The sequence below is a fragment of the Gopherus flavomarginatus genome, chromosome 4 (genome assembly GCF_025201925.1).
Source record: "Gopherus flavomarginatus isolate rGopFla2 chromosome 4, rGopFla2.mat.asm, whole genome shotgun sequence".
Lineage (NCBI taxonomy): Eukaryota > Metazoa > Chordata > Testudines > Testudinidae > Gopherus > Gopherus flavomarginatus.
The window spans coordinates 194,666,920-194,739,008 of NC_066620.1; the positions used below are offsets into that span (position 1 = coordinate 194,666,920).

General features: G+C 42.7%; 2 protein-coding genes and 1 non-coding gene across 3 annotated transcripts; 1 reads left to right on the forward strand and 2 right to left on the reverse strand.

Annotated features, from left to right (window-relative positions):
• Window positions 1-15,660: 15,660 nt before the first annotated feature.
• Window positions 15,661-23,412, reverse strand: RDH14 (retinol dehydrogenase 14). The gene is given in 3 exon segments (XM_050950906.1): window positions 15,661-16,587; window positions 22,871-23,314; window positions 23,317-23,412. Coding segments are annotated over 3 exon segments (1,158 nt in total). The 3' UTR covers window positions 15,661-15,969.
• Window positions 23,413-29,873: 6,461 nt separating this feature from the next.
• Window positions 29,874-41,784, reverse strand: NT5C1B (5'-nucleotidase, cytosolic IB). Its single transcript, XM_050950998.1, has 6 exons — window positions 41,449-41,784; window positions 40,816-40,983; window positions 34,477-34,606; window positions 33,118-33,240; window positions 32,162-32,346; window positions 29,874-30,653 (listed from the first exon to the last, which is right to left on the reverse strand). Exons 1-6 carry the CDS (start codon window positions 41,608-41,610, stop codon window positions 30,291-30,293), a joined length of 1,131 nt encoding a protein of 376 aa, XP_050806955.1. The 5' UTR covers window positions 41,611-41,784; the 3' UTR covers window positions 29,874-30,290.
• Window positions 41,785-46,327: 4,543 nt separating this feature from the next.
• On the forward strand, window positions 46,328-46,515 carry LOC127050392 (U2 spliceosomal RNA). The gene has a single exon (XR_007774208.1). It is a non-coding gene; the product is annotated as a U2 spliceosomal RNA (small nuclear RNA).
• The last annotated feature ends 25,574 nt before the right edge of the window (window positions 46,516-72,089 follow it).

Sequence of the window (72,089 nt, forward strand, 5' to 3'; positions counted from 1 at the left end):
GAGTGTGTTTTTATTATTATTATTTCAAAGCTGCTGTTTTCTACCTTTTTTTTAATCTTAGAAATATCAAGAACATAAAGTCTGGATCCCCCTGCCTTTGTTGGAGGGGAGGGGAGCGGTATTGTTTATTGTGACATTGCTGAATGGGTGAGAAAGTTTACTAAAGGCTTCTTTTCTTCAAAATGTTAATTAATAATTGAAGTTAAATAGGTGTCCAGAACAAAAACGACAACTGTTTTAAGCAGTCTGTACTCTCTTTACAGCTCAATTTTTGCTTGTAAATCACTTGTGATTTCACCATTTTAGAAGTTCTCCGGTCATCATAGAGTCTTCCAGTCTAGGTTGTATCTGAATTGCTAATGGATAAAAAGCAGCAGAAAAAATGTTTATATTTTAAATCTATCTATTTTAATAACTTTGATACATCATCAAGAGGGAAAGAGAGCACAAGCTCAATTTTTTTTTTAACTTTTCCAGTTATCTTTGAAGTTAGAAAACCCTAAATAGTGTTCCCAAGGAGCTAAGTGAACATGGCAGGGAGATATTAAACAACTTTGTTTCTTCCTGGGAAACCAATTAGCTAAAACACTAAAATCAAGCTGGAGATCAGTGCATAGGGAGTAATGAAGCAATGTTATAGTTTCTGAACAGAAAGCAGAGCCATAAGTGAAGCCTATGTACAAACATGTGGAAATGCCCCAATGCAAATTTCAAACAATATGTTTTATAAGAAACAGTCAGTTTGCTTATTTCTAGGGAATTGGCAGCCACTTTGACTTGCTGAAAGATCCAAAACAACATGATTTAAGCTCTGTGTTTAAAGTTAATCTAGTTAACAAAAAACAGGACTAAATTCTCCTAGATTCATATAGTAAATTAGATGCAAATTGACAAGAAAAGTGGCATTTTAATGAAGCACAGTATCATACACTGCAGATGAAGTTAATTCACAGAAATTGACTCTAACAGTTGACACAACATTTCATGTTATGAATTTTAAACATAGAGAAAAACACATTGGGCCTCATTGTCTACCCCCTACCAGTCCAGCACTGAACACAATGATGGTCATTAACAAATAATCACAGAGGAGATTTTTTTACTTGATTGAGGAGCAAAGATTTCATTGAAAGTCATTGGGATTTATACCCCTACATTTTGTAGGTGCTTTTAAAAATCTGCTACAATGAGAATTGGGAACTGTTGCTAAGTAGAAATGTTGAAATTTAAGAATACACTTCTCTAAAATTTATAACGCTTTAGGACTCAACTCTGGCCTAGTAACTGTGGTGGCACAGGGACATAAGGGGGTGCAAGGCACATCAGAGAAGCATACACTGCACTCGGTACAGGGCTCAGAAATATGCTCCCTTTTGGAGCAGTAGGGGAACCGTGAAGGAAATTTTGACTTTGCCTACACTAGTACTTTTGTCGGTAAAACTTTTGTCGGTCAGGGGTGTGAAAACACACCCTGACAAAATTTCACTGACAAAAGCGCCGGTGTGGACAGCACAATGTCAGTGGAAGATGCTCTCCTGCCAACATAACTACCGCCTCTTGTTAGGGGTCGTTTAATTATGCCAACGGGAGAGCTCTCCCCCGCCGGCATAGAGCAGCTACACGGGAAATCTTAGAGCGGCACAACTGCAGAGGTACAGCTGTGATGCTTTAAGGTGTGTAGTGTAGACAAAGCCTGTGACTCCTTGAATCACAATATCCCAGTCTGCTTCTGAGGTAGCACAACAATGTTCTGCCTTTTATTTTCTATTCCATATAGATACTATACTGCACTCTTCAAAGCCACGATCAAGCCCTTCATTTATATTTATTTCCATCTTTGCATAAGTCAAATCAACAGCACGACAAATAAATTATTAAGTAAAATCAATAATACAAATGCATTTCTCTTACTAGATCAACTACATGACCACTTTATGCTATTTTAATTATCTTTTGGCAACAAAGCCCCTACTTGATAAGCCTGGGGTTTCCTGCTGCAAAAAGAGAGACTGGAATAAATCCACATTTACATGTGACATTATTGCTGTTCACATTGTTTTGTAAGTTGCATTGTTTATATTCCAGAAAGTGAATAAGAACCTAGGGCAGTTGAGTTCCAGCATTTTTTAACAGCAGCTGAGAAGAATTTGTGCTTTTTTCCTAATGTAAAAATTTGTTTTCTCTTGTTTCACTTAAACAATAGAGATGATGAAAGAATAAAAGAATGTAAAAAGAGAGAGGGAGAAACATAAAGGAAGAGAGGGAGAGAAATAGTCCATAAAAGGGTCTTCTGAGAACAGTTTTGCAATGCATATTTCTCTTTCAAAATATATTACCTGTACGCTACTGAGATCAGACCTACACTACAGCAATACATGAGTTCCTCTGTTTTCTTTGAGCACTGCAGGATTGTTTATATTTGTTGTTTCATCAAACATTGTTACTATAATAAATTATACATATTACTCTATGTGGTCTTTGCCAAAATTCCTAAATTAGTGTTCAGAGACAGATCTAAGCAATCTTCTTGATAAAATGCTGAACTTATAGTGCATCAAGTATACTAGAGCATCATTAATTGCAGATGTCTGTGTGTACATTCATTTCCCTAGCAAAGTCTGCTGTAGTGGCCTTTCTTTGTCAGAGCTCTGTGGAATCAAATTAGACAAAGAATAATAGATGTGTCAAGGACACATTAGTTATGTGATCTCATCACCTGGATCACGTGCAGAAGCGCACATCAAAAATCTACTGTGGCAAAACAAACTACACAGAACAAAGGTTAGCCAGACAGCCAGGTGCTAGGAAGTATTTCTTTGTCATATAATGTTTAAACATCTTATAGAGTGATGTAATAAACATTGTATGTGCCATTGAAGGTGATGATAATAAAACCTAATGAAAGCAATGATGAATCCCCACTGAGCCTGCAGTCAGTTTTGTAAATCAGCTACCATTTCAAATGCTTTCCAACACAAGTGCTTCTAGAGGTGAAAATTAATAACAATGCGAGTCTTGCCAATATTCAACATTGCGTCAGTTTAACCTTAAATTGATTTAAAAAAAACCAATTAAAACTGGTGCAAAACCCCATCTGGGTACTTGTAATTCAATTTAAAGCTGCTTTATATTGGTATTTTAGCTTAACTTGGTAAGGAATTGATTTAGACCAGTTTTAAAATAAATTAAAGAGTATCCACACAGGGTTTTGAATCACTTTAAATAAATCATTTTAAAATCACACATTTAATTAAACTGGTGTAACTTTGAAGATAGACAAAGCCTCAGTAGCTTCAAAAAGTCAAGTATGTACATTAAAAGGAAACATTTCACTTAAGCACATGCTTAAATACTTTGATGAACAGGGATGAACTTAAGCATGTGCTTAAAGTGTTTTGCTGAATCAGGACCCAAAACCTCTCCTAGCCTGATAGACAAGTGAGAAAGAAGATGTAGGGGCCTTTTCACATCCATAAGCAGCAGGGCAGGATCCTATCTGAGAGCTCAAGGCAGAACTAGGAGACCAAAGCCCACTGGAGTCAACGGGAGTCTTTCAGTTGATTTTATTGGGCTTTGGATCAGAATCTAGGAGAGCAGATGAGTTAATATGTCAGCCTGTTACCCTCACACTCTCTAGCACACCCATCTTTACCCTTCTGTGGGCTCAAGGCATAACCCTGTTAATTTAGGCACCCCCACCCTTCCCCAGTTCCTAGGGTTCTGGGTTTAAGGCACCCAACTTTACCCCTCCGTGGATTCCGGCCTCCACCCTTCCATGGGCTCAGGGCTCTAGGTATAATACCCATTCCCTGTGGACTCAGGGCTCTGTGGATCTGCGAGGTATTTTACCAGTGAAAGAGCCTTATACAGTAATATCCTTAACCTCTATTTATTAACAATTACCAAAACAGAATCCACAGTGAGCATACAATGCTCAGCACTCCCAATAAGACAGACGAACTTTTTCTGCTGGCCAGTCACGATCAGTTTATCTGGGGACTCCAGCTGCTGCATAGTGTGATTGATTGACAGGGTGTTGAGATCTGGCAGCTGTAGTGAGGCGGCCTGGCTCCCCGCCTCCCCAGAGGAGGAAGAGCCCAGCCGGAGGCTGGACAGGGTGGAGCTAAAGAGCTCTGAGCCCGCCCCGCAAAGGGTGAGGCGCCGACCCGGAACTATAAAGACGGGTCCTCAGAGCTCGGTTAAGCCCCAGCAGCCGGAGTGAGCCGACGTGCCTCAGGGAGCTCGGGACTGGGAGACTCCTGCGACTCAGAGCAGCCGCTCAGAGTGGCCTGAGCTCCCCCGCGCCCGCTACCCGGAGGAGCCGCCGGAGCTCCCTCGCGCCCGCTACCCGGAGGAGCCGCCGGAGCTCCCTCGCGCCCGCTACCCGGAGGAGCCGCCGGAGCTCCCTCGCGCCCGCTACCCGGAGGAGCCGCCGGAGCTCCCTCGCGCCCGCTACCCGGAGGAGCCGCCGGAGCTCCCCCGCGCCCGCTACCTGGAGGAGCCGCCGGAGCTACCCTGGGCCGACTTTCCGGAGGCGTTGCCGGATCTACCACCCAGCCCCAGCCGCGACGAGCCCATGCACCTGGACCCTGTGGATCCAAGTAGGCCCCGAGGGGGAGTCTGGAAGTAGCCCGGGGGCAGCCGACCCCAGTCTGGCTGCAGCACACCCAGAGCCAATGTCAGTGTGTTGTGGCCAGGATCCCCACTGACCAGCGGGCTGCCTGCCACTGTTAGGGCCCCGGACTGGGACGCAGAGGAGTGGGCAGGCCTGCGTCCCCCCTGCCACCCCTCTCGCAGGTGGCGGTCTCCCCCTTGCCCGACGCTCAGGCCCAGGAGCCTGGGCTTCTTACCTTGCTGAACTGTTTGCTCAGCCCCTGCCTGAGGGTCTGAGCCCTGCACTACTGTTTGCAGCCCCGCCCTGACCTAGGGCCTGGGCTTAACAGACTGAACTGCTTGCTCAGCCCCTGCCTGAGGTTCTGAGCCCTGCACTACTGTTTGCAGCCCCGCCCTGACCTAGGGCCTGGGCTTAACAGACTGAACTGGTTGCTCAGCCCCTGCCTGAGGGTCTGAGCCCGGAACTGTCATTTGCTGTGGCGTGTAGTGAAGCGGCCTGGCTCCCGCCGCTCCAGAGAGGGGCGAACCCCAACAGCGGACGTCTACACAGCTCTGATCTTGGGACTGTGTCCTGGAGTTGGTTCCAAAAGAATTTCCTTTTGGACCCCGTTTATATAATGAAATTTGAGTCCTGCTTAGCTGTCCCGTAACCAATCATTTTACTAAAATATTACTAAACAATTTTCTAACCAATCCTAACATATTGTAAAACAATTATTTAGCCAATCATGCCCCACCACCATAGTTGATTTCACACCTAGCAAAATTAGTTATGTAACAGACAGAAACAATTAAAAGAACCAGAGACAATACAGATGAAAAATAGAGACGTGGGGACCATAAAGACAAAACAATAAAGAAGTAGGGATTTCACAACCACAACTGTTGATAAGTGATTTCCTGCCAGACAGGATTCTATCAAACAAAGTTTTCTTTAACCATCTTAAGATCTGTTTCTTTATCTGGTGATGGTGGGTACTATTAGGGCAGCATTGCCTTCTTAACAGCCACATATTACATTGTTTTAATGTCATTTAGATGGAATCTGAGGATGTGACTGCCTGCTTCTTAACTAATGGCTGCTGCTCTCCTTATATGGCTGCAGGAAAAGGCTTGTCTTACAAGCGCATGCATCACATCTGCAGCTTAAGGGGCATGTCTAGTCCTAAGTCATTCACAGAGTAAGCGACTGTCAGCAAATAGCAGTGAGTAGTGAGTTACAGCTACTTCTGCTGAGTGGACAAATGAAGTAACCCCCTCCCCCTTCATTTTTGCCACAGCCTATTGTGAAGGATGCCCCTCTAGACAGCAGAAAGTCTACAGTGTAGGGCTCACTGAACAGTGCTTCTGCTCCCTACCACTGCACCAACCAGGGGAGGATCTGATATTAAACTGATGAATGTAATGAATTCAAATCGGATATCAAAGGAATGGAAAATGGATTTGCTTCCTTTTCTCACCTCTGCATTGTCTCTTGTCCCATTTGCAGTCAAACTGACTGCAGAAAAGTCCACTTCCTAACACCAGTTGTGTGATTATTCCATTCCTACTTACTCAATTCTTAAAGTAAAAGATTAATTTTAAAGAAAATATTTAGCTTGTGGGGTGAATTTTAAAAGCACCTCCATGACTTAGGAGCACAAGTCCCATTGAAAAATACCACCATATGTGTATGTTTCATGTGATTTACAGGGGAAAATTGCAAAGTACAGTAAAGTAATACCTACTTTTTAAAATGTATTCCATATATTACCTTGTCTTTATTTCTCTCCCTCCTTACATTTGCAATTATTCTGAATCTATAACTTTTTGCTATAGGACTGTTAAGAATCCCATGGTAGCTAAAAAAACAGTGAGGTCTCGCGAGGACCATGGAACATTTAGGACAACTAGGTGTGGGAGTAGGGAAGTGACCTTACTTCTATATAAGGCAGACCGACAATGGGATTCTGGGGTCTACATTTAAAAAAAATATATACAAAAAACTGGAAAGGGTTTAGAGACGATCCACAAAAATTATTCATGAGCTGGGGAAAAAATGCCATAGAGAGATTTAAGGAGCTCCATCTGCTTACTTTATTTAAAAAAACCAAACAGATCTAAAGGTGACATGATTACAGTGCATAAATATCTTCACAGGGAGAAAATATTGGGAACTAAAAGGTTCTTCAATCCACTGGAGAAAAGCATAACAAGAATCCATGGCTGAAAGTGAAAGTCAAATTCAAACTGGAAATAAGACAGTGAGGGTGACTAACCACTGGAACAAAATACCAAGGGAAGGGGGTGGATTCTCCATCTCTTGATGTCTTCACATCTAAATTGGATGCTTTCTAGATGTGCTTTAGCCAAACACAAGTTATTGGGCTCAACAGAAGGGTAACTGGGTGAAATTCTTTTGCCTGTGTTATTCAGGAAGGCAGTCTAGATGACATAACAGTACCTCCTGAACTTAAAAGAGAAAAGAGAAACTGTGTAACTCTATCATCCTGAGGTCCATGCTAGTGGATCCAATTCCAAAAGCAGGGCCTTAATTTGGAAATGGAAATACCATTATTTCTGTGTATGTTGATATTAATAATGGTTCTGATACTCTAACCACTTACAGACTCAATCAGAAGAAATTGCTCTGAAGTCAGTGAAGTTTCACCACTTTAAAACTGGTGAGAGACAAATCCAGCCCAAAATATTTATTCTGAAAAATCTCTGAATTCTATTCCATGACATGTAGCTGAGACCCTCTCATGTATATTTTTGACACTTTCTTTTTTGCATTCTTGGATTCAGTTGTACATTTTTTTTGCATTCTTGGATTCAGTTCTTTCCAGTGCATTTATATATATATCTTTAACTCCTTTCCTGTCCTTATAAAATAATTCTATGTGTGACTTTTATTTCCAGGGTTAATCAACGAATGTGGTGCTTTTATGAATTTTAAACTGGCCTTAAAATTGAAAAGAAATAACTCACAAAAAGGACAACAGTTAGAAATTCAACTATATAATTAACAAAAACATTAAACAAATCTAAAGGAGAAAGCCTTTTGAATGGTCAGCGCCAAGTCTCATACACGATTCTGTTATTCCAACGATATGCTGGTATTGGTATTGATTTCAGTGAAGTAATCGGCATAGAACTAGAGTTCATGTGGTGAATCAAGACCACAGACTTGAGGCAAAACGTTGATCTGACACGAGACAGACAAGGTGGGTGAGGTAATATTTTTTATTAATATTCTGGGACCAACACAGTTACAACTGCACTGCATACAACAATCTGAATTAGGGTCAATAAAAGGGAGGATTCTTAATAAAAACGCCATGGATTTGGCAGACATGTTTTGTATCATACACATTTCTTTAACAGTGCGCTCATTTGAAATTATCTACTGTCCCACCATTGATAGTCTTGCATGAGCCCTCTAAAGTTCAATCAACTCAGCTGCATGATCAGTAAAGATACAATGGTTACCACACACAGGGTTATTTGGATTAGTGAATACCACACACCATTAAATCATCTGCCAGATGGCATCAGAAGAAAGCTGCAACTCTCACACTTTCATTTCAACAGCAGCAAACAATGTTCTGTTTTTAAAATAAACTCTTCCAGATGAGCAAAAGATAAACTCTGTGGTGCTTTTGCTTAGTCTTCCCTTTTAACTCTAGCTTTAACAAGGGTTCTGATTGGTTACATTAATGTAAAATCCCAATTTAGACCACCAGAGTACAAAGCTGTCCCTCTAGGCTGCATCAAAATTCCATGCTCCTTATTGAATGCAATATTTTTACTCATCAACTTCTGTCAACAGAAGCCTTAAAATTGAACACTTCTCCTGTTAAGCCATTTCCTGTCATTTTATGCGTTTTCCATAGCAAACATGTTGCTGTGTTGTTGAAGCAATGACCATTTACACTTTTCCCAATGCTTTAACCCCTTTTAGAAATAATAGATGTCCAAAAGCAAACTTTATTTAAAAAAAAAACAAATTCAAACAGCAAAATAGGTTGATAGGCCTTAACCTCTGTTGCAAGTATGTTTAAAGGAACATCACTGTTGTTTTGTGGATAATACATCATCTCCTACTCTGCTTCTACTGTGCCTGGGCCCCAGGTTTGGTTGGAGCCTCAGTGCTACTGGAATACAAGTTATTAATAACAACACGTGACCATGGATACATGCTATATTAAGAAAAGTGTTTTGAAGATGTTCATTTTAGGAAAGTATTATGGCCAAAATTTTCAGAAGTACTCTCTGAATTAGGATGCCTCAAGATTTGGGGAGCACAATTTGAGCCACTTTTGACTTGATTTTCAGAGGGTTTGAATAGAACTAATTGAAAATGAGGAAAATACAAACATTTTGCAAAAAAGGTCTGTTTTTTCACTGAAAAACTTTGGAATCCAATATTTTCCTGTTAATTGTAGTTTCGAGCAACTGCAGTTCCTGTTGACTTCAAGTGGCATTGCAGGTATTCAGCACCTCAGAAAATCAGGCCTGGGATGTCTCAAGATGAGAACCCAAAAAGAGACCACCTTTGAAACTGTGGCTGTTAATCTTCAATGTTGTATTATAGGCTTTGTCACCCTCATGCATCTCAGCCCAATCAATGGTCCTTATTCGCACAAGAGGTCACTTGGGCTCCCAAAGGACTATAGGATGAGGATTACAGGACTGGGTACTTCATATGCAGGAATCACTTTATTCTCCACTGAACTGCAGTCATCTCTGGCATGGATGGAAGGTAATAGCCAGCTAAAGAATTGATGCTTGGAGCAACAGCATGGTGGAGAAAATAACATATTTGCAAAGGATAACCAGGGAGTGGACTCTCTTATAGAAAATGCCTTGGAATCTTTAATGTCCACACAATAAAGACTATGGTTTTTTAGATCTTTTTGGAAAGGTACATACACAATAATCTACCCAAAGCTTAATGTAACTAACAGAGACAGGGCAAAAAAAAAGCTGGTCAGGACTGGAACATGCACTTCTGTAATAACCTTAGTCCCAGATTTGGACCTTAGCGTCCAAAATATGGGGGTTAGCATGAAAACCTCCAAGCTTAGTTACCAGCTTGGACCTGGTACCTGCTGCCACCACCCAAAAAATTAGAGTGTTTTGGGGCACTCTGGTCCCTCTGAAAAACCTTCCCTGGGGACCCCAAGACCCAAATCCCTTGAGTCTCACAACAAAGGGAAATAATCCTTTTTCCCTTCCCCCCTCCAGGTGCTCCTGGAGAGATACACAGACACAAGCTCTGTGAAACTACACAGAGAGACTCCCCCTCTCTGTTCCCAATCCTGAAAACAAAAAGTACTTTCCTATTCCCCCAGAGGGAATGCAAAATCAGGCTAGCGATCCAACACACAAATCTCCCCTTGATTTCTTCCTCCCACCAATTCCCTGGTGAGTACAGACTCAATTTCCCTGAAGTAAAGAAAAACTCCAACAGGTCTTAAAAGAAAGCTTTATATAAAAAGAAAGAAAAAATAAGTACAAATGTTCTCTCTGTATTAAGATGATACAACACAGGGTCAATTGCTTAAAAGAATATTGAATAAACAGCCTTATTCCAAAAGAATACAAATCAAAGCACTCCAGCACTTATATTCATGCAAATACCAAAGAAAAGAAACCATATAACTTACTATCTGATCTCTTTGTCCTTACACTTGGAAACAGAAGACTAGAAAAAAGAAACTACTTCTCCAAAGCTCAGAGAAAGCAGGCAGGCAGAAAAAAAAGACTCAGACACACACTTCCCTCCACCCAGAGTTGAAAAAATCCGGTTTCCTGATTGGTCCTCTGGTCAGGTGCTTCAGGTGAACGAGACATTAACCCTTAGCTATCTGTTTATGACAACTTCCAAGCAGTCTAATGGCCTGACCCCACAATGCACAGACAATCTTAAGCTCCCATTGACTTCACTTTAAGTCGATAGGAGGTGAAATCCTGGCCCTATTGAAAACTATCATTGACTTCAATAGGTGAAAACTATCATTGACTTCAATAGGGCCAGGATTTCATCCTGGGAGTTTAGGATCCTTGGCAGCTGGCAAGGTGTTCAACACTAAACCCAGGGTTTTGAGTTCAATCCTTAAGGGGGCCATTTGGAGATTGGTCCTGCTTTGAGCAGGGGGTTGGACTAGATGATCTCTTGAGGTCCCTTCCAACCCTAATAATCTATGATTGTGTGAACACCTTCCAGAATTAGGCTGTATTTCAAGCCTGATGCTTATGGTGGCAGCATTTCATTTAGTGTTATTATACCATACTGGTCCCAGGATGTCAGACAGATAAGGTGAATGAGGTAATTTTTATTGGGACAACTTCTGTAGGTGAGCTCTTCTTCAATTCTGTGTAGCTCAAAAGCTTGTCTCTTTTGCCAGCAGAAGTTGTTCTAATAAAAGATATTACCTCAGTATCTTGCAGCACTGATGGCATCCAGGCCATCCGTCCATTGTCCCCCACCCCTCCTAGTTACAGTGAGTCTTCTTCATTTTATCTGCAAATATATATGAAGTAAAACAATTCCAACTTGCAGGAGAGGTTTGTTAACCTTATTAGATGGCTGGTGTGCCAGCCTTTCTGAAGGATGATTAGTAACATGTTCCCTTCACTATGCTTTTTACAACAGTGGTTCTCAAACTTTTTTTCTTTTTTGTGGACCACTTGAAAATTGCTGAGCGTCTCGGCAGACTTAATGATCTTTCCAAATGTTGTTTGTACCGTGAGCTATTTTAACATGCTTTGGATAAAAGCTCTCTCTCTATATATAAATAAACTTAATAATTACCTTTTTTGTTCTACAGATAAAAGCACACAACTCATATTTTAATATCAGTAGTCTTGCCTTTCTAATGCGATGAATGTGCCCTTTCTACCCTGCTGCGGTAGCCCCCGAGCTATGGCTGGGAAGGAGTGGGGGGTTCTCTCTACCGCTATAGCAGCCACAGAGCTGAGCTAGGAAGGAGGGCTGTCTCTCCCTGGAAGCCCTGGAGCTGGAGAAAGTCACCTCTTTCTCTAGCCGCCACAGCCCTGCACCTCCCAAATTCCCCCCACCCCCTCTTCTTACCCCACTTCCCCCTCCCATCTACCCAGTATTCCACCCAAGACTACCACCTCACCTTACATGTGTGTCTTTTCCAGGGTCTAGGCACCTAATTAGTGGAGCCATACCCGCACGGCTCCACTAATTAGGTGGGTGGCCCTTCATTCTCTTGTGTGTGGCTGCCCAGGCACACACCTTATAGGGAACTATGGTCCACGGACCACACTTTGAGAACCTCTGGTTTAGAAAATTTGGAATCAATTAAATATTCAAATATAAGTTCTCAAATCTGAGTCCAGTCACAACAGGTGCAAGGGCACTTCTGGTAGCTGAGGGGTGGGTAAGAAGCCTGTAGGGAGGCAGTTTTTCTGTTATGAGAAATATCAATTCCACTCTGAGACACATCAAAAATAATGATTTGGTAGTCTAGGCCTCCTGGATCTTTTTGCCAGCCAAATAGCTCCTTCAAGATTAACTTGGGAAAATGTATATGCAAAGGGGAATAGGCGTTGTATACTAAAATTATTTGAATGACTCTTGCAAGTTATTTTTCTTTATGGCCTGAGGTGGAAATAAATCAAATGTATTTAAACTGGTAACTATCCATATCCGCATAATTCCCTCATGCCCTTACCCAGTTCTCACAGGACTCAGGCTTTGAAGCCTGTGATGCTTTCTCATAGTAGGAAGCTTACATGGACAAAATGAGCAACCACAAAAGAATGAAATGGGAGTTTAAAAAATATTTCTTTTTTCATTGTTTCATGGAAAAACTGATCATTCATCTTATATAAAGATGGACAATTTGTATTGGAAGTCTCATGCTACATACAGCTGCCCCTCTCAGTTGTAGATTTTGAGTCTTTTTAGAGTAAGTGTCCCAACAGCCAAAGACTCAGTATTTTCTTCTGGACTCTTTTTTTTTTAAATATTAAATATGTACACAAGCTCTGTTCGCATGAACAAAGACAGCAAAAAATGACAGTCTTGATTCAGCAAAGTACGCAAACTTATTATTAAGCAAAGTATGCCACTGACTCCCTGTCTAATCTTCAGCAAATCTCCTTGAAAATCTCCCTAATATGCCTGTGCCTAAGGGATTAAGGTACACAATTCCCACTTAAGTGCTTTTCAGCATGGCACTTTTCTTTGCAAGCTACGCCCCAGTAGGCATCCATGACCCTCTTCTAACATGCACACAGTGGTTTTGATGGGGTAGTAATGGAACAGTGGATCACAGATCATAAATTTGAGTTCTATTTATGTTACCTTGTTTTTTTTACTGTTTCACCAAAGGAGCTAAAGGTATCTTCTGGTCTGTAGGCACTTGAGAGAACCCATCTTGTTTGTTGTCAGAAGAGTTTGTGCCCTGGTACAACTGGTCAAAACTTGGCCTTGCCCTCGGTATTATGCTGCATGGTAGTTGGTTGATGCCTTCCACTCCAGCCAGGGTTGCATTTCAATGGTATTACATATAGTCATTTGGGGATTGTTTTAGATGAAAGACGCTAGATAAACGTAAAATAGCATTTCACAGGTTGAATACCTGTTTATTCTCTAACCATATTTCCATCCTCTCTCTGGGACGGCCCTCAGCATTATTTACAAACAGCATGTTTGTGTCAAACATTCAGAGTACACAATAATCACACACTTCAGTTCTGCTCCTACAGGTTCTGTTGCCTAAAAGTGAGCAATATATGCTGCAATTACAATATAGTGAGCAATACATGCTGTAACTATTGTTACAGGAACTTTAAAAAAAACAATTTTCTCCCTTAACTTATGATCTTCTAGATTTCTCTGTCTTCCTCCCAAAAGCATGGAGCTCCTGCTATGCCTCTTTCCTATATCCACAGCATTGCATCTCTGGAAAGAGGTGTGGAAGGGATGAGCACAATACAGTGTGTGAGTTAGAACATACAGAACAACATGCAGTGAGTATGAGTTAGAACATATACATTGTAAATGACCTGAGAATCTCAAACATGGTGTTACCTCAACTGTTGAGCCAATAAGGATTTAGTGTGATAGATTAAGCTTCAAATACATCAATCTTTAATATGTATATATAAATTAATAGTAGTAATCACAACCCCAAAGCACTACTTTCTTCATATTAATTAAATTTACTTTTACCTTAAATTGGTGCTGTTAAATAAAATTACTAAAGAGAGACAAGCACATCATAATTAACCAGAAATAGTTACTAAAGTTATATATTTATTTTAAAATAATAAGGGAGGCATAATATCTCTATATTTATTTTTGGCCTATTTTAATTCCATTATCTCTGCATAGTAGAGACTCTCTAAGCCATGTAGGATAGTTGCCAAGGCTACTTTTGTCAAGTTTGTGTATTAGTTTCTTGATCACATTTGTCCCATGTACGCATTAGTGAGGTTAAGGAAATAAGTATCATAAGCGACTTAGATATTGGCATAGAAAGTACGCTTATTAAGTTTGTAGATGATACCAAACTGGGAGGGATTGCAACTGCTTCGGAGGATAGGGTCATAATTCAAAATGATCTGGACAAATTGGAGAAATGATGGGAGGTAAACAGGATGAAGTTTAATAAAGACAAATGCAAAGTGCTCCACTTAGGAAGGAACAATCAGTTTCACATATACAGAATGGGAAGAGACTGTCTAGGAAGGAGTACGGCAGAAAGGGAGCTAGGGGTTATAGCGGAGTCAACATGATTCTGGGATGTATTAATAGGTGTGTGTGAGCAAGACACGAGAAGTCATTCTTCCGCTCTACTCTGCACTGGTTAGGCCTCAACTGGAGTACTGTGTCCAGTTCTGGGCACCGCATTTCAAGAAAGATGTGGAAAAATTGGAGAGGGTCCAGAGAAAAGCAACAAGAATGATTAAAGATCTAGAGAACATGACCTATGAAGGAAGGCTGAAAGAACTGGGTTTGCTTAGTGTGGAAAAGGGAAGCCTGAGAGGGGACATAATACCAGTTTTCAGGTATCTAAAAGGGTGTCATAAGGAGGAGGGATAAAACTTGTTCATCTTAGTCTCTAAGGATAGAACAAGAAGCAATGGGCTTAAACTGCAGCAAGGGAGGTTTAGTTTGGACATTAGGAAAAAGTTCCTAACTATCAGGGTGGTTAAACACTGGAATAAATTGCCTTAGGGAAGTTGTGGAATCTCCATCTCTGGAGATATTTAAGAGTAGGTTAGATAAATGTCTATCAGGGATGGTCTAGACAGTATTCGGTCCTGCCATGAGGGCAGAAGACTGGACTCGATGACCTCTCGAGGTCCCTTCCAGTCCTAGAGTCTATGAATCTATGCACTTACACAGAAGATGACTTATCGGGAAGAATTGTGGGGCATATTAGACTGAACCTTATGCACATTTCACTATGAAAGGCAGTATGATAAAAATCTATAAATAGACAATTCATAAAACAAACCACAGGATCAGATTTTGGGCTCTGACACATGCTCAGTCACATAAAGAACTACTGAAGTCAATGGTGAGGCATCCACCAGCCCAAGGCTTAGTGCAGGATAGGGGCCTCGATTCATATCTCCAGAAGAGCAGGTTCGACCCAAATAAAATAGAACCTGCTGTACAAACATACATATATACTAGATTAATGGCAGTGACAGATGCTAATTTATGGAAGGCCATCTTGAAAATATCTGACTTGTGACCCACAGCTGAGTTATAATATGGCTTGATATAGTTCCTGTTCAGGCAGCCAGTAATATGCAGTTGTGGGAAAGAGCTTCTGTGCTATGAAACAGTATTCAGAGGCCTAGAGGACTATAGAGGAAGAGTGCTCACAACTCACTGGTAATATCTTTCACATTTTTAGCTTGGATTGCTCACCAACCCAACACTGTTATTGGTATTAGGATGGATTCACAAACCATCTACAAGAAAAAGCAAACAGCCACACATTTCACCTACAATGCAATACATGCAATGTCTGAGATCAAATAGTGGGAGACAACAAAGAAGCATATCCATTACATAGCAAATAACTTTTTATTTGTAGAACAAGTAGCTTTCTGAAGAGATTTAATGCTGAAATATATTCAAACACCCAGGCTGTTAGACTCTAGTTCTGTATTTTTTTTTTCAAAATACGGATTTAAAATAGAGAATATTCTCTATTTTAAAAGAGCTGTACAAATTACTCCTAGTAGCTTTGAAATCTATGAGCAAAGTAATTTGTGTTTCACACCATTCAAGGGGGAAATACCATTGTAGAAAGCTTCAGGGTAACAAAATATTAGTTATCTTCATTCCTTTCAGTAGGTCTTTTTTCATTGCATTTATTTTAATAATCCAACCATCACTTCACTGATATCCCAAAGTTTTCTTGCAACTAAATCATCCATGGCTTTAGGCAGCAGTTCCTCCTCTTTGCAATCCCCAAAATACTTGCCTGACACACCCTCTACTTCTGCAGAGGAGGCCAAATAAATAGAAGTCTGGGCTCCTTCCAATGGGGTTTTGAAGAAAGCCCATGACACCAAATTGAAGAGGGGTTTTGCCAGCAAAGGAATATTCATGTATCTGCCTAGATTGGTTCGGACTATACCGGGATGAAGCACGTTGACAGTGACTCCTGTGCCTTCCAATCGGCGGGCTAGCTCCCTGGTGAATAGTATGTTAGCCAGTTTACTGCGACTGTAGCCAAAACTTTTATTATAACTTATCTCACTGTTCAAGTCTTCAAAGTTGATCTCTCCATATTTGTAAAGTTTGGAAGAAACTACCACAATCCTGCTTGGGGCAGAACTTTTGAGGAGGCCAAGGAGGAGGTTAGTGAGCAAGAAATGACCCAAGTGGTTGACACCAAACTGCATCTCGAAACCATCCTCTGTCTTCATGTATGGACACTGGAATATCCCCGCATTATTGATCAGAACATCCAGTCTCGGCTCTTCCTTAAAATAGCAAAAATAATCAGATTTATAAACACAGTAATCTGTTATTAAGATTAATTGTATTCATTGACCTTTATTAGGAAAAACCATTCAACTGCTCATCCTCTAAAATGGGATTTTCTAGGTCATGGTTATTTTAATGTAATCTTGGAAAAAGTAAGTGTATTGATAGTTGTCAATAAGAGGAGTATCAAATCACATGGGATGTGGGGGGGAGGGACTGTGTTACTCTGAATATAGCTAAAATATAAATATTTTTCAAGAATAGCATTTTTTAATTGAAATCCACTGAAATTATTCTGTAATACCAATTTCTTTCCAAAGAATTATCAGGATGTGACATTAAAGAAAAGCAGATACGTGTACTACTGGTTCGTATTTATATTGTGGGAGCACCTAGAAGCCCCAGTCATAGACCCTATTGTGCTAGGCACTGTACAAACAAAGAATAAAAAGATAATCTAGCTCTTTGAGGTAGGGATTTAGGATTAAAGAGACACTGCCAACAAATTTTAAACCCATCATTTGATTAGGGAAAAATAATTAGATTTATGACGAATTTTGAAAACACTGCTATTAATGATTTCAAACAATTTTTTTACAAACTAGTTTAAAATTTGTCTGAACTGTGGTGGACCAAGATACTATGTTTTGCCAATGCACAAGAACCAGAAAGTAAAACTGGTAACAGAAAAATGAAATCTACAGCCTCAAATACTTATGCTCCAAATCCTGCATAGTCTGTGCATCCAGAACTCTAAGAGGGAAAGATCTTAGGAGTTCCAAAGTGTGGTTCCACTCTGAAAAATGACTTCACACAGAAGTGTCACTATAAGTTCCATGTTTCAATCTGAATGCTCAGTTTACAACAATCTGCCCCCCTCTCCCACCTCTGCCAGTCCTGCAAATTTAACATAGGCTCTGGAAGTCAAGCTGAGCTCTTTCTGGCTCCTTACCACCAGTAAGAAATTTTCTGCAGGCCAGATTCTATCCTCATTTACACCTTTGAAATTTAATAGTCCACACATTTTGCCATCAATGGCACAAATATAACTTAGAGCAGAATCTGATCCTGCATTTGGAATTTAGTTAATAATTAAATCAAGATGGGGCTTGATCCTGCAAGACGCTAAGTTCCCTTAACTCCTACTGATATCAATAGGAGTTGAAGATGCTAAACATCTCACAGGATTGGTTCCTTCATGCATGAGTCAGAAAGAATTCACATCTCCCCCATAGCTGCACAGTACTGAAAGATGTAACAATTTATCATTAAAGCCAGCATATTACTCTGAATACACAATGCAGTTTGTCTTTGTGCAGTGGGGCTAAAAAAGTGAAAAATGAAAATTCAGGTATCTAAACATCCACAATGAAAGACAGGCGGTGGGAGTGCCACCTATGTCTCATCAATCTAGGAACCTCCTTTATCTTACAGACAACTTCAGAAAGGAGTCATAAATTCAGAAAAGGAGGGGAATAACATAAATGTGTATGTACTATAGCCCTTTGGAAGTGTTTCTAGAACTAGTCATCTCAATCATTTTGTTTTCTCCATCATTTATGCCATGGTGAGGGTATTCTAAAACAGCTGATACCAGTAGAAATAAATTCAATAGCGGCATTACCTTCCCAGGCTGTCTCCAGCTCACTCCCAGGTATATCACCCCACACACTTCATCTCATGCCTCACTATTTTGTTCTCAATTTTGCTTTAGAAAAGGCAACACTTTATTTGGTTTTGCCAATAGGGAGACTGCCAGCTTAAAAATCACTGTTTTTTAAATGTATCACTAACACCTATGAGGCACTACACCAGATTAGAAAAAGGGATATATTGTTTTCCCAGTGTTTACTTTGTGCATTTCACAGCACTTTATGTATAGTCACATTCAATTTCCCCTGTAAAGTCAATCAAGCCCAGATCCTGGAACTGGATCTATGCATTTGGCCCTAAATGGCTTCCCATTGAAGTCAGTGGAGTTTTACATGGGCACAACTGTTCGTCCATGACAAACCAATTACAGAATTAGGGCTTGAGTCAATTTCCCCTGTTGTTTCTGTGGGTCTTTTCTGTTAGTGTTTTTGTTCTGTTTAAAGGAGGAGGAAAATGCACACACACATAACATTCTAAAATAGGGCCAACACAGTGCGAACCTCAACACTTATCTTCCTTCTTTTCACTCCCCTTACAATTTTCTTATCTGCAAAGATTGGAGAGGTCCAACAGACTACAACAGACCCACCGCTGTAGCCCTTTTTACCACTCATCTTCATTATTCCAGATATTTCTTCTTCAGTTAAACTCATGGTTTCTGACACCTTTGTTTAAGTGTGTCATTTAGTTACCCAAATGCATGGGGATCCTACAGATTTTCAAGAAACATTTAGCTTTTTCTCTAAAATATAACCCTTCCTGCCTTGATTTCTTCAAGGGCCTCTTGAGTCAGTGTTCGGACCCAAGGAGTGCATAGTATTCCTGTCTAGACACAATGGGGAGAGACATCTTTAATACACCCTGGAAAAATAAACTAGATATTTAAGGGACTGTTATAAATTAGAATACTGTGAGATGTGCACAAAAATATTCCAAGGTATGAGATACCTGTCTAGCTTTTCATTTAAAACCCAGAGAAAGTGCCTCAAACAGGGCCCCGATAGTCTAGAAAACCCAAACTGAATAGTGGATTTTTGCATCAAGATTATTCATAGTTTTAGTTAGAACCAGGAGAAATTTGGTAGTTTTGATTGAATTTTCCTTATTGTTCCTCAGTTCAGGAAGTGGGAACCCGCACAATCCAAAACAGAAGAAAGTGTTTACACAAATCCTGTGAAGTGAATCTGGCATGTCACTTTAGAAACTCATGTTTAGCTCTCAACTTTATTTAAGCCAAGATTATTCACTTTTTGTTCCTATTAAGAGTATCAACAAAAGAAAGCTATTAGCCACCTTTTTCTCCAGCATAGAGAAACTTTCCCCCTCTCCCTAGATGAGATAGTAAAATCCTAAAAGATGACAACTGGGTCCTGACTCATTCCCTCATTTTTTCTTTACAAATATGTCAAACATTACTTCCAAGTGCATGGACCTGCCCTGTGAATTGAATCCAAAGATCTAGCATCTGAAAAACACTCAATCCAATCTGTTTGAAAGATGATACAATTTCTTAATCATACCTCCCAATCACTATATTATCTGAGTGTCTGCCAAATATTTCAAATCAGAAATGACACCAGCCTCCTGGCAAATTATGTTAAAGGCCCAAAAGGGTGAAGAGAAAGGGAATATTCATCATATTATTATTAACGCGAAGTTATGGTGAAATATCAAGTGTTAAGATGACGACATTTCATGGGTTAAGAAAATGATATCAAGAAAATATTCACCCCAGAGTTATACAGGGTGGCAGTTCCAGCATTAGCTCATTTTCTACCATTATGTAGTTTCCTTACAGCACACACCCTTTCCTCTATTTTGGAATATCCCTAAACCAGCGGTCCCCAACGTGGTGCCAGTGGGCACCATGGCACCCACCGGGGCATTTATATGTGCCCGCCTAGTGCCCAGCAGGGTAGAGAAGCTGGGGTCCCACGCCTGCTGGGGACAGAATACTCCAGGGGTGCAGGCACCAGCTTTCTCTGTCCCTGGCAGGCGCGGGGCTGTGGCTTCTCTCCGGCTTCTCCAGGGCTGCAGGCGCCAGTGTTCTCGGTCCCTGGCAGGCAGGGGGCCATGGCTTAAGACGGAGAGAAGCTGTGGCCCCGCGCCTGCCAGGGACAGAGAACTCCAGGGCTGCAGGCTTCATTCTATGTTAAAGTAAGAATAAAAAATATATTTGGACCAGCTGTTCAACAATGTTTTATTTTTTTTTTAAACTAAATAAGATGAAAACTGTTTATGATATTTATTTTGTAAAAACTCCTTAATTTTTCTTACAGGTAGATAAAAAAGAGCAAATTCACATGGTAAGGTGAAAGAGTAATTGCCGAATAATTTAATTTAATACCTTTTACATGTAAAATTACCCTTTTTATCTTAGCGATTCATATATTATGTAATATTAAATATGATGTTTTTCATATTATTTAATGTACAAATACAAAATAAGCCTTGAAAAATTGCTGGCGCTCGCCACACTCTTCTGAAAACATGAATGTGCGACTAGCCACAAAAAAGTTGGGGACCACTGCCCTAAACAATGTAAATTGTATCCATGAGATACTCAGTGAAACCATTTGTTGGCTTGCTCATGCCCTTCTACAAAATCTCTTAGGAAAGCCTGCAGGACCCTAGTCAGCACCTCACAAAGTAGGCTTGCAGGATCCAGGATAGGTCTGACAAATTCAGAACAATTATGGACATACAGTATACCCGCGATATAACAAACCCCTCAGGATCCAAGCCATTTGTTCTTTACAGCAAGGGGGTGATTATACAAAAAGAGACCCATGACGGAGAGGGGAGCAGGAGTGGGGAAGCCAGCTTCTCCAGCCCCATGGCTGCAGCTGACAGCTCCTCCAGCCCCACGACTGACAGCCCTCGACACAGCCCTATGGCTGGAGGTGGGATCCAGGGACTGAGTTCATTATATCCAAAGATTTGTTATTATGAAGGGCATTAGAGAGAGGGTGTACTGTAATAGAAATGTGCTCAATGTAGATTGGATTCAGATGACCCCATAAAAGTGCTCTCTCACTGCAGCCTATCCTCTATGCTGTAGGTAGAAGGGGGCTCACACTTAAGCCAGTTCACAGTCACAAATTCCCAGATGCCTTGCAGAATAAACTGCAGCAGACTGCAGCTGTCCTAGTTTTTTCTTTGCCTCCCAGAGAAAACAGGTTGCCCCTTGCCTGCTGCATCTTGATATAAGCTTGTGAAGGTGATTTCTGGCTGCGCTGTATAACTCCATGGGCCCAGTCCTTCCTACTGGTCAACATAGCTAGTGGAACAAGAAAATTTCCCTAGAAAAAGAACTTTGGCCTAATAAGGCTTTGTTCCCTGGGTTAAAAACCAATACATAAAAATGCACCAAAACATTACATCACATCTCAAAATATTTTGGGATTATTTTTAATACCCTACAATTTGCAAGAATAGCTCTGACAAAAGCTGCTACTCTTCACTCAATTTCAGCACTGAAGAACCCCAAGTCACCAAAGGGATAATTTGAAGACTTTGTAGCCCTTGCTGGATAAGGGAGTCAGAGACAGGAATGTTCCTGAGTTGCAAACCTGCACAAGGGCTGCTAATTAGACATGCAGAATGATTTGACAAACTCCAGTTCTCTGCAAAGGATAGGATGGTGCCAACCATGTTGCCCTTGGATCAACTAGTTCTCTCACATGCCATCTCCCATATTACCTTCACCAAGGCCCATATGAGCTTCTCCCTTGCCTCACTCCAGCCCTCCCCATCCATTCTCCCATCGCCCTCCTCGCCTCCAGCCTGCCTTCTCCCCTCGCTCCATCCCTTCCTCTGTCCCCTCTCCACCCCTCCTCGCCCCCCAGCCAACCCTCTCCCCTCGCTCTATCCCTTCCTGCCCCCTCCTCCTCCTCCTCCTCCTCACCCCCCAGCCTACCCTCTCCCCTCACTCCATCCCTTCTGCCCCCTCCTCCTCACCCCCCAGCCAACCCTCTCCCCTCACTCCATCCCTTCTGCCCCCTCCTCCTCACCCCCCAGCCAACCCTCTCCCCTCACTCTATCCCTTCCTGCCCCCTCCTCCCCCTCACCCCCAGCCTACCCTCTCCCCTCACTCCATCCCTTCTGCCCCCTCCTCCTCGCCCCCCAGCCAACCCTCCCCTCACTCCATCCCTTCCTGCCCCCTCCTCCTCCTCACCCCCCAGCCTACCCTCTCCCCTCGCTCCATCCCTTCTGCCCCCTCCTCCTCACCCCCCAGCCTACCCTCTCCCCTCACTCTATCCCTTCCTGCCCCCTCCTCCTCCTCACCCCCCAGCCTACCCTCTCCCCTCACTCTATCCCTTCCTGCCCCCTCCTCCCCCTCACCCCCAGCCTACCCTCTCCCCTCACTCCATCCCTTCTGCCCCCTCCTCCTCCTCCTCGCCCCCCAGCCAACCCTCCCCTCACTCCATCCCTTCCTGCCCCCTCCTCCTCCTCACCCCCCAGCCTACCCTCTCCCCTCGCTCCATCCCTTCTGCCCCCTCCTCCTCACCCCCCAGCCTACCCTCTCCCCTCACTCTATCCCTTCCTGCCCCCTCCTCCTCCTCACCCCCCAGCCTACCCTCTCCCCACCCCTTCCCCCATACTTGCCCTCCCCGCCCCCCGTACCTGCAGCACCCGCTGGCAGAAGCTGCGCACGGAGCGCAGCGAGGCCAGGTCCAGCTCCCTGATCACCAGCTCCCCGCCCTCCGCCTGGGCGCCCAGCTCGGCGCGGATCTCGCGGGCCGCCTGCTCGGCCCGGCCGCGGTCCCGGCAGCCCATGATCACCCGGGCCTGCATCCGCAGCAGCTCGGCCGCGGTGGCCCGGCCCAGCCCGCTGTTCGCGCCCGTGACGATCACCGTCTTGCCCCGCATCAGCGCGGCAGTCGCGGCCCGCGAAGCCCGGCCGGCCCCGGTCAGGTAGCGACGGGCGATGAGCAGCAGCCCCCCGCCCAGCGCCGCGGCCAGCAGCACCGCAGCGGCCATAGCCCAGCTCTCCGGGCCAGGAGGGAGCCGCGAGCAGGGGCCGAACGACACCCGGCCCGGCGTTTTTCCCAGGGCGCAGCCGGCCCTGCACCGCCGCAGGATGCCCAGAGCCGCGCACAGGTGGTTAGATACCGATTGGCCAGCGCGGTCCCCTTCGCTTTGCATTCTGGGACTGGTAGTTTCATCCGCCTCCCCAAGCGGGGTCTCAAAGCGCTGCCCAGGGCAGCGCCCCCCTGAGAGCTGCCTGCGCGGGGCCCTTGAGCTGGGCGAGCCCCGAGCTCAGGTACAGCGATGTCCCGCCACGGCCGCGCTAGCTGTGCTGTGCGCTAGGCAGCCCGTCCCCCGTGCAGGGCAGCCCCTGAGCTGCTGGCACCCCAGGCAGGGACGCAAAAGCGTTTGAGCAGATAAAAGTGTCTCCTGCTGCAGCCGGACCCCTCTTCTTGTGACTTTCCCAGCAAGGTCTGGGTCTGAGCCCGAAACACTGAAGAAATCGAAGCTCCCTTGACAAAAGGGAGAACTCTGTTTTGAAATCAACAAGGTAGCATTCAGGGAAGACGGCAGGTGCAAAGTACTACAGTGGAAAATCAGATACACAAGGACAAATGGGGGACGCTGGAGAAAGTCCAGAGGAGAGCAACCCAAATGATTACTGGTCTAGAAAATAGGACCTATGAGGGAAGGTTGGGAAAAAAATTGGTTCAGTCTCGAGAAGAGAAGACTGAGGGGGAACTCAATAACAGTTTTCAAATATATAAAAGGTTGTTACAAGGAAGAGCGTGAAAAATAGTTCTCTTTAACCTCTAAGGATAGAACAAGATGCAATGGCCTTAAACTGCAGCAAGGGGAAGGGGGTTATGTTGGATATTAGGAAAAACTTTCTATCTGTCAGCGCAGTTAAGCACTGGAACCTGTTGCCTAGGGCTGTTGTGAAATCTCTGTCACTGGAAGTTTTTAACAACAGGTTAGACAAATACCTGTCAGGAATGGTCTAGTTATTAAGTAGTCCTGCCTTGAGTGCAGAGGATTGGACTAGATGAGGTCCCTTCAAATCCTACTCTTCTGTGATTCTATGAAAATGGAAAAACACTGGCTAGGCAGTAATACTGCAGAACAGGATCTGAGGGCTATTGTGGATCACAAATTAAGTATATCTGACAGTGTGATGCAGTTGCAAAAAAAGACTAATATTCTGGGTTATGTGAAGAGGAGTGTCATTTCAAAGACGGAAGGTAATTGTCTCACTGTACTCAGCACTCATTAGGCCTCAGCTGGAGTACAGTGTCCAGTTCAGGACACCCCTTCAACTATAAGGCAATATTTTTTTTAAAAAAGGCATATTTAATCTGGAGAAAAGAAGACGGAGGGAGAACTTAATAATAGTCTTCAGATATATTAAGAGCTGTTAAAAAGTCAAAAGGCTGAGGATCAGTTGTTGTCCATGTCCACTGAATATAGGACAAAAAGTAATGGGCTTAATCAGTAAGGTAGATTTAGATTAGATATTAGGAAAAACTTTCTAACTAAAAGGACAGTTAAGTTTTGGAATAAGTTTCATCACTGGAGGTTTTCAACAGGTTAGACAAACTTTCGTCAGGAATGGTCTAGCACAAGGGCTCGAGTAGACGACCTTGTGAGGTCCCTTCCATGTTAAGTCATAATCAGGTTTTACACAGATCTAAGCTACTGAATGATATAGCTTAATAAATTATTCATTACAAACCAGGGCTGAATGCATTTTTTACATTTTTTATTAATGACTGGTTATGGGTGAATTTATTACATAGAACTAATAAAGAAAAGATCACAGATGCACTTATGGACATCAGTTCAGCTATGTATAGACTAATCTTGAATACTGAAAGCTTCTGACAAGGTTTGCTTCCTTATCTTTAAGCAGCAGTCCTTTTCTTTTGTTTAGGTTTCCCAATGCAAACCCTGGGCCAATCTAGAGACAAAAGCATGAAGGTTAGTACTATGAAAGCAAAAATGGGAGACAGAAGATAAACCATAGTGAACCTCTAAATGGCTCGATTTCAAATCAATTTTCTATTGAAATATTTCTCAAAGTATCCAAAATATTTAATATCAGGTGACTTTGAATTATCCACCCGATGAAAAATGAAACTAATTGGGTTACAAAAGCTATTTAAGGCCTCCAGATCCCTTCAAAACATGAAAGATTTCAATAGACACATGGAGAAAACTCGATCTCTCAGTACAAAACTTATAAAAGCGATATGTATCTATAGTGATTGCTGATTTAATCTAATACATGATAAAGACCATGCTATTATCTGACCAGGCTCCTGTTTTTCTTAATATTCATCTGAAGGGAGCACTAAAACATAGGGCCTTGTTCTGTCCTGACTTAATTGGGGTTCTATGTGGCGTAAGTCAATGGGTAGAACTTGGTCTCTGAAGATTTTACACTTTCTCAAGGATCTAACGGAGATTGAAAAAGACATTACCAAGTTCACTTAGCTGAACACTGTCCCTCAAAACACTGCCTACTGTCTCCTAAGACAAAGTCCTCAGAGGCAAGGTTTTCAAAAATGGCAGTGATTTTGGGTGCCCAACTTGAGGCTCCTTAAAGCAGGGGTCTCAATGTCCCGGCCCATGGGCCATCTGTGGCCCAAGAATCTCCCCATCGCGGCCCGCAGTGGAGAGACACATGCAGACACGCTGCCCAAATGTCTGCTGCAGGCGCCGCTCCCGGCAGCTTCCATTGGCTGGAGGAGAGGGACAGCGATACCTCACTAGTTGCCAGGCAGCGTCAGCCATGGAGGCAGCATCATTAGTTGCTGGCAGAGTCAGTGTCACTTTTTTCCACAATGAATATAAACAAGTCAAAATACTGAACACAACTATCTGATGCACATCTTGCTGCAATCCTGAAGGTTTCAACTGCTCAGTCACTGAGTCCAAACATCAACAAACTGACAGAACTGAAGGGTTGCCAGGTGTCTAGCCAACACTAAAAACTCTCTGGCAGGCGAAGAATTGTATAAAGCTGTATGAAAGTTTTATTATTTCTAAGAAATTCAAAATAAAAAAAAACAATACAAATGTTTTCTTTTCTGAACACCATCTTCAGTGACATTATTGGCATGCAGGGAGGATTTGAGGACTGGCACTGGCCCTAAGTAAGGTGACCAGGCAACAAGTGTGAAAAATTGGGACAGGGGTGGGGGGGGGGTAATAGGAGCTAAGAAAAAGACCCAAAAATCGTGACTGTCATAAAATCGGGACATCTGGACACCTTATCCCTAAGGTAAAATGAGTTTGAGACCCCTGCCTTAAAGGGACCTGATTTTTAAAAGGGCTGAACATCCACTTTCCAAAAATCAAAGCTGCTCAAGTTCAGCACCCACAAAAATCACTAGTCTACAGTGAAAGAAAATGTTGCCTAGGCTTTTTTGCTGAGGACAAATGTATTTCCCTGTTAAATTAGAAAAATAGTGTAATTGATAAGACAAATACTTCAGATACTAAAAGATAAGCATGATCAGTCAGGATCACAACACACATTAAATACTTACAACATTGAGAGGACAGTTAAGTAGTGCAATGACCAAAAAACAGAAAACCACCCCCAAACATCATAATACTTCACAAGTATACCACTTGAGTATCTCAAAATATTTTACAAACATTTACCCACCTTAAAGCCACAAAACCCCTGCAACAAAGGTAGATGTAGATAAACCTGTACATTCTGGCTCATCATAGGTGCAATTCGGTGAAGTGTCAAGCACCCTTATTTCCAATAGTTATTGCAGCTAGACTCTGAGGGTGCTGGTCACCTCACAGGATTGAGCCTGAGGTAGCAAACATTTTGTATATAAACTCAAGTACAAATGTACAGAAGCTAGTAAACTAAGTAACACAAGCACAATGCAACACACAGAGTAACATACATTTTGAAGCATCTGAGTTTTTCCTCCTTTATGAAGGAAAATAAAAAGAAGGAAGTATATCAAACTTGTCCTCCAAACCCACCTCTCTCATTAACATAATAAAACCACCTCCACAAGAGGCGGTAGCTGTATCAGCATCAGAAGCTCTCCTACCAACATAGCGCTGTCCACACTGATGCTTAGGTCGGTGTAACTAACATTACTCAGGGGAGTGGCTTATTCACATCCCTGACCAAGATAAGTTAGTTATTATAGTTAAGCTAAGATTTAATTAGGGGTATTTTTGGTAAAAGTCATGGACAGGTCACAGGCAATAAATAAAAATTCACAGCCCATGACCTATTACTTTTACCAAGAATACCCCTGACTAAATCTCTACTTCTGGAGCCTTGCTGCTGTGGGGATCCCCTGCCGGGGGGGTGGGGGGGGAGGGAGCTGATCCAGTGCTGGGGATTGACTGCCTCCTGGTTGCTGCTCCCGGGGACCGCTCTCCGGATGGCCTCCAGGTGCCCCTGCTCCAGCTGCATAGGCAGTCCCCAGGGCTCTCGCAGGACCACTGCTCGGGTGTTCCCCAGAGCCAGCCACACCAGATGCTGTTCTAGCGATCCCCAGAGCCAGCTGCCTGGGACTGCCTGCTACAGCATCTAGCCCCAGGGACCACTGGAGCAGCTGGCCCTGGGTCACTCTAGCATTAGCAGGTGTGGCTGGCCATGGGGCACCAGAGCAGCTGGCCCCAGGGCCCTGAAATCAGCCACACCAGCTACTGCAGAAGTCATGGAGGTCGTAGAAAATCACTGAATCCATGACTTCCGTGACCTCTGTGAAAGAATCGCAGCCTTAGTGAAAGTGTGTACACACCCTGAGTGTGTGTGAGAGAGGGAAAGCCAAGTCAAAGGAATGAGTTTTGCTTTTCATTCTAAGAACCACACCCAGAAGAAATGCTAACCTGGAGCAATGCTTAAAAATACCCCAAACCTCATCTCTGTCCTGTGATTATCCCAGTTAGAACACACCAACCAAATTAATATTATCAAGAAGACAACAAAGTCAGCCATAGGCCTAAAATATATTTTCAGTCTAAATCCTTTCCAAGAAGCACTGCCACAGTATATCAGAACAAAGGTCAGCAACTCTGGAAAAGGTATTTGATTAAAAACTTAATCACTTCTATTCAGTTAGTTCTTCAGTATATTATATTTTTACAGTGGGTTGTTTCCATAATGAGGAAGTTAGCCCCTTAGCAATGATCATTGTTTTCCAAAATTAAAGCTTTCCAGGAGGATTCAAGGTATCTAGCTTACTACCATCTCTCAGGACAGCTGGCTTGACGCATAGTTTAATAGCCACTTGTAATCCCAAGGCAATTCTCAGTTTTATTGCATTCCAGAACTCTAATCTTTGGAGTTTGGCAGAAAAAAATTACTTTTATTTTGAACTTTCAGGTCACGAGGCTAGTATATAGCCTCCAAATTTTCAAAAGCTTACACGGGATTGCAACCTGACTCCTTGTTGATGAGTTCTTTACTAAATTCTCAGGCAGATTTAAAAAATATGCTTCAAACTGTTGCAGAATATTCCAAAAAATACATTATCATTTTATTTTTGATTCTGTAATGGACAATGGGCAAGTCTATCCCATTAGAGAAGATGCCAAACAAATACTTGGGATGTGCCCATTCAATCACAGAGCTATACAAAACCAAACCAGATACCAGGATATTTCCTTTGCTTAGATATTAAAGAAAACTGTAAACACAGCCTTTGCTATCTACAGAAAACTTAATCAGCAATCTTCATACCTCATGGCTTCAATCACTGTGGACAGTATTTTTAAAAGTAGCCTCTGAGTCTGTCTTTTTTTTTTTTTTAAACACTCAACTTGAAATGAATTGAACCTGATTTTCAAAGATGCTATACACACCCAGCTGAGTTGTGTGTGCTCAGCACTTTAGAGAATCAGCTGCCAAGGTGTCAGGATGGGCATCCAAAATCTGAGACATACAAAATCTGAGACCCCTTTTCAAAATTTTGGACTAAATGTGTCCTGAGATTTAAAGTCAATCCCCTGTGGTTTGCATTCAGAAACTTTATAAAGTGTGTGAAGAGGAACCTCCTTTGGAAGGATGAAATAGAATTTGTGCTAACTTTATCTCAACTACCATGTGTTCTTGCAAATCTTATATTGCTGACATGTTGCAACATGTATCTGACATATCTGAAGGTAAACCTGCATAACTAAAACATCAAAAAACAGAACCTTCAGTGTCAGTTTAGAGTCTGACTACTGATGAACAAATGTATAACATAGTAAAAACAGAAGGATCTTTTTTACATTTTTCTCCTCACACACTTTAGTGCTCAAGATTGGTAAAGGACTGACAGCTCTGGAGAAAATGTCCTCCATCTACAGATCAACACAAACAGAGGCATTGCAAGCCTGCTAACTATGCTCTGACCAACACGCTGCATGTTCTAGATGGGAAGGTGCATGGTGTGGATAATTCCCTTTTCCATACCTACTCATTCCTTGGTCCTCTGCTCAGCTTATCAACAATGGTGCAAATGAACATTAATGTGGTGTTGAAGTGGACACTGGTCGACCAGAAACTGAACTGAGGTAACCAAACTCATTTCACATAGGCCTCAGAAGAGCCATAACTTCTGAGTGATCCTTGTTGAGGAAAAAAAAGTCTCCCCACCCCCACCCCCAACACAGAAAAATGGCAATGTTCTGCAAAGTCAGCTTTATTTGAGTAGGAAAAATAGTTGAGAAAAATAAAGGGTTCCTGTAAACACAAGGCCAAACAAACTAACAGTTTCCACTGGAATTACAAATCACCCATACAGATCAAAGATTCATGATGACACAATCACTGGCCACATATTTAGCAAACTGACCCTGAATAGGTAAACATACTCGCACCACATTTTTGGTCTTTTTAAAAATAACCTGTAAACCAAAAAGTGTTCAAGAGAGTACTATTAAAAAAAAACTATTAAAAACAAGCTTTCATTAAAAATATTTCCTTTTAAAACTTATTTAGCCTGGAAGGTCAAATCTTTAAACATGCTCCTTATAATACACAAATGTAGAGTTTTCAGACTTAACTATTTATGTGTTAGGGGCTGTCTAAGTTAAAGGGAAGCTATTTTTTAACAGTGTCATCTTTAGGTTTGGATTTGTTGTACTTCTGACCAATGCCATAAGGTACATGTGCTGCTACAGTACCCAGTTGTTGTGCTCCTTCAATGTGAAACATCTGATCATCAAAGAAAATATGAGGCCGTATTTTCACCAAAATTGGTCCTTTAGGAGCTCCTGCAAGGAAAAGTGCCTCATCAATCTCCAAACCCCAGCTACGGAGAGTCTTCAGCACTCTGGCTCCAGAACTTGCGGCACTTCTAGCTGTGACGAGGTAGGTCCTTATAGGACAATCTAATCGTTCGTCTTTTGCATAAAATTTCTTCTGCAGCTTCCCTAAGTCTTCAAGAAAACCTTTCAAGGGACCCTAGGTATAAAATATCAGAAACACGTTTAATGTTTTTCCACTTCTCCCACAAACATCTCTGTACTTTCTTCCATGCTGGTCCTTATGTATAGAACTCCTTTCATGATCCATAAGGCCACCACCTTCTCTTCCTTGGAACCCTTTCTCAACAGAATGCCTACAAAGAAAACCAACCAGCAAGTGACAGCTTGGCTGGCTGGGGCAGCTGCTGAGTGCTGATACCTATTTGCATAACAGAATACCCTCCCATCACAAAGTATATTTGTATATAATAATTTCTATATATTTCAGTGCATCCCTCTTAATCTCTTTGTACGTTTCCTGTCTTCTTAGGTTGTATGATCTTTGGGGCAGGGATCTTGTAAATCTATATTTCTCTACAGTGCCTAATTCAGAGGGGTCTTGACTCTGACTGGGGCTGGAAAGCACTAATACACAGGTATATTTTCTGTCCAGAGTTCATGAAATGAAAAACATACCTTTTGCTTTTTAATGACACCTTATTCTGTTCTCATACTGATTTTTTACACTCGTGTAACTACACTGACTTCTGTGGAGTTCCTTCAGATTTACACCAGTTTGAGTGACAGAAGGATGAAACCCAAAATTGAAAACAAAAACTATTTTGGGTCAAACTCACACCGAGTACCTACAATTCCCATTGCTTTCAAAGATCAGGCCCTTATTCTGATTTATACCAGTGTAAATGGAAGTAAAATTGGTTTAAGTTGATTCTAACATGTTTGCATTCCTGGACAAACATCATAATTCTGTTTGACAATGAACATAAATATTACACTTGGACCATTCTGGCATTTGAAACAAATGCCAACTCTTTATTAATATGTTATTGAGAGATGTACAATAGCTGTTCCATATGACAATAAAAAGTGGAACAAAGTATGAATGGATATTACATTCCAAGCCCAGACATGTGCATTCTGTTACATGCACAGAGGGCAACAAAGGATCACAAATACTGACTAAACGTTTCAGAGTAGTATGTTTGGGAGTGGGGCTGAATGTTATGAATGGATATAGGATGCCACGTTCACCTCACTTAGGACCAGACCCAAAGTCCATTGAAATCAATAGTAATCTTTTTCAATGAATTCAGTGGACTTTGGATCAGACCTCTAGGGGATGATTAAGTGAAAATACCTCTAGAGGTAGCTACAAGGACCTCATGTTCTTACTCATGCAATATTCCCAATGAAATGGGAGTCCCGTGTAAGGACTGCAGGATCAGGCACTTAAATATCAAACATGCATTCTAATGACTGTCTGTGAAAAAGGAAATCCAAGCAGGTATAATGCAATTGATGTTACAATTAAAAGGTTCTTTGAATCACAAAAAAAAAAAAAAAAAATCCCTGAAGAACAAGACACATTAATGTATAAACTTAAGAGAAAAACAATGTACACATACGAAAAACAAAATTAAAGTACCAACTGCAATTGAAGCAATAAAAAAGCGAAGTTGTCTCAACAGTTCAAGAAGCAGATACCTGTGCAAGGGGCTTATTCTCATTCATCTGTTCGTGTTCAAAAAATCTATCTAATCCATGCTCTTTGACGATCTGCTCTGACTCGTCAGAAAAGATAACAGCATCCCCATCAAACGCCACCCTCAGCTGCTTATCACAGTAAGGTATGTCTTTATTTGCAGTGAACATTGTAGCAGATGCAATACCTGAAAACACATCGGAAGCTCAGTTAGCAGTTTCCAGTGGACTCACTAGTATTAATTGTTATTGCAGTGGCACAGACACAGAATGGGTACAAAACTTCACTGCCCAGAGGCACTTACAGTCTAAGGCCCTGACCCCGGATATATTTATGCATAGAAGTAACTTTATATATGCAAGCAGTCCCATTGATTTAAGTGAGATTATTCTCATGCATAGTTACTTTCAGTCATAAGTGTTTGCAGGATTGGACCCTGAGTCACACTGAAGATAAGAAATAGTGGGAAATTCTGAGGACAATATTTACTCCAGCTTTATTTATTTATTTTTATTTTAAGCTCACTCTCTTCTTTCAAATGTTGCAGTGGACAAGGCACTGGATGTTGGCTAATTTTTGGCATCAGAGAAAAGGTGACGTCAGGAGGAATTTGAGTGAGACAGTAGGGAGAACTGGTACACTGGTGGTCATGCAAGGGAGAGGGGCAGCATGGATTAAGACATGGAGCTGGGAGCAAGAGATAAAGAAACGGATTGGTTAGGCTGGCATTACTGACACAGTGCAGGGGGCAAAGTGGGGCATTATAAGAAACAAGATCCAAGCAGAAGGATAATAATCATTAAATAAAACCAGTGACTAGTTAATATTACATATATGTACTGGACTCCATATTTACTAAAATATTTCCATCTCCTGTGGAAAAGATATGTGCAATTATTGAGTTCATGTGATAACAGGCTTAAGTGAGAAATAAACCAAGGTAAGAGCCAATCCAAACCTGCTTCTATAGCTTCTTGGACTTTTTCAGAGTCAGCAGAAAGGTATAAGTTGGTAAGATATGCTGTTAGGTAACCAATAGGGCTTTCTCCACCAGTCATACAGAAGCGTTCAATTGATAAACCTAAAAACAGGCACGAATATCTCAGATACAGAAGAAACAAACAATATATGACAAGGTGCAACCCTGCTGTGTTTTTGTCCTAACACAAACAAAATACAGTTACGACCTGAACAGAATAAAATGTATGAAACCCTGATGTACATTTGTCCCGATTTCTTACTGAGCAAAAGCTACTTTCCCGACTTCCTCTGAAACATGGGGTCATCTGGAGTTGGGATACCATCTTAGATGCACTCATGATCTACTTTGGCATGACCACTCTTGCAGTCACATGTTGGAAACAGGCGGCTCCAGGCATTTTGCCGCCCCAAGCACGGCAGGCAGGTTGCCTTCAGCGGCTTGCCTGGGGAGGGCCTGCTGGTCCTGCGGCTTCGGCGGACCTCTCGCAGACACACCTGTGGGAGGTCCGCCGAAGCTGCGGGACCAGCGGACCCTTCGCAGGCAAGCCTGCGGGAGTTCCGCCGAAGCCGCGGGACCAGCGGACCCTCTGCAGGCAAGCCGCTAAAGGCAGCCTGCCTGCTGCCCTCGCGGCGACCGGCAGAGCGCCCCCAATAGCTTGCCATCCCAGGCACGCACTTGGCGTGCTGGGGCTTGGAGCCGCCCCGGTTGGAAGGACTGAAACTTAACTTATGAATCTTGAGAGGGACATAGTGGCCAGATCTTCAGCTAAGGACTTCCTCTATGTCCTTCTGAAGACTTCCAGTTTTACAAAGTGACTATTCAGAGTCAATGGAGTGACACTAATTTACATCAGCTGAGCAGCTGACACTCTAGTCCTACAAGAAGAATCTTATTTTTCAATTAATGTTAAACTTTTAAAGAAGTTTTCCATGTTCAGTAGTAGTCTGACTTTTGACAACTTTAAGAGGTTTAACTTGCCCACAATGTTTGATCATTTCTTATCCCCCAAGAATCCCCCCCTACTTCCCAAATCCCTCTGAGACAGCTTAGTGATTGCAAGTTTAGAGGGAAAAACACAAAATAAAGAAACATTCAAGGATTTTTTCTTAGAAATTGAGAATCAGACTTGACAAGTTAAACCTAGAGCTTTGGGCCAAGTCCTGTTTAACACACTCTCACTTGTTCTGACACACACAAATAAACATCATTTACCTAGCAATGGGTATCTGTATCAAAGGAACTGCCCATTCCAGGGTCAGAGCACATAAACTGAAAATGCTTCAGTTTACAGCCTGGCAGCAAGCAGCTCTTCAGAATGTTATTTATTTTACTTACCATAGTGATTGATGCTGTTTATGAGTCTCACTCCCACTTGAGCATGGTTATTAGTCATCAGAACAATATCAAATAGCTCTTCATCATTAGGGTACAGCTCACGAAGCCGGGCATTGACCTGTTCTAGTGCCTGCAGGTTAGAAACATTGATGTGCATAAACAAGCTGCATATGCATCCTCTCAATCAGAGTAATTTTGGTTATACACATGGGCCCTGCCTTGAAGAAGAATGTGAAAAGCAGTTTGGCAGTTTAAACTTGCAAAACTTGTTTTATTCATTTCTCTTCTTCACCTCACAGCAACTATTTTCTGGGACTTGTTATAAGAGAAGCAAATAAGCAGTTGTCTTTTGATGAAAGTACAGAATTCAACTTTATAATGAAGTTCTTTTTACCTGGGACACCTATCATCACCTAAAATAAATCTGTAAAGGTACTATGCACCACCAAAGGTCTTTTAGTTTTCAGATGAACTGTGGAATATAATCTTTCTAGATTCTGAAGGCTGAAGTACATTTGTTTTACAATGATCTGTATTTGACTGGAATTTTTCCTGGTTTTGGATAATGGGATTTCTCCAGGAGCCAAAAGATTATTTTTTTCCAGACCTGTACAGCTGTTTGTAGATGGTACCTGTTAATACTTTTTGGTAATCCTTTATGAAATTTTGTTAACGGATACAGGTATTGAGAGACACTTTTTAAACTCAACATCTAAATTGCTCCTGCAAAATTCACAAGCATGCATAAAGTGCCTTTATACATGTGATTACAAATGCAGGTTTGGTGCAGACACTATTTAGGAAGGCAGGATTGACAATTTGTCCCTAAATAATGAGCATTAAATCCTGCCTCATCCAGTACCTATTTCCCTTGGATGTTCTTCATCCAAGTAGTAAGTTGGATTGATCCTGGTTAACCTAGGGCAGTGGTTCTCAAACTATGGGGCGGACCTCCCAAGGAAGGCAGAGCAATGTGTCAAAGGAGGTGAGAGCTGTGTGTTTTTGGGTTTTTTTTTTTTGAAGAGCTCTGTCAGCCTTGGGTAGCTGGCCCCTGCAGAAGGGCCCTGACACCCGGGCTCGGAGTCTCCTCCTCTCCCACTCAATCCCTCACTAGGAGGCAACCTGGGCTCAGGTTTCCTTCCCTGCTCCCCAAACCCGCACCTGGAGGCGGCGGGATTCCATTTGTCAGCCCTGGGATGGCAGCAGCAGCAGAGAAATAAGGGTGGCAAAGGGGTGCTAAGTCTGCTGTGAAAAGTGATATTGACAAATATCACTTTTCATGTTGCTTCCCTTAGTTCTGTGCTGCTGCTGGCACGGCGCTGCCTTCAGAGCCGGGTGGTGGTATATGTTCTTGACGGGTGGGAATGTAAACAGCTACATACACAAAGAAGGGGGCCCGATCAAATAAGTTTGAGAACCAGTGACCAAGGGTATCAGAAAAGATAAAGGAACAAGATGGTGCTTTTAAAAACCAGATCACTTATTTAGGTGCTTAAATGTACTCTTAATAGCCGACCTTTAGGAACTTAGCTTTGAAATTCTTGGCCTTGTTGTGTGGACGATGCTTAGGAAAGCTCTAGGTGACAGCCATCTATAAACCTACAGAGAGATCCTATTCATAAAGAAAGGGTAAGACTCCCTGTGTTCCCTTTCCCACCTTGTGTCCACGAGCCTGTAGTATTCCAGTACACTGGTATTTATTGAAGGGACGAGGCGAGTGAGGTAATATCATGCTTTCGCTTTATGGGACACTTTTCACAAAGCAGTCACTCTATATCTGACCTATCAGTCCTCATCCTCAAAGAAAACCTGCACAACACTTTTAAAAGAGAAGCCTGGTAGCTAAAATTCATAACTTTGCTAGACACTAAAAATCATGGTCTTAATAATTAAGACACTGGATTTATGACTTCTTACAACAATCTGTCACCCCCTAATGCCTTTCATGTCCTATGATTACAGGGGTATTAACTTCATCCTGAATGGTCCCTTACAATAAGTGCTAACTACGTATACTAAATTATCTGTTCAATCTTGTATTTAGCTATGTCATTCTCAGTACCTTTCCCAGACCTGAAGAAGAGCTCTGTGTAGTTTGAAAGCATATCTCTCTCACCAACAGAAGTTTGTCCAGTAAAAGATATTATCTCACCCACCTTGTCTCTCTAATATCCTGGGACCCACAAGGCTACAACAACACTGCATATTCACTGAAATATCAGATAAGAGGATACGTTTACTGTACAGGGTGATATGTTAGTGTATTGGCTACTGTAATTCATCATGTTTTTATTTTTTTAATTATCTAGTACACACTCCCAAGCACCTTATGGATACAGCAAGTTATAAGATTATGTCTATTACAATGACTGTGTTGACCACACTTATTTTTACTGCAACCTTCTTGAAATTTAAAGAAACTGTAAACAAAGCAAACCCACCATGGCCAGATCAGTTTCTGTAAGTCAGCTAGATTCCACTCATTTCAATGGAGTTATGTTGATTCACAACATTTGATGATTTGGCCCCAAAAGTCCAATCTGAAGGTAAACAGAAATCCCTTCTGAAGTGGCAGGTAATACTGTTCACCTGGAAAAGTTACTTTTGTGGACTTGAAAGCTTAATTGCTTTTTTAGTGAGAAACTCAAGGTTTTAGGATTGAAAGTCATCAAACTTTGACTGTTGTTCTACATTAATCTCTTTGGGGCAAGGGCTGTCTTGTTGTTCAGTTTGTACTGTTCCTAGCACAATGGGGTTCTGGTATGACTAGGCCTCCTAGGTGCTATCACAGGGGTCAGCAACCTTTCAGAAGTGGTGTGCCGAGTCTTCATTTATTCACTCTAATTTAAGGTTTCATGTGCCAGTAATACATTTTAACATTTTTAGAAGGTCCCTTTCTCTAAGTCTATAATCTATAATAAACTATTGTTGTATGTAAAATAAATAAGGTTTTTAAAAATGTTTAAGAAGCTTAATTTAAAATTAAATTAAAATGCAGAGTCCCCTGGACCAGTGGCCAGGACCGTGTGAGTGCCACTGAAAATCAGTTTGTGTGCCGCCTTTGGCACACATGCTATAGGTTGCCTACCCCTGTGCTCTTATAATACAAACAACAAATTAAAATAACAACATATTAAAGCTTTCCCTTAAAGGAGTCTGTATACAGAGACGCTATTTAAGAACTATTCATTTCTGCATCTAAGTAGAAAATAATCCCTCATCAGACTTGAAATTTAGTGGCCTATGTGTTATGCAGGAGGTCAGACTAGTGACTGGATGATCCAATGGCCCCTTCTGGCCTCAGGGACTGAAACCTGCAGAAAACAATCCCACATCACCCAACCATGTATATAATATGTTACGGTTTAATATTTAAAAAAATATTGTGAGCACATTCCAATCCAATTGTCCTTAAAAAAATTATAAATAGTGCACAAATGATTAAATCTAAAGAGCCTATTTTATGGCTCTAACAGCCTGAACTGCACTGGAATGAGTGAAGAAGGTATACTACCTAAAAACTAGGATTTTCAAATAAGCCTGTGGGAGTAGGGCAGTCAAATCCTATTGAAATTCATTGGGAATTGGGCAGCTAACTCTTAGGCTCTTTTGAAAACACATTCTGCTTGTGGAGGGTAGTGGAAGCATGCTCGTACCCATACAGAGTAGTTACTATACTTGAAAATGGTGTAGCACATGTTCCATCCACTGTAACCCTGTTGGTGTGTAAGAGGGGTGTTTTCATTGCCCTGCTTCCATCCTACCCAAGCACCCCCTTGATAAGGTGCTGAGCGCTGCTGGTGGTGTCTCCCTGTTGAACTTAGGAGACCACAGGTAATCGCATCACGGCTGTCACCTATTTCTTTTTTCCCCTCCACCCAGCACACTCATAATTTGATCATAAGTGGTAAAAAATGTTTAGGTATTCATAGCCTTTCTGAGGCTAGTCTTAAAACAATTAAAGTTAAGGGTCTATTTTAAATCCACATGGAAGTGCTATGTCATAGACTCTTCCTCCCAGCTAGTCTATTTAAGTACTGACAAACAGTAGATCTTCTCAGAAACTACTTTGGTGAGGCCTGTGAGGTGACAATTCCCTGAAGAACTAAAATGAACACTTTGGACCAAATATATATAACACTCAAGCAACCCCGCTGAAGTCTGTGTTTATTAGAAACAGTTAAATAACCAAGATGAAAGCATATTTTAAATATAGTTTACATCACTTAGGGCTGTTTACCTTTGGCATATCTCTTAGCTCACAGAATGAAAACAAAATAGTCAGTTTCACTCCTGCATATAGGCCCCTGAATCAGAGTCAGTTTCTTTGCCTTGTTCTCATTGCACCAGCAACGTTTGAAGCCAGTCATAAATGTTTTTATTTTTAAATAGTGCAAGGAATTCTATTAATCTTGAACCCACATCATTAGTCAGGCAAATTCTAATTGAAGTGAGTGAACAGAGTAAAAACTGAGGTGTTGTTTTATTGTGGGACAAGTGTTGTATCATGCCATGAAGTTCAAGAATTAATTTAGCAACTTGTACAAGGTCCTATGTAGGACTTGATCCAATCTGAAAAGCTTCACTTTCCTAACAATATTACATTCAAAAGCATAGGCAAGTATTTAAGCCTGCTCATGGTACATCTTAAGAACATAAGTACGGCTATACTGGGTCAGACCGAAGGTCCATCTAGCCCAGTCTCCTGTCTTCCCACAGTGGCCAATGCCAGGTGCCCTAGAGGTAATAAACGGAACAGGTAATCATCAAGTGATCCATCCCCTGTCGCCCATTCCCAGCTTCCGGCAAAGAGAGGCTAGGGACACCACCCCTGCCCATCCTGGCTAATAGCCATTGATGGACCTATTCTCCATGAATTTATCTAGATTTTTTTTTAATCATCTTCAAAAATACATACATCTTGCTCCCATCTCTATTGATTCTGACTTCTGCAATGTGGCCTATCTGCAGTCTCACAATAGTGGATGTTATTTTCTGAGATGCTTTGATATCAATCACAGGATCTTTCACCTTTTGACCATTTATTTCAGCTACTATATTCCTTGATAGGGTGTCAATATCCTCAACCTTAGTCATTCCACACTGAGTAAAGATCTTAAAATTTGGTTTTATAACTAACTAAAACTCATGTAAGTTTGGGGCAGTGATGCAGCTAGCATGGAACATTTGGTTGGGCCCCAACTTCAAGTGGGCTGGCAATGATGGAGGGGCTCAAGGAATTGGGGGGCCCGCCTCTGCCCAACCCCACCAGTCCAGCTGGCCTTGTGGAGAATGATGGATGCTCTGGCCAGGGGCCCTCCGGGGCCTCATGCATGCACCCAGCTCCAGGGGGAGATGCCACTCTCCAGTGCACGTAGCTCTTGGCACCCATCCCAGTTGCACTTCCCCACGTCAGGCCTGGCTCCCCGAGGTGGCAGGCCTACATTTTTTGATGCTTGTTGCCGCTGGACGGGCGGGTCACCCTCCTCCTGCTGTGGCGTGCACGGCGCACTCGCCAAGCGCTCTGCTGCTGTGTCAGTCCTGTCCCTCCCCTCTGGTCGAGCTGGGTGTGTGTGCACCCAGTGTGCAGTGTCTTGCAGGGCCAGCGATGGGGCCTGAGCAATGGGGGCTAGGGGTAGGCCTGGATGCTAAGTGGGTGGGCTGTGGCCTACCCAGGTCCACCTGTAGCTATGCCCTTGGTTTATCTGGGGCCTAAATTATCTGACAACTCCTTAAAAGGAAATGAACTTTCTGTCTGTATCATGACTCTGGTAGGCATTGATTCTATCCTCCCAACCACACCTTGTGTATGTAACCATTCTTTAATCTTTAGATTGTCAAGAAGCTATTAACTTCCTCCATGTAACCTGTGCCAGTTTTTCAGGAGGAAATACTACGTGATCTTAAACAGGCTTGTATCTTTACTGACTCAGGGAGGGGAGGACAGTAAAATTATTCTAAGTTATGTCAGTTGGGAGATAAAGAGAGCAAACGGAGATTACTCAATCAACTCGAACAGGCCACTAAGCCTGAAACCATTTTCCAGCAGCCTCACTGTATTCAGTATTAGACTCCTCCTCTTCCCCAAATTTGGGGTTGAGCTTTCAGCATCCTCCCTGGTGTGACATCCTGGAGTAGTTCCCCTCCCAGCACACAAACTTAGGAGCCATGTTGAGTGTATTTTTATGTGAGAAAAGGCTGCTGGCTGCATGATTATGTAAACGGATGTATTTACCAACCACTCTGGTTCTGGGGAAGGGTGGAGGCAGGCAGGAAACTCTGTGTAAGGCTGTTTGTGGAACAGAAAGCTTAGCTGAACTTTTAAATGGAGTGTCTTACCTTGACAAAATAGAAAGCTGGCCCGGGGTTCAGGGGGACGTTCTCGTTCTCCTCCTGGTACTTCACATAGGTTTCCACCCCTTCTTCTTCATAGATTTTCCTGTCTTTCACCATGTCAAAGAGAGCCCGGGAGGAGACTGCCACAGTGATGGCATTTTGAGGCTTAGGCTGTAGACAATGGAATGATGAGAGAGGGCAGGTGGGGTGGGTAGAGAGAGAGATGGGGGGAAAGTGACATACAGGGAGGAAAGGAGGAGGAGATGGAAGTGGGTGACACCCAGGAGAGGGAGGATGAGGAGGAGGATGCCACCCCAGGAGGAGAGGATGGGGGTGACACACAGGGAGGAGGATGGCACCCAGGGAGGAGAGGATGGGGGTGACACATGGGGAGGACAGCGTAGGTGTTGCAGGGTGATGTACCCAGGAAGGAGAGGGTGGGGATAGCACTCAGTGACCCAGGGAGGAAAAGACAGGGGTGGCACACGGGGAAGCCAGGCCCGGAGGCTGGATGGGAAGGATCGGCAGAGGGAGGCAGACAGGGCACGTATCAGAGAGAAGAGGAAGGAAACACACACAGCTGTTTATGAGCCCCGGAGAGCCGCCCCCCCTCCGCCGCCTACTGGCTGCACTCACCGGTCGGGGTCTCTTGGTGGAGACCAGGTTGTCGTAGAAAGCCTTGGCCGCTGCCCAGTCCTGCTCGGCGCCGACCGCCGCCGCCTGCTCCTGCGCCGGGGTGAGCTGGATGTTGCCGCAGGCCGAGCTGCTCGGCGACTTGTCCGAGCTGCAGGAGCTCATGGTGGCGGCTGGTGCCCGCGGCTGGTGCCTGTCGCTGCAGCCGGGCGGCGCGGGGGAGGAGCAGGATCCCTGCAGCGACACCGACACCGCGGGAGCGAGGTCAGCGCGGGGCGCAGCAGCCGCCTGTGGGCATCCCCGCCCCGCTGCTGCAGCCCTGGGGAAGTGATGACGGGCCTGGCCCTGCGCTGCCCTGCCCGGGACTCGCTGTGCCGCGCCCAGCCAGCCACTGCCCTTCCGCCTGCCGCCTGCGCCGGGCCTGCTGCCCGCCAGCCCGGGCCGCAACCCCCGAGCAGGCGCTACAGCCTGCGGGAAGCGGCGAGGGACCAGGGCAGCACCTCCCCCCCCCGACAGATACACATAACCTGGGGGGACCAGAGGCCAGAGCTACCCCTCCCCCCTACACACACACTGATACGCACAGTCGGGGGGGCGGTCAGGGCTGCAACAGCCCCCCACACACACACTGATATGGACAGTCGGGGGGGGCAGGGCTGCAACAGCCCCCCCCCCACACACACTGATATGGACAGTCGGGGGGGGGCAGGGCTGCAACAGCCCCCCTCCCCACACGCACACAGTTACACACAGCCTAGGGGGTAGGGACTGAGCTGCAAGCCCCTGTTACCCCCACCACATCCTGTGTCAGCTACACACAGCTTGAGGGAAGGAGAGAGGTCAGACTTGCAACCCCCACCCAGGCAGATACAAACGAGAGGGAACAGGGGCCAGGACTGCCACCCCCATATACACATAGCCTGGGGGACCAGAGGAGGGCTGCAACCAGGGCCGAATTTAGGGGAAGGTGTGCACCGGGGGTGCTGGGCTTTGGGGTGCACCAGGCTTGGTGTGCTGTAAGGTATTCAAAAGTTTAAGAAATTGGGGGGGACGGGGGACCGAAGACTCTTCTTCCTGGTGGCACCATTTGGTCTAGGGCTGGCCCTGGCTGTAACCCACACTCCATGACACACATACGTGGTGGTAGGGTGCGGGGGAGTGGGGGGACAGAGGCCAAAGCTGCAAGCATCACCACCAACTCAGAAAGACAGACACAGTGTGAGGGGAACGGAGACACACACACCCCCCCAAGGGGGAATGGGCCAGGACTGCCAACCTCCACCCATCCCTCAGAAAGACAGATGCACAAATAGCCTAGGAAGAACAGGGGCCAGAGCTGCACTCGCCCCCCTCCTCCAGCCACGCACACATGCACACGCACATAGAGATAATCTGGGGAGAATAGGGGCTAGATTGAAAATCCCAAACAGTAGCCACTGGAGTCAGTCACATCCTTATTACACTGGCTGCTTAAATTTAGAATCATAATAAATTATATTTAGTCACCTAATAAATAAATGGCTTTACTTTTAGAGAGGCCTACAGCTTCCATTGACTTGAATGAGAGTTGCTAGTGCCCAGCACCTTTGAAAATAAGGCTACTTTTAAAATGTGTATTTATCTGCCCAATTTCAGGCATCCATGCTTGAAAATTTGACCTTAACTTCTCATAGTTTCCCACCTTTACAAAGTACTGTGAGATCACTGGAAGAAATGAAGTGTGGGCCTGGCCCAAAGCCCACAGAAGTCAGTGGGTTTGGGATCAGGCCCTGAATACTAGCAAGTAAAAAGTATTAGTATCTTAAAAAAAGGGGAATGGATGGATCAAAGGAAATTCCCTTTCATAATTTGAAATGTTTCCTTACAGAAATATTATTTCAACATATAGCACTGGTTTATGACCGTAGCTGCTAGGCTGCTGGTGTTTGTTTGGGCTTGTTGTTAAGGAGAACAATGAAGAATTTGGAATATGGAAAAAATTATATGACCCGGCTCTTCCAGCTTGGATACTAACTAACTGCTGTTCACCTTAATGTCTCAAGTCTTAGTATGGACAGCCATTTAATATTATGTTATGGCTTCAGGCACTGATTTTATCAGCAGGATTAGAGACTTATTACTTGCACAACAGTTTAATTGCTTTAACATTAACTGCAGCAGAAAAATCTGAAGGTTTTCCCACTAGACTATGAGCAAAAGAACAATGATGTGTTCACTGTTCAAAAGTGGCTGGTTCTCAGTGGCTCAGTGAGTGATCAGTGGGGTCCAAATAACTTTGTTCATTAAATATACACAACATGTAAGGCCTAGTCACAAACACCCCTCCTCTCATTCCTGACGGCCCCCCCGGGACCCCTGCCCCATCCAATGACCCCTTCTCCCTGTCCCCTGACTGCCACTGGACCCCTGCCTCCCCATCCAACCCCTCCTCTCATTCCTGACTGCCCCCCTGGGACCCCTGCCTCCATTCAACCCCCGATCACCATCGACACCCCCACCCCCACCCCCTGACCACGACCCCGAACTCCCCTGCCCTCTATCCAAACCCCCCTGCTCCCTGCCCCCTTACCGTGCTGCCTGGAGCACTGGTGGCTGGTGGTGCTGCAGCTGTGCAGCCGGGTCAGGCCAGGATCTGCAGCTGCACTGCCCCAGGAGCCCACAGCCCCACTGCCCAGAGCATTGCCCTGGTGGTGAAGCGAGCGCCAGGCTCGCTGAGGCTGCAGGGAAGGGGGGACATCAGGGAAGGGGCCGGGGGCAAGTCTTCCAGGTCAGGAGCTCAGGGGCCAGGCAGGACGATTCCGGGGGCCGGATGTGGCCCGCGGGCCGTAATTTGCCCACCCCTGGGATAGTGCATTAGACTGGGACTCAGGAGACCTGGGTTCTATTGCTGGCTCTGCCATTGGCCTGCTGGATGGCCTTGGAAACTCTACCTCAGTTTCCCCCTCTGTAAAATAGTGATACCGATCTCCTTTGTAAAGCACTTTGAGATTTACTGATGAAAAAGTGCTGCATAAAAACAAGGTATTATTTATTGTTACTCTATTCCTATACATGAGCTGGAGTTTTTTTGTGGTAGCTGCCATCTTCTGCGCCAAAGTGTAAGCTTACATTGAAATATAAACCAGTTGATGGAGCTTTTGAGTTCCACTACTTTTTTCTTCTAATTTGACCCCTCAACGCAACGTTTTGTATTGCTGTTCTCACAAGTAAAATCAGAATTTATCACACCCATATTCAGTCAGTTAGTGATGAAGATCTCTTTTACCCTTTTCAAGTTACCAGAAAATATCAACAATTTCAACTCTGTTGCCTGAGTCAGTGATGCTGGGTCCTACCACTGAAGTGGTCTGGCTTCAGGGCCTTACACATCAAGCCATGACCTTCAAAATGCAAATTCAGTGGTGTCATCTGAAATATTTAATGGTGCCCTTAGAGTTCTGTTGAGGAGGAATGGGTTATTTCTCACTGCATCAAGTCTCTTGGGGAATCCAAGAACAGGAAAGCATTCAAAATTCAAATCCTTTGGTGGTTTCTCAGCCAGAAGTTCATAGAAGGGAATTTTCCAGTTTACCTGCAGTGTTTGTACTAGGGTTCTCTGCTAAAAAAAGAGCTGGAGCATTTGTGAGTCTGTCAACACTACAATGTAAGCTCATGCTTGAACCTGGTCTCAAACCTAACCCCTCTTACATCTATGCTACAATTGTGCTAAACCAGGGTTCAGACTCAGGGTCCCAGGAACCTGCAGGGCTGGAGGGTACAAACTTGATTTAAGCCAGGACCCAAGGTCCGATTCCTATTGCTTTGCACTGTAGACATAGCCCCACTTGACTTGGGTCCCAGGAGTCAGCCAGAAGTATCCCACAATTCCATGGGATGGCTTCCTCTCTCCCAACAATCTGTTATCTGCTATATTGAAAATAGAAGCCACCTCCACTTTGGGAATGGCAGCAGATCAGGTCAGCATTAACACATTCTCTTCTGATTATTGATCTGCAAGCACACTATGAGAGCCTCCTGGGTTTGCAAGGGAAATTTAACTGATCAAGCCTTTTGCAAATTGACTTGCTTCCTGGTAACGTGTTGGCAGTAAAGTTTTCCCACAGTGCACCACGGTCCTAGGGCTCAAGCAGCCACATTTTGGGGGCGGGAGTGCTAAGGACTCTGGGATATGTTTATTTTGACTTACGTCTGCACACTGCAGTGTGGATACCAGAGCTCTAGGTTCGAGCATGGTTTAGAAAAGACTTAACTTAGGGTTACAATATAATGTGGACACTCTATCCCTGGGTTCCCTAACACTGGTCAGCTGACTCGAGTCCCACTAACCTTGGGTTTACATTGCAGTGTAGGCACACCCTGTGAATGTGCTGTTAAAAAAAATTGTGTATTTCACAGTCTGTCACCACTGACAGGACAGAAAGAGAGGTCTCCTGCTTTTCAATACTGATCCTTGGTTGAAACTATTTTCCCATCAACTCATTAGGTGTCCCTGCCTAACAAGAAGGTTAAAATCAAAACCCCCGCATCCCAATCTGGGTCTATGCTGGTTATGTATCAGAGGGGTAGCCGTGTTAGTCTGGATCCGTAAAAGCAGCAAAGAGTCCTGTGGCACCTTATAGACTAACAGACGTTTTGGAGCATGAGCTTTCGTGGGTGAATACCCACTTAGTCGGATACCGACGGATACCGACGAAGTGGGTATTCACCCACGAAAGCTCATGCTCCAAAACGTCTGTTAGTCTATAAGGTGCCACAGGGCTCTTTGCTGCTTATGCTGGTTAAGTGATATGTATGTATCTCGTGATCCTTGTAACTGATACCTGTAATCCCTCATAACTCAACCTGGACCCCAGATGTACAGTACCTTCCTCTTAACTTGTGTATATTTAATTTTAAACATTAATACAAATTTTAAATCTGTTCTTATCATTTGAATATCTGATAATGTCCTTTATTTGAGGACTGTATATTAAATTGATTTTTGAAATAGGGGGATGGAATAGGAGCTTGCTCTGTCCACCCCATGCATCGACCTGGTATTGCAGTGCCTCCAGGAACAGTGCAAAGAAAAAAATAAGTTGTTTTTAAGGACAGTATTTCAGATTGTTTAGATTGAAGGTTCCACTGAAAATTCTGTTGCTTTTTCTTGGATCCACTCTTCTCTGGACCAGATATAAGAAGCTTCCCAACTTTAGAATTCTGGACCCAAAGGCAAGGAAGGGGCCTGAGATGGAACGATCAGTTTTATCTTCTAAATGGGTAGACCGTAAGAAATATTGCACATTGACAGATGATGCAAGGTAGCCAATATTCAGTCCTTAGAACATAAGGCGCTGATACACTGCAGAATGGACTCTGCAAGGACACTTCGTCTGTGTGATTGCACTGACTTAGCTACCAAAGATACCAGATGAATACAGGGCAATTTGATGCTTGGTAAATCTTCCAGTTTCATGCCATAAGGTGAGATGTTCTTGGAAGGAGCCTGGGAAAGGCTTTGGCCCAGGGCAGCAAGCCAGGACGTGGTGTTAGACATAGCTGGTGAGATACTACCAGATTCCTGGTCTGTGTCTAGAACCCCTATGCACTATGGTAATACACATAATAAATATAATTTCATCTGCTCCACCAGATTACCATTTTGGGTAAACCCAAGTGCTTTGTAGTTAATATAAACACTACTAAATGCAATTCTGCACTTAGAGCACTGATTTTTTTTTTAAATCATGAACACATTTCTATTAACAATATATTTTTTACATTTGTTCCACAAAACCTTCATTTGAATCCTAGTCTGCCTCTGTTCCTTTAATTGCATGCTTCTTCTTAATGCTGTCTTTTAAAGTGCCTGTATTCATGCATGCCACCTTTATGCTAAGTCAGTTGGTTAATGGCAGAGATACGCTATGATACATTCACATTTGCTCTGTGGAAATCTTTCAAACACTTCAAGGTATTTACCTTCCTCTTTCTTTTCATAAAGTTCTTCATACATCTGGTAATTATTAACGATGTTACAGCATAAATGATGGTTTGTGCCTCCCTCAGCCCATCCTTTCCATCCTCCCACCCCACCCCGCCCCGTCCCATCCCATCCCGCCTGGCCACCACTGCTCTTCTACGGAAATTGGAATGCTAAATTTGTGACATCACATTCCATTCTATGGCAACAGTTTGATGTCCTTTTTCCAGCTGTGTTCTACTATTAAAGTCTTTCTTTAACATTAAATTAATTAGCAATGGCCAGATGTATTACTTGGAAATAAAGATCTTGCGTGTTACCAGATGATGTCTCTCATGTCTGCCAGTAACTTGAAGCATGGATGACTCCAGTAGGGATGGCGGGATGGGAAGGAACTAAAGATGAGGCCAGGGTAGGAGCTGTCAAGTTTGAATGTGAGTGCCAACCTCAGGGCAGACTGTCAAGAAGCAGGGCACAAAACCCCAAACTGGTGGTAAGTTCTGTACTTAGATTTCACCAACCAAATAACAAGTGTGAACTCCTCAAGCAGCCTAACCATGGAGTCACAGACAATTACCTTGGGTACTTGGGTCTGTCTTGCCACCCAGGCGAACAAGCCTTTGTGTTCAATGGTCACTTACACCAAAAATCACAACAATATTCAGATTACAACCAGTCCCAAAGGACCAGTCTCTTACCCCAGGTCAATTGTTCCTTAGCTCTCTCACCAAAGACAACACTTGTAGCCAATCCTGTAATAAACTAACTAAAGATTTATTAACTAGGAAAAAGAAATGAGATCTATTTACAAAGTTAAAAGAGGTGAACATACACACACAGATGAGTTACTGTCTTAGGTTTCAAAAGATAATAGATCCTGTTATATACGCAAGCTCTGTATGTCCTTTAGGAACAATGTAAATTAAGCAGGTTGGGGATCCTTTACTTATGCTTAGAAATATTGCTCTCTCTGAATTCAAAGCAGCATAGTGATAATTTTTCTTAACAGGGATTTTTATTCCTTTCCCCCAGCGTTCAAGCTGTAATGGGACAAGGACTTGTACATGTCTCCTCTTCATGGGTGTAGGGGAAGCAATCAACAAACTCTTTTGTCCACTCATGTTCCACTATGGTTTGTCTGGTGTTCATGGGCCTTCATTTGTTGGAGAGGCTATGGTACATCTTGTGGTAAACTAGTATTTCACACTTGGTGATGCTTCTCTCCTGACTGGGGGTTTACAGTCTTAGCAAATAGATTTATAGTTACAGAACAAATATTTAAATATTACCTTATAGCGCGAAATACAGATATTATAAGCAAGATACTTGTAGCATCCTACAGGCATTTCATAAAGTCTAAATACTAAACACATTCTTATAATTCTAATCTCTATTTTAACATTACTAACACACAAGTGAGCCAGACTGGTTTCCAGCTATGAATTTGTCAGTGTTCAGTGAGGGCTAGGGGGCTGGACATGAGCTGGCACATGGTTTGCCAGCATCACAGAAACATTTGGTGCATGGGAGGCAAAGAACTTATATAAGTGAGATCTCCTTCCCATAAATAGCTCTATCAATCCCTGCAGCAGAAGTTTCCTCTCTCCTCTTTCACTTTGTTCAACATCCTGACTTTTCCCTAGTCCCCTAGAGAATTAGGCTCACGACATCAGCAGTGTATGCAGCCTTCTGGGGATTTTTGTTCCCTAGAAGTCTGCATATAATTTCTCCTGGAAAAAGCCCATATATATCATATCTTTATATCATTGAACTGTTTTCTTAACTTTTTGAACAAACATATCATGATTATTTAGGCTGAGCAAGGGATTGCACAAAACTATACTTCTTCAGAAGCAACCCAGGGAAAGAACTATGAATCAGAGTCAATATTTCCACTGTTCTCTAGGGGAGAAAAATGGTGTAGTTTATTTTTCCCTTGTGCCTGGCCAGTGAGTAGGGAGGAAAGGGAGCAGAACGTTGGCTCTTCCCACTCACCACCAGCTCCGGGCCCAGTTGCTCGAAGTGAGAAGCATTTAGCGCTAGGCTGGGACTACTATACGCACCTACCCAGGAGCCAAGATCCAAGTAGATTAACCAAAATGAAGAGGAGGTGGGGTAAGCAGGTCAGATGAGCAGAAACTAGCTACAAATATTTATATTCAGACATGCTGTCCAGAATTATCCCCCAGTGTAATTCCATCAATTTCAGTGAAGATATATTATAGAAAAATAAGCCATATGGATTTTTCATTTAGCTTTAGAAGAGTGGTAATAATTAATCCACAATTTACATGTTGCAAAATGATCATAGAACTGTTAAGCACAACAGGAGTTGAATTTATATCATTTGAGTTATACAATGAGCACTTCTAGATTAGGGCAAAAGACTTTGATTAACATTCTGGAAATATCTGGGTATTAGATTAGCCATAGGAAGATTCTTCGACTCCTCTCAAGATAAAACAGAAGCATATTTGAATTGTAAAACAAAATATCAATAAGCGGGCTAACGTGTTCACGCAAGACCTGTTTCCAGGGTCTTACTGAAAGGATATATTCAAAGTATCATCAACAATTTAAAAACAGTCTTGCTAATTGGGGAGGATTGTTTAATTGGCTTTGTATTACATGTCAAGTATCTTTTTGTTGATAAAGATAAATTAAGGTCTCAGTCCTGCAAACTGTTCCACAAGGATCTGCCTATGCAGGATTTGAACTCTATTCAAAAAGGGATTAACTGGTGCAATACTAAGCATTGCAAAGCCTAACTTTTATGTATAGTGACAGGCCCAGGCCCAGACCCTCTAAGGCAGTGGTTCCTTGGGGTTCACAAAATGCTACAGGGGATTCTCAGGAAAAAATTCCATAATGGCGGACAGAGCTGTCCTTAGGGACCCCGGGCAGCATGCAGTCAGCAGCCTGGAGCCTTGGGGACTTCCAAGAGCTAAGCAGATCAAAGCAAGCATATCTACTGCACTGAGGAGATTTAAACTTCAAGACTCCTTTTGCAAAATAGAAAGGGAGGTGGATATGTTTTGCTATCTTTAAAATTAAATAGGCTGCTAGTGTTGTTTTTAAATTATTATGACAAACAAGTTTAAGCTTTGTTGTAATGTGCATTGTTTGCCTGGAGTGCTCAACACCTGAATGCTTGTGTAGGAACTGTTTGCGTTGCCTTCTTAAATACCTTCATGCTGTTTCACATCTGATACTCCTTGATGAAACATGGGAGCCAGAGGCACCAGTAGGGGGGGCGGTGAGGGTCATGTGCTGCCCCCATGTCAGTGCGCTCCAACACGGGTCCCTCCACACCCTAGGCTTCCTATATATGCTGGGTGGGGAGCCATCTAAGCTAGCCAAAAGCAGATGCTGAGGAAAAGGAAGTGTCCTAAGCCCTGCCCCCTCAGGTTTCTAAATCCTTTGGTGAATCTGGGCCTAGGTGCTAATTATTTGTTTTGACAAATAACAAAAGATATTAAAGCATAGTATGACTCATCCCAATAAATGAAATACCCTACCTTTACAATATGTGGGCAACAATTTATCTGCTAGGTCACGTAGTCTTTCATTAGAATTTCATGAGAATTTCAAAGTATCTTATGAAAATAGTCTATTGAAAATACCAAGGAAAAATTAGTCATACCCTGGCATACATGAATATCACACTGGCTCTATGGCACATTTTGCTCATTAGATTTAAAAACAGAGAGGACTAACAAGAATGTTGCTTCTTTTTAGCTATACTTTTAATCCATACATAGAGTGCCTATTATTGTTTCCCACATATCTCCTTTTTTCCCACATATCTTCTTTTAAGGAAACATTGCTTTAGACTATGTTCATACTCATGTATCATTAATGGTAGCTATTCCACAGTCCCTGCTGCAAAAGCTGACAGGTGACAGAGTTTTTGGGAGGCCATGACAATGGAAAAGCATAGCTATCATCAGAACAAAAAGTCAACTGATTACATTGTAACACTGACTGTGTTCCATATTTACATTGAAAGACTATTGAGCCTTTGCTAAAACAGGACATCTGCTTTTCCCTCCCAAATATAAGGCCCAGTTCTACCCTCAGATACTCTTGCGTATATCACAAATAATGGGAGTTGCAGAAGGCAATTGAAAGCACAGAATTTTGGTTTATACACCTGTCACCGCTCATGCACAGTGGTGTCACAGTTGAGAGTTGTGGCCTTAATGGCATGAATGGATAAAGGGCTTAAGGGGAAAATATTTTTTGTTGTACATGTGTTTTAATAAATACATTTATTAAACACTTCTAGGTAATTACAGGGTGGGGTTACAGTTATAGAAAACTACCAATTGCCTTAAGCAAGGGTGGTGCTATGGTGCACTTATACCTGTTCATAGCGGAGATGCAAGTGGGATGCATTTGACTGTATATATAGTTAACACCAAGTTGCATGAAGACAATCATGAATGGTTTTGAAGAGCATGCCAAAGGGGAAAAGCAGTGCCTGAGAACCTGAAACTAGTGTACATTCAACTAGAAGAGCTTTAGGGCTTGTCTGAGTTACAGTTTCAAGCCTGTTAGTGACTCATGCACAACATGGCTGTTATCTGAGTTGCAACACAACTCCATTTTGCAGTGTGTCACATTTCTTTATCAAGTCTGTTAGTACTTTTTGCTGTAATGAGCCATTGGGAGTAGGAGTTTAGAGAATAAAGCAAATGCAAATGTGTTAGTGTTTGTATTATGACACTGCCCAAAGGCATAAGGATGCTATTGTGTTAGATATGTCTGCTGTCGTCACATGACATAGCCACAGCTCTTTGTGTATTTTCAGTAGGCCTCCCTGAGAATATCTTTCAAGTTATGTTTGATTACAGTGTTCAGGTTCCCTGTTCTCAGTATTATTCATCTTTTTCTACTAATCTTCATCTTCTACTAATGGCAGTACCCTGTTGAAGACATGTAATAATAATAATGATGATGATGGTGATTCCTATAGGGAGCTAGAATGGTCTTAGGGTTATATTAATTATTATTTTATTATTATTGTGGTCATATCAAGGACCCGGACCCCATTATGCTAGGTGCTATACAAACACAGATCAAAAAGACAGTCCCTGCTCCAAAGAGCTTGCAATAGGCTATAGAGCACAGGACAGGGAGTAAGGAGATTGGGGTCTGTTCCCAGCTTTGCCGTAGATTTGCCCTGTGACTTTGGGGAAAACATTTAACCTCTCTGGCCAGAGCCAAATAAAAGGCGCAGTTCTGTCTCCTCCTCCTCCTCCTTCCACCACTCCCCCCAGCCATTTTGTGTGGCATTAGGTTTGCTTTGAGGATGCCTAATGGATCAGGCCCCGCAGATGAGATAAGAACATAAGAACGGCCATACCGGGTCAGGTCAAAGATCCATTTAGCGCAGTATCCTGTCCTCTGACAGTGGCCAATGGCAGGTGCCCTAAAGGGAATGAACAGACAAGTCATCGTCAAGTGATTCGTGCCCTGTCACCCAATCCCAGCTTCTGGCAAATAGAGGCTAGGGACACCATTCCTGCCCATCCTGTCTAATAGCCGCTGATGGACCTCTCTTCCATAAATCTATCTAGCTCCCTTTTGAACTCTGTTATAGTATTGGCCTTTTCAACACCCTCTGGCAAGGAGTTCCAGAGGTTGACAGTGCATTGTGTGAAAAAATACTTTCTTGTGTTTGTTTTAAACCTGCTACCTATTAATTTCATTCGGTGGCCCCTTGTTTTGTATTATGAGAAGGAGTAAATAACAATTCCTTATTTACTTTCTCTATACCACTCATGATTTATAGACCTCTATCATATCTCCCCTTAGTCGCCACTTTTCCAAACTGAAAAGTCCCAGTTTTATTAATCCCTCCTCATACTGAAGCCGTTCTATATCCCTAATCATTTTTGTTGCCCTTTTCTGAACCTTTTCCCAATTCCAATATATCTATTTTGAGATACGGTGATCACATCTGCATGCAGCATTCAAGATGTGGGCATACCATGGATTTATATAGAGGCAACATGATATTTTCTGTCTTATTATCTGTCCCTTTCTTGATGATTCCCAACATTCTGTTTGCTTTTTTGACTGCCACCGCACATTGAGTGATTGATTTCAGAGAACTATCCACAATGGCTTCAAGATGTCTTTCTTGAGTGGCAACAGTTAATTTAGATCCCATCATTTTATATGTATAATTAGGATTATATTTTCCAATGTGCATTGCTTTGCATTTATCAACATTAAATTCCATCAGCTATTTTGTTGCCCAGTCACCCAGTTTTGTGAGATCCTTTCGTAGCTCTTCGCAGTCTGCCTGGGATGTAACTATCTTGAGTAGGCCTGGGATTTGACTATCTTGAGGTGGGGTAGCTCCTATCATCCTGTGACTTGAGGATCCCACTGGGGCTTAGGCATGAGATAGGTGTCTGGGTTCCTGGATCAAGGTGTTCTGTGCATGACCAGAGGTAGAAACCTAAGTGCCTAGTGGTCTTTTACAGCAAAAAATTAGGCACCAACGGATTTTAAATATAGCAAAATGTAAACTGTAAATAATATATTGAACCATTTAGACACCGGAACAGCTTAACAAAGGATGCAAAGTCTTTAAGGTACATCTGAACTGCAGCGGGGAGGTATAGTTTCCAGCACCGGTAGACAGACTTGTACTGGTTGCTCGAGCTGGCATGCTAAAAACAGCAGCATGGAAGTTGCAGTCTGGGTGATGGCTCAGGTGGCTAGCCCGAGCTGCCACCCCTGCAGCACTGTCCTGGCTGCTACTGTTAGTTCACTAGCTCCAGAGTGAGCAGAGCTAGTGTGAATCTATTCACCAGTGCTGGAAATCAATTGCAATGAGACAGTCGTTACGGCACGTCTTCCTAAAATGTACGCTGTAGGTCAACCACAAGTTATTGGACTCAATGCAGAAATTTTACTGGGTGAAATTCAATTGTCTGTGTTACACAGGCGTTCAGACAAGATTATCATAATGGTTGCTTTTGGCCTCAAAATTAATGGATGCTTGTGAGGCTGGATTCAGTAAGTTTTGTAACGTACTGTAGGAGCCTCAGATAGAGAAACTACAATCGTACAAAGTATTGTTATCATTTCCATTTGCTTGTCTGGGTTTGAATGAATTCTAGGTGACAGTTCCTGTCATCCTTGTTTGCTGCTAATTAGGTTGTATCCAGTGTGCTTGTTGTGGGCTGCAGCTCTCAGAGGTAAGCTCTCAGAGGATAAATAGGTTCAATGTAAGTCAGCGTTTAATGTGTTGATGGAAGTGGACTTGGTGAGTCAGAAGGTAGCAGTCTTCCCTCTGAGTTGGTACTGAAGGAATACCCCTAACATCAGTGTGCTTTTTGGAAGCACTGTGGTCCTGTAGATGATCCCCCAATCACATTTTCAAAACCATTGTGCTGATCATCACTTCTGAATAGTAAAGTTCCTATGGCCACTTTTCACATGATTAAGGCTGATAGCTCTGGTGCCTGGCCAGATTCCAATTTGCATAATTAAATATTGTCTTTGTACTGTACTTTGTACTGTAAATTCTAATCTGTTCCTCAGGGCTGTTGAAGAGTTGCCATACCTTATCCTTAAATTAAAGGCTACGATCAAGATTAATTCCTCAATATGACCTCCTATCTGCTGGAGGTGGAAGGTGTGTAGGGTAATCACACCACCTAAAAAGTGAGCAGCCCTGACCTGGAGGAAGCTCAGGATAAACCAAGGCTGCCCAAGGATGCCACTGCCAACAGGTCTTGCACTGAGCCCCTAATGGAAATTAAATCAGTGGCCTTTGACAGAGAGTCTGAGAAATGGAAGCTAGAAACACAGCTTGCCTTCCTTGGCTATGAATAGTCCTGAAGTGCAGGGTGATTCCTGCCCCAGACAGGATGAACCTAGTCCCACCTCTTCTAGGCAATAGATTTTTGCTGGTCCTATAGCAGTGGTCCCCAAACTTTTCACAGTCGTGCCCAATGGGCTCCGCGGGGAGGTGGGCAGACTGGGGAAAGGGAGCCAAGACTGGGACCACAGCTAGGGGTAGGTTTGGGGCTGGCCATGGACCCATGGCCAGAGGCCAAAGCTGTGGTTGGGGCTGTGAGTTGAAGCTGAAGCTGCATCAGGGCTGTGGTTGGGGGCCAAGGCTGGGGCTAGGGCCAAGAGAGGAGCTGGGGCCAGGAGCTGGGATCAGAGCAGAGCTGGGGGAAGAGCAGGGCTGGATGGTGCTCCCTTCCCACCTCCCATGGGGGCTGGCCCAGAACAGCCATGGCCTCTGAATGTTCCTCTGTGCCCCCTAGCAGGTGTCCCCCACAGTTTGAGTACCTCTTATACTATGGGCGTGGAGGGCACCGAGAGGACAGTAGATGTCGTCTTCTGGCTCTCATTTCTTGTTCCTACTGTCACAACAGCTTCCAGCAGCCAGAAGATGCAATTTCAGAGAAAGTTCTGCTCAGCCTTGGAACCCTGCTATGGATCACACTCAGTCTGATTGTGGGGGACAGTACATGTGCAGTCTGGTCAGCTCCTAGGAATTGGGTGGGGATGTACCATGGTAAGTGCAGATGAAATCTTAAAATAATTTAGCTGCTAAACTCTATCAAGTCTCTACTGAGAATGTGCAGACTGATATTTTTCAGACTTCTAACTAGGCCAAATTTAGGTAGATTTTCATAGGGAATGGCAAAAATTGTAAAAAAATTTTAACATGAGCAAAACAAATTATTTTCCTCCAACCTGGTTCGCTGAAACAGCTGAACCATTTTTGTTGAGAGGGAAAAAACAAAAGTCTGAGGCAGCCATATGGAGGTTACTTGCCTGTTACTGGAGGTTCTTCAAGATATGTTGTCCTTAACTGTATTCAACACACGGACGCTCATGCTCTTAATGTACCTAAGACCCGAGATTTGTTGTAAGTGCCATTGGTCCATGCCTGCACAGTTGCTCCTGTGCTCTGAACCAAAGACATAAAGGGTGGCAGGGGCCAATGCCTCTCCAGTTACTCTTCTTACTACTAATCAAATAAGATCCAAAGCAGGGTGGGTAATGGAATACAGATAGGGACTACACATCTCAAAGAAACTCCAGTTACAGGTATGTAATCTCCACTTCTTTTTTGAGTACTAATCCCTATGTGTATTTCACATGAATGTGAACAGGCAGTATTCAAACAGAGTGTGAGGATGCAGTTGGCAAGAATGTCTGGGATAGTACTGTCTCCCCAGTTGCATCTGTAGAAGAGGACTGGACTAAGGCGTAATGCTTTGTAAAGGTATGGCTGGAGTACCAAGTAGCTTCCTCACAAATGTCCAATATAGGTACTTCTCGAAGAGATCCTGTTGAGGTTGCTTGCGCTCTTGTGGAGTGGACCCTCATTGTGTCTGGGGGAAGAATATGGGCCAACCAATAACACAGACTGATGCATCTAGAGATCCATGGAGAGAGTCTTTGGGCAACTAACGCTTGTCCTGGCAAGTGCTCTGCTATAATGACAAATATCCTTGGTACTTTCAAATTGGTTTAACTGTTGCCAATAAGAGACCAAGGCTCATCTGTCAGCAAGGGAGTCAGTCTCTTTTTCTTTATTGAAGGTAAGAATACTGGTGAAATTCAGAAATTATCTTGGGGATGAATTTTGGGTGGAGGCGAAGGGAGAATTTTTCTCTATGAAATGTGGCATAATTTGTGTTAACAGTCTGTTTGTGCTGAAGTGGGTGATCTCTAGTACCTATTACCCACAGTTCTTTCAACCCAAAGCTCTTGGTAACTTGTACTCTGTGTGAGGTGGTGTCAGGAAATAAATCAGGGGAGACATGGCTGTCCGACCGAGATGGCTGGCATAAACAGGACAACATAAGAGTGCTTCCACTTAAAACTACACTTTACTAGTCTCAAGCACTTACACACATCTGCAACAAATTAGTAGAACACCCCCAACTCTTGATAATTACCAAAGCTGAGTGTGGCTCTTGAGTGACACAGCGTCAGGCTTCCGGTGGCCAACTCTTCCGTCTTCTAGTGGGGACCGCAAGATGTATCTGGAGGGAGAGTCCAAAAAGAGTCCCAAAAGAGTCCAACTACCTCAAACTTTTCCCCCTTATTTATACATTAGTAATAGAATGACATGTCCCTTAAAGAAACCTTGTTAAGTAAGCAGTTTCAATGGTCAAGCAAGAGATTCCCTCTGACTATTGATTAACCAGGTGTGAATTTTTCCAGAGTTTGCAGCCTTGAGACCCTAATAGACATTCCTGGGACACATCCTACTCTTTTAAATGAATGTATCAGCCACTTCAACACAATTCTTATCAGGGAGGATGTGGGGTCAAGCTGCCCTTTCTGTGGTACCCAACCCCCCACCCCCTGCCTTGGTCAAGCTGAGACTGCTGAATAAGCTGTTTTTAACAATGAGCCATAGTGGTTTCAGGCACTTTACTGGTTTGCCAAAATCTCCCTGTACAGTACCCACTGGTCTGTTATTGCCCTCCAGTTGTGGGCAAAATGGGCAAAGCAGTCATCAAAGGTTTAGGGGATGATGTGGCATGGCACCACTATAGATATAAATAGGTGTACTTGGTGATGGATGCAGTTTAGCAGCAGTAGTTGAGGTGGAAGATATCATGTATCTGGGTCTTTGCACCCTCTGGCATTTCCATGGTGGTTTGTAAGGGTGCTGGCAGTAAAATGGCTGAGAGGGAGGTCTGGGTCTGTAAATTTGCTTGATGCATTTCTCTTTGAGGGTGGGGTATAAATGCCCAGGAAGTGGAGGATTGTCCTGATGTTCTTAAGAGAGTGAAGTAACTCGTTGGTTTTCTCAGCGAACAGATTAGACTCATGAAAGGACAAGTCCTTGATGGTATTCTGGACCTCCCTGGGGAACCCCGAAAAGTGAAGCCACGATTTGCACATCATGACTATAGATATGGCAAAGGCTTTAGACACAGTATCATTGGAGTCCACAGCTGCCTGAAGTGATGTCTTAGCTGCCAGCTTGCCTCCATTGATGAGGGTCTGGCCTTCTGAGGGAGTTTGTCCCTGAATTCCACAAATTTGGAATATTTGGTGAAATTGTACTTTGCTAACAAGGTCTGGTAGTTTGCAACTCTGAATTGGACACTGGTTGATTGAAATACCTTCCTCTCCAGAAGGTCAGGGTGTTTAGCACTCTTGTCATTTGGAGTGGTCTCGGGGTGTTATAGATGGACGTCTCTGTGGCTGCCTGTGCCACTAAGGAGTTGGTCACTGGAGGGGTAAATAGGAACTCTGTCCCTCTAGCTGGCATGAAATAGCATTTTCAACCCTTTTTGAGGTGAGGGGACAAGAGGCAGGGTTCCATAATGGCTGTATTCATTAAAAGGGCCACTCTGCTAGGGCCAGCAGATGGCAAGATATTCAAGAGTCTATGCTGTGTGTCCTGGACGTCCTCAAGAGGGATGTGGAGCTCAGCTGACACCCTCTGTAAGAGCTCCTGGTATTGCCTGTGGTCATCAGGTGTGTTTGAGGATGATGAAGTGATTACCTCATTAGGTGAGGAGGATGACACACCTGTCAGAACCATCAGGACTGCTCGATCTGGCTCAACTTTCTCCTCTGCAGAATCTGAAGAAGCCAGTTGGTATTGGCTAGGAGAAGAGCACCGGTGTGATTCTTGCACAGATCCATGACATCCTCTATTATTTGAAGCCCAGCAGGGCCAGAATGAAGGATCAACACGGGGGGGGAGAGTTGTGAGGGGAGGGTACAAGGCACTGGGAACCAACGGTTGTCAAGGTAATCATATCTCCAAGGACACTGGCTCCAATACCTAGAGGTTTTGTACAGGCTAATCATCCTCGGGGGAGAAGATTAATCTAGAACATCAGATTAATCCAGTGAAAGGTAGGTTCATGCTCTACTGGTGGTGCCACCAGCTTGTGGACATGGTAGACGAGAATCCCCTTGTCCTTGAGGTGGTTTCTTTCAGTGATGAAATGTCTCTGAGAAGGACTGGACCAGATAGAAGAAGAGATTGCAAGTAGGAAAAGGTGAAAATATTCTTCAGTGTAGAAAAGCTTTCAGTCCTTCCCAGAGTTCAGGGAGTCCTGGAGGTTGGGACTGATGAATCGAGTGCATCCAGTGACTTGATGCTCAGAGGACTGCTGCTGGAATATGCCAGAACTGTCAAATGGGAGTCCAACATGAAGCTCCTGATCAGAGTTGGCAGGTGCTGATCTTTCAGACTGTGAATTATAGAGTCAGAACCAGTGGCAGTTTCTTCCTTCTCTCTTTTCTCTCTTGGCCAGAAGATTTATGCAGGCCTAATTCCTTAACGCTGCATTCAAAGAACCTGACTTGGACCGAGATGGGGTGGGATCTTTTTTCTTAGAGGTAGATCTACACAGGGATCTGTCTTTATGCCTGTGAGTATGTCCCCTGCCCTTATGAAATGGTTTCTTAGGCTTAACAGTTTTGGCCTCTGCTCTGGAGCTTGTACTTGGAGGGGCACTGCTTGCCGTCTGAGGCTGTTATACATGGGGACTCCCTGACGTGCATCCAATTGGAGTCTCATGGCATTTTCCATGAGTTATTTCTTCAGATGGAGCTCTTTTCCCTTGTGGGTTCAGGGAAAGGAGGAGCAACAAACGTTGCACTTAGTAGCAATGTGAGACTCCCAAAACAGTAAGTCAGCACTGGTGTTCATTGCTGACGGAGAAAGACTTGGGGCAGCAGATACAGTTCTTAACCCTGGGACTCTGGGTTCAGTCCTTCTCCACAGGGAGCGGCTCCCTGAGATGGGGAGAAACTATCAAACTTAATTAACTATAAATACTAAAAACACTGAGACACTAAGGCTAACACTAAAAACTATTTACAATATACACCTCTACCTGGATATAACGCTGTCCTCAGGAGCCAAAAAATCTTACTGCGTTATAGGTGAAACCATGTTATATCAAACTTGCTTTGATCCACCAGAGTGCGCCCCCGCCGCCCCGGAGCACTGTTTTACCGCGTTATATCCGAATTCATGTTATGTCGGGTTGTGTTACATAGGGGTAGAGGTGTATATTTATAGATTCTGAAAGTAGAAGAAGATCATTTTAGACACAGAGGATTCTGACTCAGGCCATGCAATGGTAAGAAAGAATTAGAGAGATGTTGGCCCTTGCCATTTTTTATGTCCTCAGTTCAGAGCGCAAGGAGAATAACTGCACAGGCATGGACCAACAGACACTATCTGCTACCTATCTCTGGTCTCAGGCACACGAAGTGCATGCGTACCCATGTGTGACGTTGACATAGGGACCGGCACTCGAAGAACACTCAAGCTCAAAGAGTTGCAGTTTGGCAAAGTTATGAGCAACTGAAATCTACGGTTTATAATGAAAAGTGTTAGGCACTTTAACTTACACTTCAGTACCAGCTCTGCCTGTAATATATCCACATCCAAAAACATAAAACTCATTGCAGTTTAATAAAAAGCTCTGAAGTAACCAGTAGCCAACTTCTTGTCTTCTTTTTATTGTCTGACAAATGTTTTTTTAAAGGAACAGACGACACTGCCAACAATTATGATGAGCTGTCAAAGAAAGATAACTAGTCAATTAAATTAGAGCACAGCAATGCAGAAAAATGAGTCACAAATTACTTCTTATTTGCACTTAGAGTCTTTATAAACCTATTTTCATTCCATTCCCACTGGATGATTTATATGACCCTTTTTTCCAAGGGTAGTGGATTCCAATTGTAATATATGCCCTGATAATTTTAATTCATATTGCAGAATCTGTCAGAAACAGCAAACATAATAGTTCACAATATCAACAGTTCTGATATCTTAATTAGAATAACCAAAGACCTATGTGATAATGCCAAATATGCAGTTAGAGATGGTGATAACATCAGCCAATGGTTTGCAGTGACAACTGGAGTTAAGGGAAGGGTATATTATGTCCCTGTTGTTTGTAATGGTCACTGACTGTGTCATGAGGAAAATAACTCTAGAAGGCAACTGAGGAATTTTATAGACAAATGATAAAGTGCAGTTGAATGACCTTGTTTTTGCTAATGACATTGTTTAATGAGAAAAAAAGACCAAGCTTTTGGCAGACAGAGAAAAATAAGTTGGTTTGTTCATCAAGAAGGGGAAGACATGATGTATGGCTATTAATGTTCCAAAAGCAAACATCTGAGTAGATGGAGAACTATTGGAGGAAGTAAGTCATTTTATATATCTGAGGAGCAAGATGTGCTACGATGGTGACACCGTGTTAGGTGTCAAACAACATCACAAGGATAAACTTGAAAAGATTTAGGAAAATCAGCTCTGATACAAAAATATGGATTTTTAACACCAGCATCATGTCTGTCCTCCTTTATGGAACAGAGTCATGGAAATCCACAACAGCAATTGATAAGAAGATCAACTCATTCCAAAGTAAATGTCTATGGAAGATTTTCAGAGTTTTTTGGAAAGAGTTCATTTACAACTGTGACGCTGGTAGACCAGGTGCCGGCTCCTGACAAGTCTCTTGGCGTCAGCTGAGAACTCACAAATTCATTGGTTGAATCCAGACTAGCTCATCTGTATGTTAGTATTGTTCAAGATAAGTGTTAGATTTGTAAAGATGTGTTTAATGTTTAAACTCTATAACATGCTTGTAAGTTGCTGCCTATATTAATCTTACTTGTAATGTCTGTATCTCATGCTATAAGGTAATATGAGATGTTTGTTTTATAATTGTAAAAAATGCCTGCTCTGAACTTATGAACCTAGGCAGGAAGAATACTTCTCCCACACATCAAGAAAGACTATCAGAACTAAATGGGCCACTGTAGGAAAAAAACTGTGTTGATTGCCCCATCCACCCATGAAGAAGTTATGTGCAGGAGCACTCATCCCATTGGTTTGAACTCTTGGGGGAAGGCATATAAAGATGCTCATAAGAAGAAACAATTTTCTCTTTGTTGTTTGGACTCTCATAAGGGCTGAAGCTAAGGAACAAAAGCAGAGATCTTCAGGGTCACTCATGGTTAGCCCTAAAAGTCATTAGGACAGCTTTTTACAGCTCTGTCATATTTTGGAACCATAGACTGTAACTCATGTGTGCTTATATGTTGCCTGCTTTAACCTGTAAATAACTCTTATTTATTTTTCTTAGTTAATATATCCTTAGTTAGTTTACTATAGATTGGCTACCAGCGTTGTCTTTGATGTGAGATTTGAGGTACAAATTGACCAGGGGTAAGTGATTGGTCTCTTGGCACTGGGAGAACCTGAATATTTTGTGATTTTTTTTGAGTAAATAACCATTTATTACTAAGCCCAGCTTGCCTGTGTGGCAAGATAGACTAGAGCAGGGGTCGGCAACCTTTCAGAAGTGGTGTGCTGAGTCTTCATTTATTCACTCTAATTTAAGGTTTCGCGTGCCAGTAATACATTTTAACATTTTTAGGTCTCTTTCTATAAGTCTATAATATAGAACTAAACTATTGTTGTATGTAAATTAAATAAGGATTTTAAAATGTTTAAGAAGCTGCATTTAAAATTAAATTAAAATGCAGAGCCCCCCGGTGGCCAGGACCCAAGCAGTGTGAGTGCCACTGAAAATCACTTCGCATGCCACCTTCGACCCCTGTGCCATAGATTGCCTACCCCTGGACTAGAGTGACCCCATGGTAAGACTGTTACAGTGATCCAGGAGTTCACATTTGTTACAGGGATGGTGAAATCTAATTATAGAACATATCACCAGTTTGGAGTGTCTACCTGGAGGTTGGCACTCATGGTCATGAATCACTGCAGGCAGCATGATAACAACATCAGAAATTATAAGTATAGCACATCAGTTGAAGCATCAAGCATGGCAAGATGAAGACAATGGACATTTTTAGAATATGATTTACCGATGCCAACAACACAGCTACCACGTAAGGTGTAACATTGGAAAGAGAAAAAGAGGGCAACTACAGAAACCTACTGTTCTTATGCAGAACAATAGAAAATGAAGCTAAATCCATCAACATGACACTCAGAAGCCTGAATAGGTCAGCACAAGATGGAAACAAATGGTGAAAACTGGTGAATGCCTTATGCGTCTGACGGTGTGGGAGGATAAAGAAGAAAAAAAAAGAATTTGAATTGAGTCTTTAATAATCTAGATCCCACCAAGGCGCTTATTTTTATTAGTTATGTATTCACCTATGTAGGACTCAGTCTGTCAAGAATGAAGGCCTTCAGCTGTGCCTGCCCAATCATCAGACAGCCAATGAGTGCAGCTGGGCCACAGCAGAACCACCTGATTGGCTAAGGCAGTCAAGTGTCTCGCTTTTAAGCCCAGCAGATGTGGAGGATCAGCAGCTGCTCATTGTTCGTGCCTACAATTTCTCTGCCTCCCTGTGCTCATCTCACTCCTACCCCTGTCCCTGCTCTGCTCCAGCCTGGATCCCTGCACCTGCGTCTAACCTCATCCCAGCTTAGACCCTGCCCTGCCCCTGGTCTCATTCAAGTCCTATCCCAGCCCTGCTCCTACCTTTCCTGACTAGGGTGACTAGATGTCCCAATTTTATAGGGACAGTCCCAATTTTGGGGTCTTTTTCTTATATAGGCTCCTATTACTCCTCACCCCCGGCCCGATTTTTTACACTTGCTGTCTGGTCACCCTATCCCTGACTCTACATAATCTGTTCTGACCTTCAGCTCTGGTTCCTGGCTCTGACTCTGTCTTCACCTGTGGCTCTGTCATTCAGACAGCGATTCCAGTTCTGACCTTTGGCTCTGATCGCTGGCTCTGACTCTGCCTTGACCTTGACTGCTCTGGCAGTCAGATTCCAACCACTAGGCCTGAATCCTGCTACAACCACTAGCCATGACTGACTATGACCTGCTTTCCTGACATAATCCAACTCCCAATGAAATCAGTAGATTTGTAGTTTCATAGGAGTATTTAACAACCCCTTCTCCTCCATATTATTAAATTATTATTATTGGAGGGGCAGAGTTAGAAAGTACTGCGCTCTGGCAATCTTGGATCAGTGGAATCACTGCTAAGGAACCAGCCATGTAAATTCGAGAAAGGCTTAAGGCCATCTTTACCTCCCCACAAGTGTGAGCCCAGTGCAGCTGGCGATTAACCCTGTTGCCCTCAGACCATGCCCTCAGTACTAGCTTTGCAATCTTTAAGCATGAATTTGCCCTGTAAATAGTTTAATAAATAGCTCTGCTGGTGATGCACAAGAAGGATTAGAATCCAGCTCACTCTTGTTCACTTTTGGTGGCTCTGCAGAGAGAACCTGAGTGGAAAAAAACCAACTAATACATATGTGTTTTAGAGTCTAAATTATGCAAAGATCAATGTTGTTATAGACTATATAGAACCATAGGTGTTGCTTCATAGAACAAGTAAAGACAGACTGCAAGAAAATGAATCTGAATACTCACAAGGAGCAGCAGATCTGTTGATAAAAAATGTACTGTTTTCAAAGTCACTTCTCAGACCTGTGTTTTAAGTTGAAATAAGTCCTGAGAATTGTTAGAGTGTAATACATCTGCTGAAATTCTGGGTGAGTTTTTTTCTGTTGTTGTTTCACTAATTCACATGTTAGCATAGTGATTCCTTTTAAAGTTTCATTTAGAACTGGTCAAATCATTTCCGTTAGTAAATGCTGATTCAACTAAATCAAAATGTTTTGCGGGAACATAGTGATTTCACCAAATTTTTTGATAGGAAAATTATTGAAATGTTTCATTTTGATAAAGTTGAAATATTTCATGTTGACTTTATTGTTTTGACATATTATAATTCTATGTATTGTCAAAATGAAACATTTAATCTTATTGAAATGAATTTTTTCAGCCTTCTATTTTATTTTGCGAAAAATTCCAGGATTTCTGCTTTTTGTCCTAATTTGAGACAAAACTAAATAATTTCCCATGGGATGGGAGTTCTGGTTTTTGACCAGATCTAGTGTTATTTATTAAATTACAGCATCTATCCAGTATCTTGCCTAAGTATGTTGCAACATTTCCTTCAACTATGCAATATAAACAAAGGACCATATGTTGCCCTCAGTTTGTATGCAGAATTTCCATTGACATTGATGACAATTTTACATGCATGGCTACCCAAGTATTTAGTGAACTGCCTAGTCACCATGGAAATAAGAATAGTATATAGCTGTTGCATTTAATATCAAACTTACCCATCAGTTATATTGCTTGTATACAAGGGCAAAGTAGAATATTTAACTAAAAAAACTTTTGAAACATTCTAATACAGCAACAATTATTTTGCTGAAAAGCAGGAAATCATATGATGCAAATAAAAACCAACAAAACATTATACAAATTGTGAAGCAAAAAGCACAGAAATGATTTTAAAAAAATTCTTTGATTTCTAGAAAAATACAAAATCAAACAAATACAAACCAATGAAATGAGCAAGACACTTAAATTAACACAACAATAATTACCACCAAAATCAAGAGAAAACAATGCACGCATATAACTATTGCTTTATAATTTTAGCTCCTGTTTTTTTTTTCATTTTGCTTTTAATTTTGGCATAGGAAATTGTATTGCATGACCATGGGATAAGTGTATATTACTTACAAATGTCATTCAAAAATTGTTGCTGTAGTAATGGCATCATGTCAGAGCCGTGCTACAACTGCATTAATGCAACACCAAATGTTGGTATATACTTCCCCATTTTGTCATCATATTGTTATTTTCTTCATCAAAGGTGAGCTTGATTGTCCATTCAGTCATTCTGAATCAAATATTCACATCAGTACAGATTTCTTGGTCTTTGCTGGAAACCTTAATTCATCTACTAATTCCAGTGTACAGACTTTTAGGGAGGGGAAGATCTTTGTATTCAGAACTGTGGAGGGACATTTGCACATATTGCTCCAGTATTAATAATTTCTGGCAAGAAAAATGTATATGGGACACATCAGCTGATGATTAGCAGAATCACCAGCATTACCTAAACCTGTTTTATATAGACATCCTGGTGTCTAGTATAATTTGTGATATTTTGCTTTGGAAAAATCACAGAGATAATGAGGTAGATGTATTTGACTGTTTGCCATATTTCTTTCTAATCTTCTCCTGACAATGAGATATATCAACTCAGTTTTCCACTTATACAGAAACATTTTTTAGAATGCATGCTTTACTCCTCCTTAATGTAGAGATGATCAGAGTTCTGGCAGGCTAGTAATCTGTCAGATTGCCAGCAGAGAACCTCCAATCTGACAGTGGACTCAGAAATTCTGGCCTGATTGATTGTGATGGTACCAACTTGTGTATCCTCTGGATCCACTTCACTCCTAGCATTTCTCCTTCCTTTCAACTGCTGCATGGAGCAGTAGCAGCATTGACTCCAGCTGTTGCTTCCCAGCTGACCTCCTAGACAGATCCACTGTATGATGTTTTTAGCAGCTCCTCCGTGAGGTAGTATGATAAGCATGAGAAATATAAGAAGGTATTAAAGAGAAGATGATAATACATTTTCAGGAAACTGCATCTCTTTAGCTGAAGGGTGAACTTTATCAGAGGGAAACCGTCTCCTGAATGAGTTGCCAAAGTAAATCTCTTTGATGAAAATGGGTCAAGCAAAACATTTGCCTTCATTTACTCTATGACAACCTGGCATGTGAATATATTCAAACTAGCATTCTAACCCATATAATATTGTAGTCATTTTCAGAAATGCTATGGGTTCCAAATGCTCCATGTCTAAAATAAGTATATATAATGTCCCCGCTCAACAGAGGCCATCATACTCTGACTTTGAAGTCATCTAAACCTTTCTGATTTTTTAATGTTATCTAATTCTTTATGTGGTATCTAGTCCCTTTACCTTTCACCATGTGAAGGGAATGTTACACCTTACATTATTGTGTGTTACTGCACATGTGCTACAATGATAATCATTTCACAAGTGTCCCACAGATAAGTTATACACAGAGTTGAACAAAAACAATTACTTGGAGGAAAAAATGGAAAGAAATAAGTGCAGCTGTTGATGTTAATGCTTTCCTTTAGGCGGGTGTTTGTGCCAGTTTGCCAGCTTGAACAATTTCACTTTAGTTTATTTGTGTTGTCACAATAATGACAGTGTAGTTAAATATAGTCCTTGAAAGCAGGATCTCTACTTGTTTCATTTGTATTCTACTGTTCGTTCATTAAACATTTCTTCATCTCTGCAGAGCCAAATTCTTACAATAATAAATCAGAGACACCTAGAGTACTTGCCAAGTCAAATATCTACAGTTTCTGGCAATTATGTAATTTCCAGATTTGCTACAATGGCTAGTGCTGATAAGTCAATTGTCATAAAAAGAAATGTTCCAGACCAATCTTTATTAGGGTGTCCTTTACTGATCCATGTAAAATAATCTCCCTCCCACTCTACCTTTTTTTTTTTAAAGAAAGAAACGTAATTGCAGCTTTTTCCCCCTTCTTTGAGTGACTCTTCATCATAACAATTTATATCTGGAAAATGTCACCAAAAATGTGAAAAAGGTAATCTTAAACCAAAGAAATCAGGCACTGCTGCTTTTAATAGAACAGCTCAAAAATGTTTCCCATGATGTTTTATAATGGCTTTGTCTTGTAATCAAATGTAACAGTGATGTATTTGCCCATTTTCAAGTTGATTTTGTATTAGAAGTCCAGACAAAAGTAATTTGTAGAAACGGTCCCTGATACAATGTCTGTATGTGGCAAGGATTCAAAGGACTTCATGCCCATTTAAAAGCCCCTTAACATGATTAATGGCTAAATGCATTACAAATTATCAAGTGTTTCTCACTGACAACACAGGTAATTTGTTCTGAGTTTTAGGCCAAATTTCCTTTTCTTGGTATCTGAGGGTAAAATATCACAAACAGGCAATAATCACAGGCACTCATTTGGAGCAGGAGTCCAATGAGAGCAGATTATTTATAAAATTGTTCAAAGATCCCTGAGGATCTAGATGCACAGGGACTTGTTGTGGGGTTCTGGGTGCAATGGTAATGGGACTCTGTGAGAGGGTCTAGGTAAAGGTGGTTGGGGCTCAACAAGGGCGGGTCTGGGTGTAGGGAAGATAGAGCTCAGCAGAAGGGTCTGGGCATGGGGGGGGCGTGTCCAGATACTGGGGGAGTAGAACTCGGTGGGGTTGGGATCCAGGTGCAGTTGATTGGGGTTCAGTAGGGTGGGGATCCAGTTGCGATGTCTCATTGGGGAAGTCCAGGTGCAGGGGGAATTGGACTTATTGTTGGGGTTCTGAGTTCTGGGGTGGGGGTTGAGGTTCAGCGGGAAGATCTGGGTATGAGGAGGTCTGGATGCACGGGCGTTGGGTGGATGGGGAAGCAACTCCCTGTGATCCCTGCCCCTGCAGCTGAGGAGCGATGAGTGCAGGGTGGGGGAGAGTTTGCAGAGCTTCCTACAACCAGGGGAGAAATCTAGGGTTGGGTCTAACATGGCCCCAGATGCCGTGCAGGGGAACAGGAAGTCCTGTCGTGCCCAGCCGGGACTAGCACCTGAGCTCCATGCAGGGTAGGAGCCACCAGTCGGATCTTCCCCAGTCCAACCCCCTGCCTCACTGTGATTTACCTCTCTGCCAGCTGCCCTGGGTACCCAAAACATACTGCTGGAGAGGTGTATGGAGTGTGGCTTCCCTTCATTTTTCTGTGGGAAGCCAAGAAATCTGCAGGGACATAAATTCTGCACATGTGCAGTGGCGCAGAATTCCCCCAAGAGTATGCATTCTAATCCTGCCTGGAACGGATTCTGTTCCCAATTATGCCCCTGTCCACACTGAGGTTCTACCATTATTCCAGTCTTTGTTGTAGCTGCACCAGTGCACATAGGCAAAGCTACTATTTGCAGAGATTGCACTACAAGTTTGGTTCATTAAGGTGGTAGTGTTAATTTATATACTTAGACTTCTGTAAGGCATTCGACTTGGTACTATATAAAATTTAGATAAAAAACCTAGAAAGATATAAAATTAACATGGCACACATTAAATGGATTAACACTGGCTAACAATCCTCACTCATATTTTTTATGTCATATGCAAACTTTGGGGAAGTGGTAAATAATGAAGAGGACAGGTCACTAATAGAGAGTGATCTGGATCACTTGGTGGGCTGGGCACAAGAAACAATATGTGTTTTAATATGGCTAAATGTAAATATAGAAACAAAGACTGTAGATCATATTTACGCACTGGGGAACTCTTTCCTCTGAAGCAGTGACTCTGAAAAAGATTTGGGGGTCGTGATGGATAATCAGCAGAACATGGACTTCCATTATGACACTGTGGACAAAAGAGCTAATGCAATCCCGAGATACATAAACGGGGCAATCTTGAGGAATAGAGAGGTTATTTTACCTCTGTCTCTGGCAATGTTGTGAACACTGCTGGAATGCTGTGTCCAGTTCTGGTGTCCATAATACAAGAAGGAAGTGGATAAATTGGAGAGGGGTCAGAAAAGAGCCCTGAGAATGATTAAAGGATTAGAAAACATGTTTTACAGTGATAGGCTCAAGAAGCTATTTAATTTAATTTAATAAAGAGAAGGTTAAGAGGAGTGACTTGATTGCAGTCCAGAAGTACCTACATGGGGAACAAATATTTAATAATGGGCTTTTCAATCTAGCAGAGAAAAGTATAACATGATCCAATGACTGGAATGATAAGCTAGACAAATTCAGACTGGAAATAAGGCATACATGTTTAACAATGAGAGTAATTAACCACTGGAACAATTTAACAAGGATCATGGTGGATTCTCCATCACTAATCATTTTAAAATCAAGATCAGATGTTTCCAAAGCTATGCTCTAGCAAATATTTTGGGGGAAATTCTATGGCCTATGCTATACATGAGGTCAGACTAACTGATCACAATGGTCTCTTCTAGCCTTGGAATCTATGACTCCTGGCCAATGGATCATGGATCCCTTTCCTTATGGTTTAATGGGAAGGGAGTCCTTGGGATTTTTGCATGTGGTGTGGAAAACCACTGCAATTACTCGAGCAACACTAAAGAAAGTATCCCTTTCCATTAGTCAAAGAGGGAAGAATTTTGTCTCCTGTTTAAGATCCACCAATACTGAATGCACCTGCCCTCTGATTGTTAGATTGATCCCTGGTCTTGATGTCCTTTTGGATTCCTCTGTTATTGGATTCCCAAATAGCTATGGGGAAAAATAATGATAATTTCCGACCAGACACAGACGTGGACAGGAGAATCCACATATCCGTGACCTCCTGTCCCAGTTGTTGCAATGCACTATATCTAGGAATGAATCCATTCATTCTGAAAAAGCTTGAATGTAAAAAATGCAGCAACTCATACCCTTAGCAACAGTGGTTGATACAAACTGATCATCTAAAACTGTGGTCTCTGAACTGCCTCCCTAGTAGTCAACACGTGTTCTTGCAAGACATTTGCACATTGGTCCCCAAACTTTTTCAGTCATGACCCCACCCTCCCTTTATGAGATCTGTGCCTTCCCAGAAGCTGCTGTGGAGGTGTGTGTGAGTGGGGCAGAATGGGGGAAAGGGAGCTGTGCTCTGGAGATGGGGGGTTGAGTTAGGCAGGATAGGGAAGGTTGAACCACACTCAGGGGTTGCAAGGATGAATGGGGCAGGAGGGGAGGGTGAGCCACACTCTGGTGTTTGGCGGGGTGATAAGGGTAAGCCGGGGGAGGGGGAGCCTCTGGTACCTCTCTCACCAGAGCTGTCCCTGTGTGATCCTCCAGACTACGGCAGAAGCTGCTACTTTCCCTGCTATCCTGTGGTGGAGGCTGGTTACTGTGGGTAACCCTACTTGTAAGGTGTTGGCAGCTAGGACTGGGTCCAGGATCAGAGCGAAACTGGGAGCAGAACAGAGCTGTGGTGCTCCCTCTGTTCCTCCTGGGGGGCTGGCCCAGGCCCACTGGATGTTCCTCTTAGACCCCTAGAGGGGCATGCCCTACAGTTTAGGGACCACTGTATTAGAATGACCATGCAACTAAGACTTTAAGGTCTAAATATAAAACTGATTTCATCCACTTAGTTTTCCCTCAATAACTTCATTACACATCCAACACACTCAAACACACAAACATAAATTACCATCCCAAAATATTGAAAGAACTGGCACATGAGATTTCTAGTCCAATGGCAAGGCATTTAATAAATCCATCTGTTCAGGTGTAGTACCATGTGACTGAAGAGTAGCTAATGTCATACCTATATTTAAGAAAGGAAAAAAAATTGATCTGTGCAATTACAGATCTCTTAGTATGACCTCAGTAATATGGAAGGCTTTAGAACAAATTGTGAAGGAAAGCAGCATAATTAAATTAATGCAGATAAATGGGAAAGGGGATATAATGCAACATGGATTTACCAAAGGTAGATCATGTCACATTAACCTGATTTCCTTCTTTGAGAAAATAATTGATTTTTTTTACATAAGGCAAATGCAGTAGATTGAATATTCCTGGACTTTAAGAAAGCATTTGACATGGTACCACATGAGAAATTATTAGTTGAATTAGAGAACATGGGGATTAATACAAGAATTGTAAATTGGATGAGGAGCTGTCTAAAGAGGAGAAAGTGATCGGATGTGGTGAAAAGTGAACTATCAGACTGGAGGGAGGTTACTAGTGGCATTCCTCAAGGATAGGTCTTATTCAATATTTTTATTAATG

What these genes read in the sequence shown, in the direction of transcription:
- NT5C1B (XM_050950998.1), bottom strand. Translation starts at nt 41,610, where the DNA reads ATGAGCTCCTGCAGCTCGGACAAGTCGCCGAGCAGCTCGGCCTGCGGC. An exon ending in CAGCTTTCTATTTTGTCAAG is followed by an intron (nt 34,607 to 40,815) that starts GTAAGACACTCC and finishes TCTAACCTGCAG; the next exon opens with GCACTAGAACAGGTCAATGC. An exon ending in AAACAGCATCAATCACTATG is followed by an intron (nt 33,241 to 34,476) that starts GTAAGTAAAATA and finishes GCCTGTTTTTAG; the next exon opens with GTTTATCAATTGAACGCTTC.